Here is a 71,720-nt window from a genome sequence, read left to right as displayed (position 1 = left end):
GTGACTGCAGTGCTTCAACCTTAATGTGATGAAGAGACTAAAATACTTTTTGTGCACAAAAACAAAACTAAAATAACAACTTTAGTCATCAATCTCTTGAATTCTTGGCTTATCTGATTCATTCTTTGTGTTTACAAGTTACAATAAAGAACCTGTAAGTTTAAATCTGCCATCTTGTCTTCTGTTATATGGAATTATATTTGATCCAAAAATAATGATCTTAACTTTTAAAAAAAAACTAATAAAAATATAAATTGAAACTGAATAAAATGTCTTTGAAACTTAAAAAAATAAATCGCAGGCAAAATGTTTGACTTTGTTTTTAATACACTGCATGTTTTGCTAACAGTTTCTTTTCTTTCTTTCACTGATCTTTACTTACAAAAGCATTTCCAGAGTTTTCATTTATGCTTCTGAAGTTTTCGTTTACAATCCCAGAGTTTTCGTTCGTCTTTCTGGCACAAATCTCTCGCGGGGGCGGGGCCAGCAGTGGTGTGTTCTCATTGGCTACTGAGTTTTTGATTGACAGCTTCTACTTGACCTGGAAGTGAAGACGTCAGCGTTGTGTTTACAATTACATGTGTGGAGGTGAGCGTCTGTAAGCGGCTTCTTATTTCATTTAAAGATATGAGTTTTGTTTTTGAATTTTATCTGTATTTATCTGCGGCTTCTACTTTGTCGACATAAACTTTTAGGAGCGTGAGAGATCAAACGCGAGAGAAAATGAATGTCTTGAGGTTTAATTGTACATTAAAGGTTATAATACTGAAGATATTGCATAATGTCCAATGTTTTTGGAGAATATTTGATTATTTCTGATGATTCTTCTCTATTGTTGGGTCTGATTAGGTTGTGCTTTTACAATTTAAAGAGAATACTAGTATCATATACATGTATATATTCAGCCGTCAAGAAAGTCTCACTCCAACCAGGTAATCAAGGTTGGCAACCATGGCCATCACTCTACCCATTGTTAGCATATGCACATACACCATCACAATTAATGATCACTCAATTCTGAAGGATTCAAACAATATGAAAATAACAGTCGTGGCTTGCTGTAAGACGGTATAGACCTCAAAGGGCATTTCAGTACTCCACACAAAGAATGATCTTGTTGCCATTTTTTATCATTCTAATAATTTTATTTAGTTATTTTATTTAGTTAACATTATCATCTAACATATAAAAGTAGATTTTTTTTTAACAATCATCAACTGTTTCAATTGTGACTTACATAAAAAAAACAGTTGAATAAATGTAAATGAAAATATGAATCAATTCAAATAAACTTAAATTCTTTATTGTCACTACAGTATACACACAAGTATCAAAGTAAAAGTGTTGGATGCAATTATGTTGTGAAAGGAACGACCAGAATCCACAAAACACTAACTGCATATTCATGTAATGCACAGTATTCTCATGATATACAGTACATTACTATAAAAATGCACAAGCACCTATTATAGAATACATGTGTAAAATTCATAAAATTCATTTTATTACCTTTTTTTAAATTTAGTGAATAAACTGTATTAATGAATGGAATGAAATGTTCATGTTGTCTGAATACATTTTGGTTTGACCGTATGACTTTCATTCTCCACATAAGCACAAATATCTTTAAGAAAATAGTCCATCTCTGTGAGCCCATAAGTGGACTGTAACCCATACACATATGATGGTTGGTGGGAAACGATTGTTAATAATTAAAACAGTTCAAATTATTAGTATTTTTCTCATCTATTGTTTCACTTCAGAAGACATTGATTCATCCACTGGGGTTGCATGGATTACTGTGTCTTTAGGACTCGAAGACATGTATTATTTTCCTAAAAATCCTAATTCATGTTTATCTGTAGAAAGAAAGTAATATGCATCATGGACAGCAACAGGGTGAGTAAAATATATGAGTCACTAATCACTAATCACTAACATTCATATGTTGTTGGTATGCTAAGGTCAGTATGGACTAATAAGAATAAAGTACAACCTCTTGTGTGTTTGTGAACTGTGTCTTGTTTTAATCTAGAGCTCCAAAAAAATTAAAATATTTGCATAATATCAGGTGTCTGAAGATCAAGATCCCAGTCAGTCTAAGGTGATGTGTCTGAACAAAATAAGATTCTTGTCTGATGGGGAGTGGATCTCTGGGGCTACCACTCCCTCCTCTGGGTCAGCATCAGAATGTTGTTAATGGAAAAGTTGCTCCACTCCCTGGAAAATAAGAAACCAGATGTATTATAATCTAACAATACAAACTGCTTTGAATTCCCACATAACAAATTATGCAGACTTAAAATATTTATTTCAAAACAAATTATATATCATTTCAGCCATAATTACTTTCATGTATTAGGTTTTGCATTTGGCCATACAGTACTGTGCAAAAGTCTTAGCTTTGTTGTTTTAGCAATGTTTTAATGACCACCCATGCTTATTTTTTGGTCTTTATTACAATGCAAACAGAAAATACAGGAAATATGCACACAAAAAAATCAGAACAAAATGGATTCTATAAGCAAAAATCAGTATTTAACGTGACCTCCTAGACTTCCAGTTTTTTCAAAGGAGAAACTTCTGATCAGATTTTGAAAGTTTTCTTGGCCTTCCAGTCATTTTCCACTCCATTTAGGTTTGAGAGAGCCAGGTTCTCACTATTACTCAAGTGTAAGGAGAGGTCACTAAATACTTGCCACTTTAGCCTGTAGAAGTCTTTTTTTTTTTCTGTTTTTTAATAATGCTTACAATTTTTTTTTCCTGGTCATATTCTAATAAGAAGTCTGAAAAAAAAATTATATGGTCACTATACCATTGCTAAAACAACATCTAATGGCATCTAAGACTTTTGCACAGTACTTTATATGTATTATTATTAAAGACTACCTTTTCCCCTTTAAATATGATCTAATCCAAGGCTGTATGTACAGTACATAACCAGATCCTGTAATGATTGGGTTAAATCAAGACAACACTGCTGTAAAGTGGGCTCTAAATGAGCTCTAAAATACCTCTCCATCTGAAAAAGCAAAAGCAAGTAATGTTACTTATATTGATTTTGTAAACGTAAAAAATACTGACTTACCGCGAGTATCCAGATAACGACGATGATTGATGATAATGATGATTATATCATTCGTCTGTGCTAGGCCTAAGAAATCATCTCACCATAGTAGCAGCAGATACATATAAAATAATAAAAACGCCTATCTTAACATCACTAAAATGAAATAAGAAGCCGCTTACAGACGCTCACCTCCACACATGTAATTGTAAACACAACGCTGACGTCTTCACTTCCAGGTCAAGTAGAAGCTGTCAATCAAAAACTCAGTAGCCAATGAGAACACACCACTGCTGGCCCCGCCCCCGCGAGAGATTTGTGCCAGAAAGACGAACGAAAACTCTGGGATTGTAAACGAAAACTTCAGAAGCATAAATGAAAACTCTGGAAATGCTTTTGTAAGTAAAGATCAGTGAAAGAAAGAAAATAAACTGTTAGCAAAACATGCAGTGTATTAAAAACAAAGTCAAACATTTTGCCTGCGATTTATTTTTTTAAGTTTCAAAGACATTTTATTCAGTTTCAATTTATATTTTTATTAGTTTTTTTGAAAAGTTACGTTCATTATTTTTGGATCAAATGTAATTCCATAGCCTACTGTTAGTGACACAGGAACTGCATCTGACTGTTTAAACTGCTTATCAGCCTGAATGACAGAGAATCATCATGTAGTTATTTTGTTCAAGTAAATAACTGTGATATTTATAGCTTTTCCACCAAAATTACCTGGAAGGATTTGTCCGCGGAAGATCCTTTTCCTCACTAGAGAAGCGTTCAATTTTTCCACTTGCAAATTCCACCATGTAATTAGCGAATCCTTCATGGCGTGAGCACACCTGGCTTTTAAAGGGAAAGGGAGATGAGACTCTGATTGGTTTATTGCACATTACACCCAGAACACAAACATTACTCAATAAGAGAATAGGGACAAACAACCCTTTTAGACCATGCTCCGGACACGCTGACCATTTTTCTCATCCTTAAACTAGCAAAAGTGGATTCGGACATGCCCTAAGAGGACTTAGTTTGTTAAAATAAGGCCCTAAACCCAGTAAAGCAGGACTGCGAGTGACTTTCCAGATCCTGCTGGAGGATTTCATCCTCTATAAGCTTAATAAAGTCTGAACCTCGTCTGTCCATCTGTCATATTTTTTAAACTCCATTGTTGATTTGAACTGCAAACAACTCTTACTGCAACAGACTTATAAAAATGGTGGTTGAAACAAAATGCTGAAAGTTACTTTGAAAAAGTGCTACCTTGCAAGCAGGGACCTTCTGAGGGAGAATACCCAGAAATGGAAACCTGGAAGACTCATTACACGTCATTAATCATTATCTAGCCAATCATTACACATCACCTGAGTAGGCTATATAAGTTCTGTTCCCATCGCCGGCGTTCAGTTCGCAGATGATGACGCTGACGTTCCTCACGATGCATGTACAGGCCTATAATTGTGATTATCTAAATATTCACACAGACAGTGTTAGCGGTAGTCCGATGAACTACAATGTGAACATGTTCATTTTAGATGGGATATAATACTACAGCATCATTCGAGTTCAGGTTAGCCTATCATTGTGAATGTTCACTGAAGCGGTCGCGCAATGAGAGTGATCGTATTCACCGTCTCAAATTTCAGAAGTGTGCAGCTCCACTCGTGGAGTCTATTTTCGAATTCGTTTCAGCAATATCATCAAAGGGCCTCAAAACAATCTTCATATTCTCTCGCCATCATTACAAGGGTCACTTCATCTCAGTGATAATTATTTTCATCGTTTTATGCACTTTGATGTCGTTGGGTGTATAATCATAATCTTTGCTCTATTACATTCATCAGCAGAGCTGTACAGTGCAGTCTATTAAAAAACGGGTCAGATGGTACAGAAGAAACGTGTGACAGTCGACCCACATGTTGCCACTCTTCTGTGCAAACTAATGGATTTTCAGTGGAATTTCTGAAATGTAAGAAGTACACAAAATTTCTGTCTCTGAAAAGTATTATTATGTTTTGTAATATATCATATCTATTGTCCTCTTTGTTCTTTTCAATATTTCTAGCCACTCTTTGAATTCTGGGATGAAACTGGAGCAGAATTTTTCTACCAGAAAGACTTGGGAAGCAAAGAAACGTTTAAATATGATTTATTAACAGTTTGTATGTAAATATCAAAGATAAATGATTAAGTTCTTTGGCGTTTGCCCCATCCATAGTACAATCCGGAGGGTAGCAGGCATAATGAAAGTTTTTTTCAATTGCTAACAAGCATTTACCAATACTTAAAGTACTTTTTCTAAACTCTTAACACAGCAGCACACATACATCACACAATTAGCCAAATAGTTCATTTTCTGCCCAAAACCATATTTTGTCAAATAAACACAAACTCTACATTTCAAAATGCCAAAAACCTTTTTCAACACATACTAACTCTGTCAAAACACAGCAAACCTGATTCAAAATAGAGTCGTTCTGTCAAAACATAGCACTAGTTTTCTGTCCAATATGAACATATAGTCAATCAAAGCACAATGACTAACAGTTGATGGCATTATGAAAACTGCATTACTTCATGTTTCAGTTCCACCTGGAGAAAACATGAAATCCATAGTTTTTAAAATTCAGTTTCCTTTTACTGCAGTAAAAGTAAAGTGAAAGTAAAAGTACTGCATGTGTTTGGTTGAGTGTTGAATGTGTTCATTCTTGGCAACAGAAGTGAGTCATTATTTTATAGAATGTGCAGTAGAAAAGAGAAGAAGAAGAAAGTATCAGAATTGCTCAGGGCAGACACTGGTCAGATGAGTCCCCAGTGCAGGACTTCAGTGACCCCTTGGTTGAAATCTCTTTCTGGGGTTGGGTGTGTGGTGTTGATGTTGCCCTCATAGAGGGTGCAATGGTGTCCCCTTGGTAGCTAGTGCCCTACAGATCACATATTTTGTAAATATGGAACAGATGTAGTGGAATCATTGTAGTAAAATCAGACTTAGACTTAGAAAACTTTAATGTCCTCAGAGAGGCAATTTGTTATGCAGTACAGACATATTGACACATAATCCACAACACAAACATTATCCACATACACAATATCATAAAAAAAAAAAAAAAAAATCATTGTAGTATGAAGCTTTTACTGAAATGAAAACAAGAAATTGCTGACATTGATCAACAACAAATCCAACATACATTGTCTTTGGTTATTATGGAAGCTTTTTTTTCCACCACAGAATAAAAAAAAGTCATAAAACGTAATTTTTTGACTTTTTATCAAAAATATATTTTTTTTTATTTTGAATTTGTGAGTCTACATCTCACAATTCTGACCTTTTTTTCTCAGAATTGTGAGATATAAACTATGAATTGAGAGAAAAAAGTCAGAATTGTGAGATAAAAAGTCACAATCTTTTTTTATTTTCTATTCATGGCAGAAATAAGCTTTCATAGGTTCTACATGTGTAAGTGAAAAAAACAGAGATGCACAGTCCAGCATTCTTCCTCCTCTCCTCTACCTCTTCTTCTCCCTTGTCCTGATCCAACTTCTCCTTTCCTCCTTCATCTATTCCTCTCCCTCACCCAGATATTATTTTCTCTCTGCTCCTCTGTGTTGTTCTTCATCCACACTGAACAAATCCAATCAAAGAGTCCTATTTTACTGTGTGTCCATGTAATGAAAATAAATTCAACACCTGACTATTCCTCCAGCTGAGACTGGAATCTGCTATTTCTCAATATTTCAGTGATCTGCTAATTTAAAATGCTTATCAATTCTGTCAGTATTTGTTTTACATTTTTTTCCAGTACTGCTGTTGTTGTAAAAGTATAAGTTTCATCCTATATTTAAAGATTGTAACATTAGGTCTTCATTTCTGACTTGCTGTGTTTAAGCATTTGCAAATAAGATGAGAAAGATCCATGATTTTGTTATGAGGTAAACCTATATGAAAAGAAAATGTAAGCATTTTAGAAACGTGTTAATTGACTGCATTTTGTGTGAAAACGACATGAATTGTGTTAATGGTGTGGTCACAACAGACGGATGTTCTGCTAAATGTGTTTAGAGTTTTGAAAATGTGACTACAGAATGGACAAATGTTAGCAACTGAAAAAAACGGTAATGCAAAGCAATGATAGGCGATTTGATAAGATGTCAACGGTATGCCGATAGCCATATAATACTAAGAGTCATGATAGGCTATCTAAAGCAAAAGCAACGATAGGCAATTTAGTGCGATAGAGACCATATGACCGATGGCAAATATATTTCATGTAATGCAAAAGTCATGAGGGCCATTCCAAGCAAAGGCAACAATATGCCATTTTATGTGAAAACCACAATTAGGCTGTTACACGTGAAGGTCACGAAAGGCCCATTATGAACACAGATAAAAGGTCACAATAAGCCACTGATATAAAGGAACGTATTTGTGAAGACCGAAGCTGAAGATAAAGCAGACTTTTTTCTCTCAATTCATAGTTTATATCTCACAATTCTGAGAAAAAAAGTCAGAGTTGTGAGATGTAGACTCACAATTGCAAAATAAAAAATATTTTTGATAAAAAGTAAAAAAATTACCTTTTATGCTTTTTTTATTCTGTGGTGGAAAAAAAGCTTCCATAATAACTAAAGGTCATGTATGTTGGATTTGTTGTTGATCAATGTCAGCAATTTCTTGTTTTCATTTCAGTAAAAGCTTTATACTACAACGATTTTACTACAATGATTCCACTACATCTGTTCCATATTTACAAAATACGTGATCTGTAGGGCACTAGCTACTAGGGATGTCCCGATCAGGTTTTTTTGCCCTCGAGTCCGAGTCATTTGATTTTGAGTATCTACCGATACCGAGTCCCGATCCGATACTTCTATAATACATAAAAAAAGAATAAAGAAGAGAGAAAAAACAGATCCAGGATGTTCCTTATTTTTTATTTAATTCACCTTATTCTCCAGACTACCGCCCCGCATTTTGCGGAACACTCCCGAAATTGGGAGCTTTGTCCCGCGTCCCGCAAGACTTAAGTAGTGTCCCGCATTTCATTTATGTCTGTAATTTTTTTTTTTTTTTTTTTTTTAATACCTGAAATTACAATACAACAGTAAGAAATATAATAAAAACTGTGACTGGCATTTAAAAATATATTTGTGCAAGAGCTGCTCAAAGCTGCCTAAGTCGATGATTTAAAGCATGTAATCATCCATTCTGATGGCAAATATTTCCAACGAACGGCGGCGATCAAGCACCACACACGGAAATGGTCGAGCTGCACTGCACCTTAGGAAAAACGAGATATTCTCCGTTTATTTTAACCAATACAAAATTGCGACGTTCAGACACGACATTCTACTCACGTTTATAGTTCATTTAATGCGGGTTCTATGGCGTTATTATAATGAAAAATGTCGAGAGCGCATTATTGTATCACGAGAGCGCATCAAATGCGCGAGCAATCTCTCCGCTCACAGGCAGTTTCCTTTGCACAAAACTGGACGCGCCCGCGCTCTTCCTCAGATATTACATCTGCGCGTTCAGACTTTGTCTTCCTGCATGTGCAGCCGTGAATCTAGAATTTTCTGTCTAGAAATTTATCTGTCTCACGTGTCCCGCATTGTCCCACAAAGTCACATCGACTGTCCTGCAACAGATCAATAGCCAGGTGGTCACCCTACTGGCCTACTCCAGACCGCAGACATACTCGCGCTTTCCGCTTCAAGCTGCTTCTGTGTTCTATTTGCCGGCCGGCATTTAACCAATAGCGTCTCTGCATCAAAGTATTGTCATGCCGCACGCGTTGCTGTTTCTGTGTGGAGTCAAAAGGGTCTAACTCTGTGCCACCGCATAACTGTAGATGTGTTAAAAAATAATGAGAATATATATATATATATATATATATATATATATATATATATATATATATATATATATATATATATATATATATATATATATGTATATATATATCCGAGTCCTGATCGGGAGGTAACGTCCGATTCCGATCGAGTCTGAAACCACGTGATCGGGCCCGATTTCCGATCACCTGATCGGATCTGGACATCCCTACTAGCTAGCTACCAAGGGGACACCATTGCACCCTCTATGAGGGCAACATCAACACCACACACCCAACCCCAGAAAGAGATTTCAACCAAGGGGTCACTGAAGTCCTGCACTGGGGACTCATCTGACCAGTATCTGCCCTGAGCAATTCTGATACTTTCTTCTTCTTCTCTTTTCTACTGCACATTCTATAAAATAATGACTCACTTCTGTTGCCAAGAATGAACACATTCAACACTCAACCAAACACATGCAGTACTTTTACTTTCACTTTACTTTTACTGCAGTAAAAGGAAACTGAATTTTAAAAACTATGGATTTCATGTTTTCTCCAGGTGGAACTGAAACATGAAGTAATGCAGTTTTCATAATGCCATCAACTGTTAGTCATTGTGCTTTGATTGACTATATGTTCATATTGGATAGAAAACTAGTGCTATGTTTTGACAGAACGACTCGATTTTGAATCAGGTTTGCTGTGTTTTGACAGAGTTAGTATGTGTTGAAAAAGGTTTTTAGCATTTTGAAATGTAGAGTTTGTGTTTATTTGACAAAATATGGTTTTGGGCAGAAAATGAACTATTTGGCTAATTGTGTGATGTATGTGTGCTGCTGTGTTAAGAGTTTAGAAAAAGTATTTTAAGAAGAGGATCTGTGACTTCTGGAAGCATCTCTTTCAATAGCTTAGTCAGTATAGGGTCTAACATACATGTTGTTGATTTTGATGATTTAACAAGTTTAGACAGTTCTTCCTCTCCTAAAGCAGCGAATGAATTGAATTTTTCCTCAGGGACACTACAATGCACTGTCTGACGGGATACTAGACGGTTGCATGGTTATAATTTTCTCTTAAATACTATCAATCTTGCAAGTAAAGAAGTTCATAAGAAGAAGTCATTACTGCTGTGCTCTTTGGAAACATCAGAAGTTCAAGCTTTATTTCTTGTTAATTTAGCCACTGTATCAAATAAATACCTAGAGTTGTGTTTATTTTCTTCTAAAAGATTTGAAAAATAGCCAGATCTAGCAGTTTTTAAGGCCTTTCTGTACTGTAATCATTCTCTCTCTCCACGAAATGCAAAAAAACTTCTAGTTGTTTTCTTCCAGCTGCACTCCATTTTTTTTCTGGCTGCTCCCTTTAGGCCAGAGTGTGCTCGTTGTACCACGGCATTGAATTAATTTCTTTAATCTTTTTTAAGCACAAAGGAGCAATTGAGTCAAAGGCTACGTTTACACTGGCACAAAAATCAGATCTTTTGCTCACATCTGACACAGATCAGAATTAGTTGCACACGTGTAAGCAAACAAATCCACACAAGATCCAATTTTTTTCACATCTTTCACATTTTTCACATTTTTCTGTAAAATGACACTAGGATATTGGATTTATACCACTGTAAATGGGTATGGGGAGACATTTGAACAGACAGAACTCAGGGTTTAAGTACACAGGGAGAGTGATCAACGTATGAATGGAATCAAATCAGTAGCTAATTAGAGCACAAAGAACACGGGCAAACCAGGGTTTCCCTAAAGCATCGTTAGCCAACTATGGTCACAAGTTCCGTTGTTGTCAGCACAGTTTAACGAGTTGAACCAAAAGGTTTGGGAAACAGTAATGAATAGCTAGTTGAGTTACATCATTGTATGGGAAACACATCCCAGATCAGGTTTCTTATTAAATCTAAAAATAGACCCTACAAAGTTTTTATGCCTTTTCTCCGCCCAGCACAGACATCCTCCATCTCTCAAAAATATAAAGAGGCCATTGAAACACAAACTTCAAATCAAATGAAGGTTCATGTTCTCAGGCTGCTGGCATTTGAAGACAGATTACTGAAACAGTTGACATGTAAGTACATTTTTATAGATTTATCCATCATTAATAACATTCAGTCAGTGGTGTAGTCTAGTGAGTATATTGTGATTTTACCCTTCCAACCTTATACTCACCCGTCCCAGAGTGACAAGCTTATGTGTGTGTTATCAACATGTCCATTTATTATAAGCAACACAATGAAATTTACATCCGGAGAGACTCGACTGATTCTCTACTGTTTAGTGTCGATCACCATCAGCCAGTTAAGATCTACATTTAGCCTTAGATGTTATATGAATATGGTTGCTGGATCATAGGTTTTATCAGCTGGCAATTTTCAACGCACATTTAAGAGTGCAAGTTGAAACTATTATTAACAATAATGGAAAGATGAGGCTTATCAGTATGTCACAATATCATCCTCTTTGGACTGTTTTTTCTGTTTTGCACCATTTCCTGCCAGTCTCTCATCATAGTTATGCATTTCGATACACAAGCTTTCAATTCGATTCAGTTTCAGTTATTTTGGATACTGTATATCAGGTACAGTACATGGCAAATTTTCTCAAGAAAAAAAATCTCAGCTAATGCTGTATAATATATATATCAGTTGGAACTACATTAATATTGAAGGTTAAAATGAACTGATTTGTATACAAACTTAAATTATGCTTAAGGAAATTTTTATAATAATAAAGTTATAATAGGCCTATTTACTTAAAAATTATTTCTACTCCAATTCATTTTTTGAAACATTAACATTTAAATGGTGGCTGTCTGCTTGATATTTTTATTCAAACATGTAACATTAAAAATTATTATTAATATGAAATATGCATTAACTTAGCTAAATACTCCTCTCTAGAGTTCATTTTTCTAGCTGACTAACGAGTTTATGTTCACTGAATGTGGTTGTAAATGACGTAATGTTTGTTTGTTTACAAGCTGTTTTATTAACGTCTTTCCGAGGCTGAAACACTGATTGAGTGATTACATGATTGAGTTGTACTGTATCTTTTAAAAAGTAATTAATAATACAATAATGTCTAATTGTTCATGTGTTTATTCTTGTTAGAAGATTTAGTTTTTATTTTACTGATAATGAACACAAATTAATTATGACAAACCAAATTAATTTTAATTGTATTAATTATACTATTGATTAAAACACAAGCTGATACCAAGGTATTTAGTCCTATAATTATAACATAATTTTACATGATTGTATTTATTTATTTATTTTCTAAAGTAAGGTTAATGTTAGCAGCTTCTTGTAATACTCTCCAAAATGTGTGAAAAGTGCAAACATTACCGCTTTAATGACCCTCGTTTTTACTGTCCAATGACAGCCCTATATATATATATATATTTTATATCTACTCTGAGTGGCATGGGAGAGAGTCTGAAGATGATTTGTTGCCCCTACGAGTTTATAATAGCATATTTTAACTAGATTTTCATGTCTGTTTGGTGATGTTCCACAGATATTGTGACGGACGGTGATGATGGGTTTCAGCGTGATCATCATCTTTGCTCTGCTGCAGATCCGTCTGCTGAATGCTGGGGTGAATCCAGAGGATCTTTCTAGCATTGAAAGCACTGGTATGTTCACCTTCAGTTCTGGTGTTTCAACAACTCCTAAACTAATCCATGTGTGAAGCTAAACCTATTTATAATTATTGTTAATAATCAATAAGTAATCAGTCTTGGGTTTGTGCATTTCTTGGATTTGTCTTGCAGACTCTTCTAATCGCCATCAGCGTTATGCTCGTGCATTGCCCCTAAAGAAGCTTTTTGCTGGGAAAGATAAGGAGGACCGGAGCATTCTTGACCCGAACACTTACTTGGAGTTGGTTGAATCAAAAACTCCACCTGAAGATGCAGTTAAAGTTCCCAGTGACTCCAATAATTACATTATTCTAACTGGGAAATGTAATGATGTGAAGTTAGAAATACTTAATAGCCAAGCTGCTAATGGTAAGGAACATCGATTTCTGGTGAATAAAGAAAACTTTGAAGATTTACAGTGGAAAACATGGGCAGATATAGAGAGTAGCAAGACTCCATTTGCTCCATTATGGATTTGTGAACATTATTACATTGCTAAAGATGAATATGGTAAGACTTCGTTGACCAAACAAATAGATAAAACAAAAAAGCAAACTGAATATCTCTACCTAAACAATGACAAATTGGAGACATTACATATGGATTCTGAAGATCCAGTACAGAAAACGCCAGGAAATATAGAAGTGCTAAAACACTTCATATTTGTCAACAAGAACTGTAAGTCAGCCAAACATGTGGTGAAGTTGGATCAAGGCAGTGATGAATCAAGTTCTTCTCAGAAGGGCCGTACGCATGCGTTCGGAGGATCAGTCTCTGGTGGAACACTTAATTTGAAATATGACTACAGTCGCTCGAACACTATAACAACATCCAATGTTGATAAGATGCTGCACTCCTGGAGTATGGAGATAGAGGTTCCTCCCAACCATTCTTGCTCCATTAAAGTTACAAGCAAAACCTTTACGAGTACAGTCCAGTACTCTGGTACGCTCACCCGACAATACGGGATCAGTGACGTACGCAAAACCTCTGTTACCGGCATCTATGAAATTCAGGAAGCAGCAGACCTCGAATCTGTGTATAACTGTAAAGCCGAGAAAGAAAAGGTGAACTGTTGAAATGCATGAAACCTGTGCAACTTCTAAAAAAACGAATGACATGTTGCTGTGTGTGATTATAAAAGAATGTAAAAAAAGTAAAAAAAAAAAAAATGCATTTAAAATGATTTCAAGAATAACCATTAAATTAAATTTTAACATGCTTTTTATTTTACTTTTATATTGTCTTTTTATTCCTATATTGTATTTCTATTTTATTTTTACAAGCAGATAACAACAACTTTTGTTTAGAAGAACACATTTAAAACTACTAGACAAAAAAGTGGCATCTGAGAATTTAAAAAATTATATATATATATTTTGCATGTTAGAAACCATATAAAATCAGATGTTTCATCAAGCAATGTTTATTTTCACATTTAGATGTATGGAAGAAGGCCATGTAGTATTAAATAACATCAGACATGCATTACTGTAATCTTCAAATGATATATTCAGCCATTTGAAGAAATATGTGTCAGGATCACCAGCTGTAGTGCTCTGATTGTCCACCAGAGGTCACTCCATCACAGACTGCTGTCAATCCTCCAGCAGAATGGACCAGATTAATTCTTATTATTCAGTGGAATGAAAAAAGTTTATTAGCTCATGGACAGGAATTCAAAGGATTTATTAATGAGTTAGAAACAAAACCAGATATAATTTGCATACAGGAAACTTAGATCCTCCACCAATAACACATGCAACATTTATTAAGCAAAATATACAATACAAGGTAATGGAAAGAACTGGAATTTATCATAATGGATGTAATAGCAAATTATTATAATCAATGCCAGAAATGATCTGAAATGAAATTTGGAGGAATTATTAATACACTTAGAATGTAAGATCATTTGTTGTGGAGATTTTAATGACCATAATACATTGTGGGATAATTATAACAATATGAATGGAGAGATTATAGAATTCATGGATAAGAAAACTCTAGTATGTGTTAACAATGGAGATGGTACTAGAATAAATGTTATAAATTTGAACAAGTGAATGAGAGAATACATTAAATATATTTTTTGTGTTTCCGTTTACTCGAAAAACTCCACAATAATGTTTTCAAAAAGAGGAAACAAATAGAGAGCGATTGATAACGGCAGTCAGAAGAGAGAAAGATGTCCTTTTTACTGTCACTCCCACAGCCGCTGTATTAGAAACACCCTCACAGCAGCGTTAATTAGATTATTGTAATTTGATGCAAAGGTAATATAATACTAAGTATAGTGTTTTCAATGTACATGTTTTTTAAAAAATGAAAATATATGATATACGATATTGATGACCGCTTAAATGCATCATCACAGTCTGTGAAAAGGGTCTATTCACCAAAAAAATTATTTGACAATACTTAATCTTGAAAAACAGGTCAAAATGTAATAATATAACTTTCAAATTTACATGAAAAATGCCATGAAAAGAGTATTATTTTGAACTGAAGATTTTTTTAAAGGTGCCCTAGAATTAAAAATTGAATTTATATTGGCATAGTTGAATAACAAGAGTTCAGTACATGGAAATGACATACAGTGAGTCTCAAACTCCATTGTTTCCTCCTTCTTATATAAATCTCATTTGTTTAAACGACCTCTGAAGAACAGGCGAATCTCAACATAACACCGACTGTGACGCATTCACAAATGTTTCCCACGGGATCAATTTTTAAGAAACTAGGACTGTCATCTCACCTTTATGCTGATAACATTCAGTTTTATCTTCCTTTGCAACATAAAAACAAAGATTCTTCTGGGCTGCTGCTAGGTTTTCTAGACGAATATTATGAATATGGTTAAAACAACATTTTAGTGCTAAACAAAAACATAACTGAAGTTATTTTATTTGGTTTAAAAAAGTGCAAAAATCTAGGTGTTCTTTTTAAGGCAGGAACACACAAAGCCAACGCTAACGAACTAGTGACCGAAAGCAGACCGGCTCACGTCGGCAGCGTCTGGGTCCAAAGTTGGCCTGACACACCAAACCAATGCTCGACAGCCGACTGCCAAGTAGCACGTCCGTTCTGCACCTGCGCAAGAATGAAATGCCTTTCCGTACCAGCAGGTGGCAGTAGCTGAACAGCCAATCAGAATGATCAAATGGCCTGATGGACCGACAAGCTTCGACGCCGATTCAACATGTTGAATGGGATAAAAAAAAGGAGACGAGGACCAACTTCAGCCGACGGTGCGGAACACACTGACAAAACTTAGTCGGCCTATGAAGAAAAACTGCCCGAAGGCCGACCGTCGGCTTGGTGTGTTCCTGCCTTTAAATGTGCAACCTAAAATGCAAACCAATTCCAGTGGCTACTGATCAAATTTAGAATTTTTATATTTGTTTTTAAATCACTGAATAACCAAGCACCTTGTGCAGAAATGTGCTGTATTGTACAGCACTTTGGGTCAACCGTGAGTTGTTTTAAAATGTGCTTTATAAATTGATAAAAGGAAAGAAATGATGATGATTGCATATTTTACATGTACATCAGCAATGCTTCAAAGGCTTGTTTCTGCTTCTTTGTCTGAGTTTTGATCCGGAGATTCTGTACTCTTTCAGAAAATGTGTAATAGCGCCCCCTACCCACTGTACCCAGGGATGCACTGGCCATCTGGAGCACCGGAGACGTTTTCCTGGTGGGCTCTTGAACAATGTGGGCCAGCCCATTGCTACATAAATATATAGAGAATGAATGATAGTTTATTTATGTATTATATCGGCCCCATTCTGTCATAGATGATAGGAAAATCTGCCAAAGATCTGGTTAATGTATATTAATGTATATTAATCATTTATAATCTTTTTCACATTAAAACCATTAGTCCTTATTAATTTACAATCATTGCGTCTGTTGGATCACCAAACATTACTGGATTTTGGAAAATAATTTCATACACCAAAAACAGCATTATGAGTGATTATTTGGACCACTGCATCTGCAGAAGATCAGCCACAGAACTCACAGACAAGCTGATGTTTGCACATGTTTTAATGTGGATGTTGTTAGTGTCACGTACGAGTGGCTGTAACATGTAACATGTAACCATAAATGAAAGTAAGAAAATATGAATGGATGAATTATATTAAATCAGAAACTAATTAGGGCTCAAAGAACACAGGCAAAACAGCACAGAACAGTTTCACTTTCTGTATTAGATCTAGCCCAACATAGTTTTCCTGACCTTTCCCCGCCCAGAACGGACATCCTCCTACTCTCCAAAATATTCAGAGGACATTGCAACACAAACTTGTACTCTGTACTTGTAAGTTAAGGAGTGGCTGCTGTGATTCATAGAGTTACTGAAACCACAGACATGTAAGTACATTTTTCATAGATTTATACATTATTAATAACATTCAATCTATAACAGTTTTGAAAATGAAAGTAAAGCAAAGTTAGTGATTGTTTGTTTGATCTCAGTGAAAGTACTCAAGTCTTCCCTAAAAGGCTTAAATCTGTTCTGCTGTTTGTTTGTTTCAAGAATTTCAAGAATCTTAAGAACTTCAGCTGTATTTTCCTAAATTTCACACATCACAGTATATATATTTTGTATATCTTCCCTTAGCTGCTTTGAATTATTTTTGTAGTGTTTGAATACTTGTTTATTCCCCTGCACTGTAATAAATAAGTAGAATCAACTTGGTTGTACAATTAATTTCAGCTTAAATCACTAGTGTAGCCAGAAAAGAGACTGCATCAGAAAAACTGGGCGTGCCTCATTTATTGTCAGATTAATGTGCAAAAACATCCGACTCTGCGTATCACTAACGTCACAGAATAGACTGGGCAACATGTTATACAAAACATGTTATAAAACACCAATCTGCCTCTTTTCATTTCTATTTAAACATATAAGAGCCACACAAATTTCAGGCAACGCTTACATTGATAATCTTCACTGCATGTACAGTACTGGTCAAAAGTTTGTAAACATTAAGTTTTTTTTTAATGTTTTTGAAAGTAGTCTCTTCTGTTCACCAAGGCTGTATTCGTTTGATAAAAAATACAGTAAATACAGTGATACTGTGAAATATTATTGCAATTTAAAGTGGTTTAAAGTGTAATTTATTCCTCCAGGCTTCAGTGTCACATGATCCTTCAGAAATCATCATACTCACCTGTTCACTCTTATTTTCGTCAGGTGAAAACTTTTTGTAAACTTTTTTTTTTTTTCAGGCAAGCCTTTAGGCCTATGTGATATATATAGCCTATATCTTGAAATGTGTTTTGATGCATGTTTCTATCTTTTATTTCCCATATTCTTGTTTATTTGTAAGTTTTTGTAAAGCACTTAAAGATGCAACTTTTAAAGGGACTATAAAATAAAGTTTATTATTATTATAAACTCATGTTTCAGGGCTTCTCTTGGGAGACTAGCATAAATTGACCCATAGCAAAGCGCCATCTGCTGTTTTGGAAAAGAAAGTTGCTCAGCTGCATTTGAGAGAAAATCAAGCTGTAAAAAGGCAAGAGTCTGCTCTTTGTATGCACTAGATTTGATATTTGATGATTTAGTCAGGCTTATCATATGATGTAGGCTCATTTATTTATATTTGTAAAACACAACACACATATTTGTTACTCCTCTACATTTTTAAACTGACCTTTGTATTTGCACATTTGTGAGTCGAGTTTTTCTTTGCAAAGCAGATTGTGTTTGTTTGCAAAATGCTGGATTTGTTTGCTTAATTATGAAACAATATTAACTCCATACATTACTAGTGGGTTACCATGATCTTCACTTTAGAATTAAATTTTACATTATGCATTATTTAGATTAACCCTTATAAGGTCTTTGGGCGTTTAAAATTTAAAAACATGTTCTCTTTGTCCAAATGACATGAAACTTTGTACATTTGTTAACTCTTTCTAGATCTACAAATAAATAAAATAAAATTAAAATAAAATACTAATAAAAAAAATTGGAGTGATATCTTGTTTTTATGTTAGTGTAGAAAACAAAACAAATAGTCACACTCAGAGTCTTTGGAGTCTCCACAGACACCAGGCATTAACTACTTTTTGTCAAAGTTTAGCATTTTTTTGTAATGAAAAAAAAAAAGTTGATTCTGAGGATGAATTTTGTCCATTTTCTAAGCGGGTCTCGCCATAATGTAACAATATTGAAAAACAGATTTTTTTCATTACAAAAAATGCTAAAATTTGACAAAAAGTAATTTTTATTGTTATAATTGTGATTTGATCATATTTCGATATGAATCCAACTGAAAATCCTTGTGGAAAGATGTCTTTCAGTCAGTCAAATAGCAAATAGTTGAGCTCTGCTGCCATCTACTGGATAAAGTGATCATTTTTTACTGCAGAAAACTGCGTTTTCCAAAAGATGGGCAAAAATCTCACACTAAACCATGTCAAAGTATCCATGTGATCCCCATGAATGAAAGTTAGAAATGTGGGTCTTTTATAAAGTAGATTTTACATAAAAAGATGTTTTTGTATAAAAACCTATTTATTTTTTTATTATTATTTATTTTTTTATTTATATAAATTTAAAAAAATATGATAAATCCTCCAAAAACTGCACAAATGTGGAGTAAAAACTTTAATAAACAGACTAAAATTACATTTGTTTAAAAAAAACTAAACAATTATTTTGTTACAAAATTACATTTTTTTTGCCTGTGTTCTGTGGAGAGTGTACTTCCCAAATGAAGACCGCACAAGGGTTAATTATGTAAAGTAGGAGGTATGGAAAACATTGTAGTTATTGATTAGCTAATTGTGAACGACCACCTTCAACTGAGCACTATTACTTACTAATTCATTAATCAGAGTTTCTTGTTAGATAATAGTAGTTACTAGAGTGTTAATAATGTGTTACTCATTTGTTCCTGTGTAGTTATTCATTAATGACGGAACAGTGTTCTAAAGTGTTGACATCAGGCGTGCATTACTGTGATCTTTAGATGATATATTGTGCCATTTAAAGAAATATCTGTCATTTTCTCTTCTCACAGTTCCTGCTCTAATCATGGAGGCAGCAGATCTCTTATGTGATTCGCTCTTCCGCTGGCTGGAAAACCGGAAGGAATGTGCAGATAAGCTGTTGGAACTGGCACAAAAGCTGGAAAAAGTTCATCTGGGCAGCAACATTGCTCAGGGTATTGGAGCTGCCGCATCTGTGGCCGCAATAATATCTGGAGCATCAGCTGCTGGTGTCCTCACAGAAGGTCTGGCCCTCCCTCTATTGGTTGTCACAGCAGAAGGAGGCACTGCGGGCGCTACAGTCAGCATTGCTTCCCCATTGGTAGAGGCAGGTATCTCCAGGAAGACCATTAAAAGAGTTAATAAATTCATTGAAGAAGATGAGAAGGTTGGGAAGAGCATTCAGAAGCAACTGCAAGATCTGAAGGACCAATGTGGAGGAGCAAAGCTCGGGGCTCATGCTGATGACCAGTGTGGAGGAGCAAAGCTCGGGGCTCATGCTGATGACCAGTGTGGAGGAGCAAAGCTCGGGGCTCATGCTGATGACCAGTGTGGAGGAGCAAAGCTCGGGGCTCATGCTGATGACCAGTGTGGAGGAGCAAAGCTCGGGGCTCATGCTGATGACCAGTGTGGAGGAGCAAAGCTCGGGGCTCATGCTGATGACCAGTGTGGAGGAGCAAAGCTCGGGGCTCATGCTGATGACCAGTGTGGAGGAGCAAAGCTCGGGGCTCATGCTGATGACCAGTGTGGAGGAGCAAAGCTCGGGGCTCATGCTGATGACCAGTGTGGAGGAGCAAAGCTCGGGGATCATGCTGATAAGTTGGAGTGTGAGGTGGTCACTCAACTGATGTGTGCTCTGGCCAGAAGGGATAATACTCACGTACCCCTGGACTTTCTGAGAGGTTTTGACAGGGCCACGTTCTTTCATCACATGACACCAGGTGGACTGGCTCCAGCCAAGGCCTCGCGCTTTATTGGTCAATCTCTGAACCTCGATCGTGTCCCTGTGATCAAGAGTAGCCTGAAGGTATCTGCTGAAGAACATTGGCCACATTGGCATTAAAGCTGCTGTTAAAGCAGGATCAAGGGCAAGAATTTAATTTTAAGAAATTGCAACCTTGAAATTGTCATGAAGCGACTCTTTAAGATAACAGAAATATTCACTGCATTGCTCTTATATGTTAAAGGGTTAGTTCACCCAACAATGAAATTTCTGTCATTAATTACTCTCCCTCATGTCGTTCCACACCTGTAAGACCTTCATTCATCTTCTGAACACAAATTAAGATATTTTTGATGAAATCCGAGGTTTTTTTTATCCCCATAGAAAGCAACTTAATTAACGTCATTCAAGGTCCAGAAAGGTATTAAAGACATCGTTAAAATAGTCGACGCAGTTCAACCTTAACATTATGAAGAGACGAGAATACTTTTACTGCTCAAAAACAAAACAAAAATAAACACTTAATTCAACAAATTCTTCAGTGAACACAATTCAGGGCTTCTGTGTTTACGTTCAAATGTTACCAAAAATATCTTAATTTGTGTTCTGAAGATGAATGAAGGTCTTACGGATTTTGAACAGCACGAGGGAGAGTAATTAATGACAGAAATCCATTTTTGGGTGAACTAACCCTTTAAACAGTGTTTTGGTCCCACTTTATATTAAGTGGCCTTAACTACTATGTACTTACATCAAAAACTAAGTACAATGTACTTATTGGGTTCATATTGAATTGCAAAACACTTTTTCAGCTATTGAGGGGGATACGGGTAAGGTTAGGGAAAGCTTTGCTGGTATGGGTAGGTTTAAGGGTAGGGGTAAGGGTTAAGGGATGGGTCAACAGTGTAATTATAAATGTAATTACAGAAATTAATTACAGATGTAATTACATGCAGGTGTTTTTAAAATATAACTACAATGTAAAAACATGTATGTACACAATAAGTGCATTGTATCAAATTTAAATATAAGTACATAGTAGTTAAGGCCACTTAATATAAAGTGGGTCCAGTGATTTTGATATTGTGACTTTCTTTCTAGGTTCTGGATGCGATCGGTTTAGACAGGTCTCTGAGCAACTTGATTGTGACGTGTGAAGAAATGGTCAAGAGAAAACGGGTCACGGAGGCCAGCAAGTTCCTACGGGATTCAGCCAGAGATATACTGGAAGGCCAACAAGAGCTAAAGGAACAGCTGGATGCAATGCAGTATGATATTTTATTTTATTTTTTACCAATTTTTAATTGGCCAAAGCCAATATATCTTGTATTTGTCTGAGATTGTACAGTACTGCAATATTGAAAACACAAACAATAATGAAGTCTGACAGAACAACTTTTCTCATTACAGTGAAATCATCCAAAAATTGTTCCGACTGAAGAACCTCATCAAGGACTTGGGGGGATATTCTCTCAGCCTGACTGAACATGCACAGAACGTAATTACTCATATTATAAAAACATATACAGACCCCAGGGTTCTCTCCTGGCTTCAGGGAATACCTCATCAGATTGAATTTGTGAATCTACTAAGATTTGTTATGGAGAATTTTGGTCCTATTATAGAGGATTTGACAAGGTCTGGCGGAGTTCACAAAGACATTGTGATTGTGGCTCATGGCTCAATTGTCGACCAATTTATGCCAGCAGTTGGCCTGGTTCCCTTACCTAACATCACAGACACCATTCTTTACTCTCCGTGGAACTGCAGCATTGATGCCTACGCTGCATTTGGTATTGCTCGGGGGTTAATTGACATGACAAACAGACAGTTTTACAATATGAGAAATAGGGTTTACTGTGACCCGTACCCTTTGCCACAACACTGGAATAGCATGCGAGAATCTCTCCACAACATCCCAGGGATCCTTCTATCCCCTTTGACCCCTGAAGATAATGCATGGATCTGTTTTAACCATCTTTTGAACAGTGGAGTCTTGTTCAGAGAAAGACGTGTTATTATTCCATATCTTGTCCCACAAGATCAGGTAAAGGCATTTGGAGAGATCCCCCTGTTCATATTAATATTTGCGACATCAATCATACTCATGATCTTTGGTAAAACAGCTACTGTGCACCTGGCTGCTTGTTTGGGCCATGCAGGAAGTCCAGAAGAGTGGAGAACACAGTATGCCTACACTTTAAGTGATCCAGTCTGTATGACTATGAGCATGAATGATATTAGGCCCATTACCTCTAGGTTACTCGATGCCTTAAGATCAATGTTTGACAGAAACCACAGCTAAATCACCTGATCAGCATCTGGGTCATTCCTGATATATTACAGGGCTGGAGAGTGACCCAGAGTGCAGCAGTTTAATGCGCAAGACCAGCCCATTTATTCATGTTGCAAGAACTATATAAAAGAAGTGAGAGTTTAGGTCTTTCTATCCCATCATATTTACTACTGACATGTTTCTATCGCAACATAAAGATAAATAACAAATTTCATATGGAGTAATGTGCGGTCAATGCCAATTCCAACTGTAACATTATGAAAAAAAATGTTGGTTTGCATTTAAACAAATATGAAGTATTTCAATTCACTGAGGCATCAATTCAATTCACATTTATTTGTAAAGCACTTTTAACAATACGCTTCATTTCAAAGATTGAAATGAAAAAACAGCGAAAAAACAGCGAATCACAACTATTTCAAAAACAGCGAATCACAACTATTACAGACTCACTGCTGTGCTGCAGTATAGTGCTGTATATACAGGAGATCAATTACAGTGTGAAATACATTACTCATAATAGCAAAAAAAACCTTACGAAATGCTGCTTTAATAATAACTACAGATGGATCTGCTGCATGTCATATATCAAAAACTGCTGCGTTATATAGTATATTAGTTGTGCTTATAGATGTGCAGTCGAATTAAAGTGTTTGATGAAGTCATAAAAGCTTGATTTTTGTTTCACTTGCTCTCTGTGTAAAACCGCATTTCACCTGTATTCAACATAATTCATAAACTATTAATAATCTGCATTATATAAATCTATTAATCATTTTGGTCATCATATTTTTAAATCCATTACTTTGTGTCTTTTACTCTTCCATGGTAACACTTATAAATTGATAAAGTTATTATAAATAATTTGCAAACTATTAGTTAGTCCATTGTTTAGTATTGTTAACACATTAACATGCTACAGAATATACAAATATTAAGTTGTTCAGTCATTGTTACTGTTAACAAATTATTATTTTTTAATTAGCTCATATTTAAACACTTAATGTTTGTTAATAACTTGATAAATACATCTGATGTAATTTAAATCATGTATTAAAGGAGTTGTTAGTGTTCATCAAAACATTAAGAAGTTTAATTCACAGTAAATAAATGCTTATGTATGAAGTGAATTTATGCAAATTTAAGGCTTCATTAGTGTCTATAGGAACACGTACTATTCATGAAATTAATGTAGTATGGTAGGATTAAAACACATAATTCTTTAATTACATTTTAGATCAATTTGAATCTTATTCTGTTTTTCTTCTGCACTTTTGATTATTTTATGATTCTTTTTTTGTAAATCATTTTGATGTAAAGCACTATGAATTATCATTGTGTATGAAATGTGCTATATAAATAAACTTTTCTTTCCTTGACTTTTGTGTGGCTTAATTTAAAGTCAGAAATATTTAGTTCTAAACAAATATTTACTAAGGATCCATTACTTTAAATGTTGACCATCATTTCCCAGGTGAAAAAAATTTTGTACTTAATATACTAAAAATTCTTCTTTAATACTACTTAAGATCATCTTAAGAACATCTAAGTGTTCTCAACTGTGCTATTTTGAGACAGCATGAAATATGAACTAAAATGTGCTTTTATTATACTATCTCTGTATTTAAAAAATATATTTAGATACTACTTAAAGTCCATTTGAACCCATATAGTGTACTACAAGTGGTAGCTAAATATATTTTTTAAAGCACATTTATGCTCAAATTTCATGGTGTCTCAAAATAGCACAGTTGAGTACACTTAGATGATCTTAAGATTATCTTAAAGGTGCCATCGAAGGTTTTTTACAAGATGTAATATAAGTCTAAGGTGTCCCCTAAATGTGTCTGTGAAGTTTCAGCTCACAATACCCCATAGATTTTTTTTTATAAATTTTTTTAACTGCCTATTTGGGGAATAATTAGAAATGCGCTGATTCAGGCTGCGGCCCCTTTAAATCGCGCGCTCCCCCGCCCCCTCCCGAGCTCTCAACTCTATCACTGCATAAACACAGTTCACACAGCTAATATAACCCTCAAAATGGATCTTTACAAAGTGTTCGTCATGCAGCATGTCTAATTGCATAAGTATTTATTTGGATGTTTACATTTGGTTCTGAATGAGTTTGATAGTGCTCCGTGGCTAAAGCTAACATTACACACTGTTGAAGAGATTTATAAAGAATGAAGTTGTGTTTATGAATTATACAGACTGCAAGTGTTTAAAAATGAAAATAACAACAGTCTTGTCTCCGTGAATACAGTAAGAAACAATGGCAATTTTAACCACATTTAACAGTGTATTAGCAACATGCTAACGAAACATTTAGAAAGACAATTCACAAATATCACTAAAAATATCATGATATCATGGATCATGTCTGTTATTATTGCTCCATCTGCCATTTTTCGCTGTTGTTCTTGCTTGCTTACCTAGTCTGATGATTCAGCTGTGCACAGATCCAGACGTTCTGCCCTTGTCTAATGCCTTTCATAATGATAATGTTGGGAACATGGCCTGGCATATGCAAATATTGGGGGCGTACATATTAATGATCCCGACTGTTACGTAACAGTCGGTGTTATGTTGAGATTCGCCTGTTCTTTGGAGGTCTTTTAAACAAATGAGATTTAAATAAGAAGGAGGAAACAATGGAGTTTGAGACTCACTGTATGTCATTTCCATGTACTGAACTCTTGTTATTCAACTATGCCAAGATAAATTCAATTTTTCATTCGAAGGCACCTTTAAATAGGGTGGCCATTTGTCCGGTTTTAGGTTAGACAGTTTAAAAATACCTACCGGCACAGCCTTGAGCTGGATGCATTAGTCCTATTAAGATCTTCACTGTTTTGTACTTTATCCAATGGTATATAATTAAAAAATAAATAGTTAATAAATTAAAACATAGGCTAAGTTTAAGCTAATATTACGTGACGTACATTTGTCAAAACTGAGTGCTTTGTTCCAGAATAACTCCAGAGTCACAGCAGAATGTTTGTGTCTCTGATCAGCACAGTGGTGTTTCGTTCCTAAATGATTCAGTTATTTTTATCAATGATTCAATGATCTATTCACAAAGATAGTCACTTGCTCAAAATCGGTTGAATTACTTAATGAATTAATTAATGTCTCACTTATTGAGACAGTGATTTGTTCCCATCTACTGGTGTTTTTCCATATTTAAAGTAGGCCTATAATTTCATTTTTTCCATATAAGAGCGAAAACATGAACTGTCTGGAGATTCCATCAATGGCGGGAAAGCATCCTGTCTTAAATGATAGGAAATTCCGTCAATGATTCGGTCGATTTGGTTAATGGGTATATTAATGTTTTGATTTTAGGCCTATATTCAATTTTTTATTTTTGTCATATACTGTACATTAATTTATATAGATTTATATTCATTTATATTAGTCAACTTTATTTATTTATATAGCGTTAATCATTTATAATCTTTTTCATATTAAACTTCTTATTCCTTATTAATTTGCAATCATTGCATCTGCTGGATCAACAAACATTACTGGATTCTGGAAAATAATTTCATACACCAAAAACAGCATTATGAGTGATTATTGTTGACCACTTCATCTGCAGAAGACCAGCCACAGAACTCACAGACAAGCTGATGTTTGCACATGTTTTATTGTGGATGTTGTTAGTGTCACGTATGAGTGGCTGTAATGAGCGCACAATGATTTAACAACCTAACATGCAGGAGATCGCTGGAGGAGTCGCAGGAATATAGCCATATAACCACAAATAAAAGTAAGAAAGTATGAACGGGTGAATTATATTACAGCAGAAACTATATAGGGCACTAAGAACACAGGCAAAACAGCACAGAACAGTTTCACTTTCTGTATTAGATCTAGCCCAACATAGTTTTCCTGACCTTTCCCCGCCCAGAACGGACATCCTCCTACTCTCAACAATAATCAGAGGACAAAAACAACACAAACTTGAACTTGTACTTGAGTGGATGCTGTGATTCATAGAGTCAAATCAAGAGTTCTGCTGGCATTTGAAGACATAGCTGTACTGAAACAGACATGTAAGCATAGATTTATTCATTATTAATAACATTCAATCTATAACAGCTTTAAAAATGAAAGTAAAGCAAAGTTTGTGATTGTTTGTTTGATCTCAGTGAAAGTACTCAAGTCTTCCCTAAAAGGCTTAAATCTGTTCTGCTGTTTGTTTGTTTCAAGAATTTCAAGAATCTTAAGAACTTCAGCTGTATTTTCCTAAATTTCACACATCACAGTATATATATTTTGTATATCTTCCCTTAGCTGCTTTGAATTATTTTTGTAGTGTTTGAATACTTGTTTATTCTCCTGCACTGTAATAAATAAGTAGAATCAACTTGGTTGTACAATTAATTTCAGCTTAAATCACTAGTGTAGCCAGAAAAGAGACTGCATCAGAAAAAACTTTTATTGTCAGATTAATGTGCAAAAACATCCGACTCTGCGTATCACTAACGTCACAGAATAGACTGGGATGTGTAAAACTATAATCAGCAACATGTTATACAAAACATGTTATAAAACACCAATCTGCCTCTTTTCATTTCCATTTAAACATATTAATAAGAGCCACACAAATTTACACATGTGCAGCATCTACTGGATAAAATGATAATTTTTTACTTTTAAAACTGCATTTTCCAAAAGATGGGCAAAAATCTCACACTAAAGCATGTCAAATTATCCATGTTATCCCCATGAATGAAAGTTAGAAATGTGGGTCTTTTATAAAGTGAATTTTACATAAAAAGCTGTTTTTGTAAAAAAAACCTACTCAAACATTTTTTTTTTTTATATAAATTTAAAAGATATGATAAATCCTCCAAAAACTGCTTAAATGTGGAGTAAAAACATAATAAAACATAATAAACAGAGTAAAATTAAATTTGTTTAAAAAAATAAAAAAAAATTTTGTTACAAAATTATTATTTTTTTGCCTGGGGTCAGTGGAAACCCCGAAGACCCTGAGTGTGCTTCCCAAACAAAGACCGCACAAGGGTTAATTATGTAAAGTAGGAGGTATGAGAAAAATTTTAGTTATTGATTAGCTAATAGTGAACTACCAGATATGTTACTAGAAGGTTAATAATGTGTTACTCATTTGTTCCTGTGCAGTTATTCATTAATGACAGAACAGTGTTCTAAAGTGTTGACATCAGGCGTGCATTACTGTGATCTTTAGATGATATATTGTGCCATTTAAAGAAATATCTGTCATTTTCTCTTCTCACAGTTCCTGCTCTAATCATGGAGGCAGCAGATCTCTTATGTGATTCGCTCTTCTGCTGGCTGGAAAACCGGAAGGAATGTGCAGAAAAGCTGTTGGAACTGGCACAAAAGCTGGAAAAAGTTCATCAGGGCAGCAAAATTGCTCAGGGTTTTGGAGCTGCCGCATCTGTGCTCTCAATATCTGGAGCAGTAGTTGCCGCTGTCCTCACAGAAGGTCTGGCCAGCCCTGTATTGGTTGCCGCAGCAACAGGAAGCACTGTAGTGGCCACTAAGGTCAGCGCTATTCCCACATTGGTAGAGACAGGTATCTCCTGGAGGACCTTTAAAAAAGTTAATAAATTAATTAAAGAAGATGAGGAGGTTGGGAAGTGCATTCAGAAGCAACTGCAAGATCTGAAGGACATGTGTGGAGGAGCACAGCTCGGGGATCATGATGATGAGTTGGAGTGTGAGGTGACCTCTCAACTGATGTGTGCTCTGGCCAGAAGGAATAAAACTCACGTATCCCTGGACTTTCTCAGAGGGTTCAACAGGGCCACGTTCTTTCGTCACCTAACATCAGGTGGACTGGATCCAGCCGAGGCCTCGCACTTTATTGGCCAAGCTCTGAACCTCATTAGTTCCCCTGAGATCACGAGCAGCCTGAAGGTATCTGCCAAAGAAATGCTGAAGAACATTGGACAAATTGGCATTAAAGCTGCTGTTAAAGCAGGATCAAAGGTATCAGCTTTCTTTTCTCAAGCATTCCATTTTGCAAAGTTGAAATTCTCTTGAAGTGACTCTTCAAGAGAACAATATTATATATTTGCTGCATTGCTCTTAAATGTTAGTGATTTTGTGATTGTGACTTTCTTTCTAGGTACGGGGTGCGACTGGTTTAGGCCTGTCTCTGAATGACCTGATTGTGAAATGTAAAGAAATAGTCAAGAGAAAACGGGTCACAGAGGCCAGCAAGTTCTTACGGGATTCAGCCAGAGAAATACAGAAAAGCCAAAAAAAGCTAAAGGAACAGCTGGATGCAATGCGGTATGATATTTTATTTTCTACAAATTTTTCTGTCTTAGTCAAAGACAGTACATCTTGTATTTGTCTGAGATTGTACAGTACTGCAATATTGAAAACATAAGCAATAATGAAGGTCTGAAGGTAACTGACTGATGCACAATACAACTTTTCTCATTACAGCGAAATCATCCAAAAATTGTTCCGAATGAAGAACCTCATCAAGAACTTGGGGGAATATTCTCTCAGCCTGACTGAAGATGGACAGAACATAATGGCATATATCATGGGAACATGTACAGACAACACAGTTGTCTCCTGGCTTCAGGGAGTAACTCATCAGATTGAATTTGTAAATCTTCTACGATTTGTTTTGGAGAATTTTGGTTCCATTCCTGAGGATTTGACAAGGCCTGATGGAAAACACATAGACATTGTTTTTGTGGCTCATGGCTCAATTGTCGACCAATTTATGCCAGCAGGTGGCCTGGTGCCCACACCTAACATCAGAGACACCATTCTTTACTCTCCGTGGAACTGCTTAATTGATTCCCGTGCTGCATTTGGAATTGCTCAGGGGAACATTCAAGTGACAGACAGAGAGTTTTACAATACAAGCAATGAGCTTTACTATGAGCCGAACCCTTTGCCAGATCACTGGAATTGCATGCGAAGATCTCTCCACGACATCCCAGGGATCCTTCTATCCCCTGTAACCCCTGAAGAAAGAGCATGGGCCTTTTTTCACCAGTTTTGGATGGATAGAAGCATGGAAATAGAAGACCGTATTATTATTCCATATCTTGTCCCACAAAATATGTTAAACGCATTTAGACAGATCCCCCTGTACATGTTCATATTTGTAACATCATTTGTACTCATGCTCTCTGGTAGAACAGCTACTGTGCACCTGGCTGCTTGTTTGGGCCGTGCAGGAAGTCCACCAATGCCAGCAGAGTGGAGAACACAGTATGCCTTCACAAGTGATAGAACTGTTATGACTATGTACATGGATGATAGGTACATGAACTCTATGTTATTCACAGCCTTAAGATCACTGTTTGACAGTCAGGTACCGTAGATAAATCATCTGAACAGCATCTGGGTCATTCCTGATATGTAGTACCATGAGCGACTCAGAGCAGGGCAGTTTAATGTGCAAGACCAGCCCATTTATTCATTTAAAGAAGTGACAGTTTAGGTCTTTCTATCAAATCATATTTACTACTGACATGTTTCAACCACAACATGAAGATAAATAACAAATTATGTAACATTGTGAAAAAAAAGGTTTGCATTTAAAGAAGCATGAAAAAAAAAACCTTTATATCCAATTCAATCCACATTTATTTGTATAGCACTTTTCACAACACATATCATTTCAAAGCAGCTTTACAGAGAATGCATGTGTCTACATTACATCTGTTGTCAGAGGTGACTGCGTCAAAGTTATGTATTTCAGAAATATACATATACAGGTGCATCTCTATAGATTAGAATATCATGAAATTTTTTTTTTTTCTGTAATTCAAAGTAAATCTTAAATATATTCTAGATTTATTAGACATGAAGTAAAATATTTCCACACTTTTTTGTTTTCATTTTGATGATTACAGCTTGCTGCTCATCAAAATCAAAAAATCTGTATCTCAAATTATTAAAATATTTTATTTCAAGTTCTATTAAATGACCATTCTCAGGGTATAAATACTGGGTTTAGGTCAGTAATCCCAACAGCAGTCATGAGGAAGTCTGCTGATTCGACAGTTGTCCAGAAGACGATCATCAAGACCCTCTAAAATAAGGGTAAGCCACAGAGGGTCACTGCTGAAAGAGCTGTTCGCAGAGTGCTGTGCCAAAGCATATTCATGGAAAGTTGACTGGACGAAATAAAGTGTGGTAGGAAAAGCTGTACAAGTGAAAGGAATGACGGCAGGCTTGAGAAGATTGTCAGGCAAAGCCGATTTAAGAACTTAGGAGAGCTTCAAAAGGAGTGGACTGAAGCCAGAGTCAGAGCATCAAGAGCTACCACACACAGACATCTTCAGGAAATGGGCTACAACTTGGACTGTTGCTCAGTGGTCCAAAGTCCTCTTTACAGATGAAAGTAAATTTTGCATTTCATTTGGAAATCAAGGTCACACAGTCTGGAGAAAGAGTGGAGAGGCACAGAAACCATGTTGCTTGAAGTCCAAAGTGAAGTTTCCATGGTCAGTGATGGTTTGGGCTGCATGTCATCTGCTGGTGTTGGTCCACTGTGTTTTCTGAAGTCCACAGTCAATGCAGCCATCTACCAGGACATTTTAGAGCACTTCATGCCTCCTTCTGCTGACAAGCTTTATGGAGATGCTGATTTCATTTTCCAGCAGGATTTGGCATCTGCCAAAGGTACCAAAAGCTGGTTCAATGACCATGGTGTTAATGTGCTTGATTGGCCAGCAAACTCGCCTGACCTGAACGTAAGGTGACAAAAGGGGGTACGTGAACAAAATGCTGAGAAGTTCATTTATTTATACTTTAAAATAATATTAAAACTGAGCATGTATTTCTAACTGTTGAACTACCATAAATCCAGTACATTTAATCAAATTACCTCATCATTTGCAGTCAAAAATGACTGTATCCACACATATGATAGATTGCATGCAGCATGCTGCCTGATGAGCAATGTAACCAATCACAGATATATATGGTGATTTCTGAGATGCGATGGAGACGCAACGCAATCAGGTGTTAATGTTAGAATCCTCTCACCACTCAAAACGCTGGAGATTTTATGCAGTGCTGAAATTTGCGCATTCATGAATCCTATTATTATAACACACTAAGTGTAAACATTATGCAAGATTCATTGTTCATATATTCATTGTGTTATAACAGAGCTTTGTGAGATCGTGATGAGACAGTTCAGCTTTTTAGTCATTATAAAGGGAGCGCTCTGTGCGCATTCTGCCATGCCAAACCATGCATGCTGCTTACTTTTCTGTTAAAACTAACTGCTTTGTGAATGTTGATGCTTTAATAACAAATATTTTATCAGAAGAGTTTATGCTGGGATGTTGTGGTGACACATAACTTAATATTTCATGGATGTATGGACAAAAATCTATATGAGCTCTATATGTGTTATGATACAGACGGCACGGAGACAGAAGTAAAAGCAGGTATAGTGGTTTATTAGAGAATCAGCAATAAGCAGGTGAGTAAATGGAAGATGGAGGGTTTCAATGAGAAGGTAGAGGTTTGATACTGTCCTTGTAATTGCAGATGGAGTTGGTAGTCGAGGAGATGGAGTATGGTGGACGAGGAACACTCACACACACGGAAGGAGGAACACAGGAGGAGGACTGGAGACAACGGGGCGATAGGGATCGCTGGTAGCAAGTAAGTAGCAGGTAAGTTGCTGGTAGAGTCCTTGAGGTTCGCATACATGAGTCTGTACAACAAACGAGACCGGACAACTGGTGTGTGTGTGAGTGTGGGTTAAATAGTGCTGGTGATTGAGTGACTGATGATGTGCAGGTGTTGACGATCAGAACTCTGGTGATTGGGTTCGTGGATACTGACGGGAGGTGGAGCCTGACGTGTCTGTGACAGTACCCCCCCTCCCACGGCCCGCTCCTGAGGGCCGAGGACCCCGACGTCGTGGTGGCCGACCTCGAGGGCGTGGGGCAGGTCTGTCTGGGTGGCTGGAGTGGTAGGCTTGTAGCAGGTTGGGATCAAGGATGTCGTTCCGCGGGACCCACGACCGCTCCTCTGGCCCGTAGCCCTCCCAGTCGACGAGGTACTCCAGGAGACCACCACGGCGCCGGGAGTCCAGAATCTCCCGAACCTCGTAAGCAGTCCCATCCTCCAGAAGAAGTGGAAGGGGGGGCTCGGCGACTGTCACGTCAGGCTCTGTGGAAGGAGAGAGAGAAGGGTGGTGAGGTTTGAGTAAAGACACGTGGAAAGTGGGGTGAATCTTATACTCAGGAGGGAGCTGAAGACGATACGTGACGGGATTGATCTGCTGAAGGATGGTGAATGGGCCAATGAAGCGGGGACTCAGCTTCTTGCATGGCAGACGCAGTCTGATGTCCCTTGTCGACAGCCAGACCTTCTGCCCAGGTTGGTAGTTGGGAGCGTTGGAGCGACGAAGGTCGGCTGTCATCCTGCATCTGCGCAGGGCCCTCTGCAACTGATGGTGGGCTGAGTCCCACACCCTCTCGCTCTCCCGGAACCAGTAATCGACGGCAGGAACGTTGGAGGGTTCCCCATCCCAGGGGAACAATGGGGGTTGGTAGCTGAGTACGCATTGAAAAGGTGTTAATCCGGTGGAAGGTTGACGGAGAGAGTTCTGGGCGTACTCGGCCCAACCCAGGTACTGGTTCCAGGAGTCCTGGTGGCCGTGACAGAAGGTACGCAGGAAGCGGCCGATCTCCTGGATTTTCCGTTCCGTCTGCCCGTTCGTCTGAGGGTGGTATCCCGACGACAGGCTGACGGTCACACCCAGGAGTGACAGAAAGGCCCTCCAGACCCGGGAGATGAACTGGGGGCCCCTATCAGATACTATGTCTTCGGGGATTCCATAGTGGTGGAAGACGTGGTTAAACATTAACTCAGCAGTAGTGAGAGCGGTAGGTAGACCTTGGAGAGGAATCAGTCGGCAGGCCTTGGAGAATCTGTCCACTACCACGAGTATGCAGGTATGACCATCAGAAGGTGGGAGATCTGTCACGAAGTCAACTCCCTGGTGTGACCATGGTCGCTCAGGAACGGGCAGAGGAAGGAGCTTGCCGGCCGGCAGTTGACGAGAGCTCTTCGAGATGGCGCACTCCCTGCAGCCCTGTACGTACCTTCTGACATCCCTGGCTAAGTTGGGCCACCAGAAGCGTGCTTTGAGCAGCGAGAGGGTTCCATTGACCCCCGGGTGACCAGTGCCAAGTGATGAGTGGGCTGCGTGGATGAGTTGAGTGCGTCGTGCTCTGGTGATATACTGGAGACCGGGAGGACAACCCGGCGGAGTGTTGGAGGAGGCATTGGAGGAGGGCAGAGTCTCTTCAGACCATTGGATGGGATTCACAAAGATGGTTTCTGGAAGGACGGTTTCAGGATCTTCAGATTTCTCATCAGGAGCGTGGAGACGGGATAAGGCGTCAGCCTTGAGGTTTTTGGAGCCGGGACGATAGGAGATGGTGAAATTGAATCTTGAAAAGAACATGGCCCAGCGGGCTTGTCGGGGGTTTAGTCTCTTAGCAGCTTTAAGATACTCCAGGTTTTTATGGTCGGTTAAAACTTGGAAGGGGTGCTTGGCTCCCTCCAGCCAATGCCTCCATTCCTCCAACGCGAGCTTGACAGCCAGGAGTTCGCGGTCACCGATATCATAGTTGACCTCCACCGGGTTGAGCTTGCGGGAGAAGAAGGCGCATGGATGGAGTCTACTGGGTTGCCCCTGCTGCTGTGATAGTACCGCTCCCACTCCTGTGGTCGAAGCGTCTACCTCGACGATGAATGGCCGGTTGGGATCAGGGTGGACGAGGAGGGGAGCGGTGGTGAAGGCTTTCTTAAGGGCTTCGAACGCTTGTGTGGCTTCTTCGGACCAGGACAGAGACTTGGGCTGATGCCGTAGAAGGTTGGTGAGTGGGTAGACGATGGAACTGTAGCCCTTGATGAAACGGCGGTAGAAGTTGGAGAAGCCTAAGAAGCGTTGGAGTTCTTTAATGGTAGTCGGAGTGGGCCAGGACCGGATGGCGTCCACCTTCCCCTCGTCCATCCGGATGCCACTGTGATCAATGTAGTAGCCGAGGAAGTGGACGGAAGACTGGTGGAAGGAGCATTTTTCCACCTTGAGGAACAGCTGGAACTGCCGTAAGCGTTTGAGGACCTCCGCAACGTGGTGGCGATGTTCGGCCAGGCTCCGGGAGTAGATGAGGATATCATCGATGTATACCAGCACAAACTTATGGAGAAACTCCCGGAGCACCTTATGAATGAAATCCTGGAATACGGAGGGGGCGTTGACTAGTCCATAGGGCATGACCAGATATTCATAATGGCCAGTGGGCGTGACAAAGGCGGTCTTCCACTCGTCCCCCTCGCGTATCCGGATGAGGTTGTACGCGCTGCGGAGGTCCAGCTTAGTGAACACAGTGGCACCACGGAGATGTTCCAGGGCCGCTGGGACGAGGGGAAGTGGGTAGCGGAACTTAATGGTGATCTTATTGAGTGAGCGGTAATCAATACAGGGCCGCAAGCCTCCGTCCTTTTTGGCCACGAAGAAGAAGCTGGAAGCAGCAGGGGAAGTAGACGGACGGATGTATCCTTGCTTGAGGGCCTCGTCGATGTAGTCCTCCATGGCCTTCTCCTCCGGCACGGATAGGGGATAGATCCTTCCCCGTGGCACTGGTTCACCCGGTAGCAGATCTAAGGCACAGTCCCATGGCCGGTGTGGAGGTAACTTGGAGGCTTGTTGTGGGCAAAAGACATCGCTGAAGGGGGCGTAACAGGCTGGAATGTCGATGGATCGTTTCTCGATGGGGCTTTCAATGGAAGTGGCACAGATGGAGACTTCTTTGGAACGTGGAGATGGAGGAACAGGAAACCCGGAGAGACAGTGTTCGCCCCACTTCAGGATTTCGCCCGTGCGCCAGGAGATGGTTGGGCTATGCTGTTCGAGCCACGGGCGCCCTAGAACCACGTCAGCGGTGGATTCCTCCAGAACCAGCAGATGGATATCCTCGACGTGAAGGAGGCCTATACGGAGTTGTAGTGGACCAGCACATCGGGTGATTCTCTTGCGGCTTAGGGGTTTTCCGGTAATGGAGTGGGCTTGATAGGTACTAGGCGAAGGCGAGGTTTTGAACTTGAATTGACGGCAGAGGGACCCGGAGATGAAGTTCCCGGCTGACCCTGAGTCGATGAGCGCAACAACTGGAACAGAGATATTGGCAGCAGTAAGGGTTACAACGGTGGTGAGTGGTTTCATCTGGATAGGAGAGGGAAGAATGGAACTCACCAGAGGCCTTGGAGGGCGTGTTGGGCATGCAGAGAGGACATGCCCAGGAGAGGCGCAGTAGAGGCAGAGGTTCAGGGTCAGCCGGCGGTGTCGTTCTGCAGGGGTGAGTCTGGAGTTGTCAACTTGCATAGGTTCGTTGGCTGGTTCTGGGGAGCTGACGGGTTCTGACCGACGGAGGAGAGGTTGAAGAGGCGGCTGGCCCTGGTGTTCTTCAAGACACGACTGCATACGAGTGCCTATGCGGATGGCGAGTTGGATGAAGCGTTCGAGGCCGATGTTGTCCTCGTATGCAGCGAGATGCAATCGCAACTTGGGTTCTAACCCCTGGCGGAAGGAAGTGATGAGGGCTTGTTCATTCCATCCGCTACTGGAAGCCAGGGTACGGAACTGCAAAGCATATTCACTCACAGTATTAGATCCTTGTTTTAAGTTATAGAGTTTCTCACCGATAGAGGAATCCGAAAGGGGTTTTCCAAAGACTTCGCGGAAGTGAGAGACGAATGCTGAATAGGATTTCACCACGGGGTTCTTTTGAATCCAGAGCGCGTCTGCCCAACGGAGAGCTTTACCTTGTAGCTGTGAGATGATAAAAGCGACTTTCGAGGTGTCAGTGGGGTAAAGTTGCGATTGCATCTCCAGGACCAGCTCACATTGCAGGAGGAATCCGCTGCAATCCTCCGCCGATCCTGAGTAGGGCGCCGGCCGGGCCATGGGACTGGCGTACTGAGGAGGAAAGTGCAATGAAGAAGTGACTGGGGAAGCGGAGACAGGTGCTGGTGACGGTGGTTGTGGAGGAGTGAGTGCTCGGCACAGTGCGCTCACGAGCTCCTGGAATGGATCTTGCTGGCTCATGCTGATCTCTAGCCGTGTTAACTGGTCCGGTCTTCTGTTATGATACAGACGGCACGGAGACAGAAGTAAAAGCAGGTATAGTGGTTTATTAGAGAATCAGAAATAAGCAGGTGAGTAAATGGAAGATGGAGGGTTTCAATGAGAAGGTAGAGGTTTGATACTGTCCTTGTAATTGCAGATGGAGTTGGTAGTCGAGGAGATGAAGTATGGTGGACGAGGAACACTCACACACACGGAAGGAGGAACACAGGAGGAGGACTGGAGACAACGGGGCGATAGGGATCGCTGGTAGCAGGTAAGTAGCAGGTAAGTTGCTGGTAGAGTCCTTGAGGTTCGCATACATGAGTCTGTACAACAAACGAGACCGGACAACTGGTGTGTGTGTGAGTGTGGGTTAAATAGTGCTGGTGATTGAGTGACTGATGATGTGCAGGTGTTGACGATCAGAACTCTGGTGATTGGGTTCGTGGATACTGACGGGAGGTGGAGCCTGACGTGTCTGTGACAATATGAGCTACTTTTATGGGCGGGAGCGGGACATATAACATTTTTTTTTGTGGGAGCGGGACTGAAAAATCCATCCTGCACAGGTCTCTACTGTAAGGGAATACTATTTTATATTTTAAGTTATTACAATTATGAAAATATGACATGTTTTTGGTGAGTTCATAATGTAATAATTGCAAAAATTGTTATTACATTATGAGCTCAAGATTTCATATATTTTCAGAAAATTATTACATTAAGAACATTGTATTACAATTATAATGTATTATGTGCAGTTTTTACATTATAAGTTGCAATAGTCATAAAAAGCTTGTTTTTTTTTTGTTTTGTTTTACTTGCATTCTGCGTAAAACTTATGGGTTTCACCTGTGTATGCCATAATTAATAATGTACTGTTAATAATCTGCATTATATAATTCTAATAATCTTTTTGTATTAGTCTTTTTAAAAAGCTTCCATAGTAACACTTTTATATTTATAAAATTGTTATAAATCATTTCCAAAGTATTAGTTAATTCAGTTTATAAATAGTATCATTAACACATTAACAGGCTATATACAAATAATGAGTTCATCCATTGTTACTGTTAACAAATTGACAACAACTTGATATCTGAATGTATTTTAAACCATGTATTAAAGGTGCTGTTAATCTTTATTAAAACATTAAGAAGTTATTAAATCACAGTAAATAAATGCTTATGTATGAAGTGACTTTATGCAAGTTTAAGACTTTATTAGTGTCTTTTAGGAACACTACTATTCATGGAATTAATGTATTGTAAGGGTGGTTCGCCTACAGGGGTTCAGGCCGTAGGGTCGCCGAATTACTAAATCTGAAACTGATAAGATTTTGAACCTTTTTCTTTAATGTGATGTCGACAGCACTCAGTGTGAGGATGTGGTTGGGTTCTCAGGAAATTGCACTTCGGGCACACTGCATTCATATCAGGATGTGAAATAACTTCTGCATTAAATTCTTAGAAGTGTTGCTCAAAATTACTCTCCAATTCACAAACAGAGAACTCATGCGGTTAAAGGGTTATTCACACAAAAATGAAACTTCTGTCATTAATTACTCACCCTCATGTCGTTCCACACCCGTGAGACCTTCGTTAATCTTCAGAACACAAATTAAGATATTTTTGATGAAATCCGTGAGGTATATGACTCGTCCATAGACAGCAATATAATCAACACTTTCAAGGTCCAGAAAGGTACTAAAGACATCGTTAAAACAGTCATGTGACTGCAGTGGTTCAACCTTAATGTTATGAAGAGACCAGAATACTTTTGTGCGCAAAAACAAAACAAAAATAACCACTTTAGTCAACAATCTCTTGAATTCTTGGCTTATCTGATTCATTCTTTGTGTTTACAATTACAATAAAGAACCTGTAAGTTTAAATCTGCCATCTTGTCCTGGTAAAGTAGGACTGCGAGTGACTTTCCAGATCCTGCTGGAGGATTTCATCCTCTGCATAAGCTTAATAAAGTCTGAACCTCGTCTATCCATATATCATATTTTTTAAACTCCATTGTTGAATTGAACACCTAACAACTCTTACTGCACACACTGCAACGGACTTATAAAAATGGTGGTTGAAACAAAATGCTGCATGACCCATGTCCCACCACCGAAAGTTACAGAACTTTGAAAAGTACTACCTTGCAAGCAGGGACCTTCTGAGGGGGAATACCCAGAACTTCATTTAACCCCCTTTCCAACCCAAGGAGAAGTACCAGCACTTTATTTTTTTTTCTCACCCTACACCCTACAATTTTAGTTTCTGCCCTTTCTCCGCCCAGCACAGGCATCCTCCTACTCTCAAAAATATTCAGAAGCCAGTGCAATACAAACTTGAACATACTTGTAAGTTGTCAAGGTGTGGCTGCTGTCATTCAGTCAAATCAAGAGAAGGTTCATGTTCTCTGCTGGCATTTGAAGAACTTTACTGAAAAAGTAAACATGTAAGTACATTTCATAGATTTATTCATCATTTATAACATTCAAATGTACAACAGCTTTGAAAATGAACATAAAAGCAATGAAAGCTTAGTTTATTGTTTGTTTTGTGATCTCAGTGAAAGAACTTAAATCTTCCCTAATGGTCAGCTGACACTGTAAGGCTTTGTTGTTTAAGATCAACTTCTGCTGATTGTGAAGATATTTCACTGGAACTTGGTCTTCATTTTTAAAAAAAGTTTTCACAGGTAAATCAATAACAATTACAATTTTAACAATATTTCAAGATTTTTTGTGTTTTGAATCCAATCTTTCTTGGTAAAAGTCATAAAGTTTATCATACTGATTTCAAACTGAAGGATTCATTAGTTTGAATAAACATTGAACCAAACACTAATAATAACTAATATTTATAACTAATATTTTATTTATTTCCCCCAAATAAACGATTATGTGTTCTCTTTTGTCACTGCGAAAAAAACAATGATGTCACGATCGAAACATGGTGAAGTTTCCTTTCGATAATTTTGAGCCGCTCAAAGATGATAATCAGCACATGGTTATCTAGCACAGAACAGTTGTACACACAGAAAAACTACATTTAATGGAATAACCCCCCAAAAAGTTTGCTTAATTGCAGAAAAAGGTGTTTGTTAGTGTTAAAGTTCCACACAGATTTTCAGGCTTTTGAACACATTTAACTCAGAATGATGATCTACTGTGGATCTAAAGAGAGGCTGTGAGAGGAATATTTCCTGATCAGAAATGTAGAAGTGTGTTAAAATCAGTCTCAGACAACGACTCAAACACACACTGTTCCGGTACTGACACATTTTTACACAAGGTTTCATGATTTAAAAAAATCTAAAATATATTTTTAATAACAGTGATGGAAAAAATTACAAAAATTTAGGGGTCAGGGTTCGGGATAGACTCCTCCCAATTGAAAGTATGCAGTGAATGATGATTTTATATATATTAAACTTACTGATATTTTGAATATTATAGTGGGATTCAAGAGATACTAGAAGAATCTCAGTAAACATCTAAAATCTAAACCATAAAGGGTTCTGCTATTGTTACAAGCCAAAGAAGCCAGTTTTGCTACTGTTTAGAACCATTTTTCAGTTTATATTTTTTATATCCACCTTTAGCTGATTGGAATTCTTTTTAATAATGTTTGACTACTTGTTTATTCTCCTGTCTACTTTATCTCTCTTCAAATTCCCTTCTGTATTATTTCTAACTTGTTTGCTTTTCCTATTTAGAATCCCAAATTTCCTAAACAGACTTTGCTAATTGTCAAACTTTGAGTCATGAATGATTTTTGTTCTATGTGGTTTAGAGCAAAATCTCCAACCTGTAGAATTAAATGACATCAGGCATGCATTACTGTAATCTTTAGATCAGTGGTTCCCAAACCTGTCCTGCAGGAGCCCAGCCCTGCACATTTTGTATGTCTCCCTAGTTCTGACACGCCTATTTCAGGTCTTTCTGTCTCTACTAATGAACACATGACTTGAATCAGCTGTGATAGATGAGGGAGAATTACAAAATGTGCAGGGCTGGGAGTCCTCCAGGACAGGTTTGGGAACCACTGCTTTAGATGATATATTGTGCCGTTTGAAGAAATCTATATCATTTTCTCTTCTCACAGCTCCTGCTCTAATCATGGAGGCAGCAGATCTTTTATGTGATTCACTCTTCCGCTGGCTGGAAAACCAAAAGGAATGTGAAGAAAAGCTGTTGGAACTGGTGCAAGAGTTGGAAAAATGTCATCAGGAGAGCAGCATCGCTCGGGTGGTTGGAGCTGCCGCATCTATGCTCTCAATAAAAGAAGCAGCAGTTGCCACTGGCCTCAAAAAAGGTCTGGCAGCAGGAGGCACTGCAGTCAGCGTTACTCCCACATTGCGAAAGCCACTTATCGCCAGCAGCACCTTTAATAAAGCTATTGAATTATTTAAAGAAAATGACGAGGTTGGGAAGAGCATTCAGAAGCAACTGCGAGATCTGAAGCACAGGTGTGGAGGAGCACAGCTCGGGGATCATGCTGATGAGTTGGAGTGTGAGGTGACCTCTCAACTGATGTGTGCTCTGGCCAGAAGGGATAAAACTCACGTACCCCTGGACTTTCTGAGAGGGTTCAACAGAGCCACGTTCTTTCGGCACCTAACACCAGGTGGACTGGATCCAGCTGAGGCCGAAAGCTTTATTTGCCGAGCTCTGAACCTCGATCGTGTCCCTGTGATCAAAAGTAGCCTGAAGGTATCTGATGAAGAAATGCTGAAGGACATTGGACAAATTGGCATTAAAGCTGCTGTTAAAGCAGGATCAAGGGCTTTCTTTTTTCAAGAATTCTATTTTAAAGAAATTGCAACCTTGAAATTCTCTTGAAGCGACTCTTTAAGATAACAGAAATATTCACTGCATTGCTCTTATATGTTAAAGGGTTAGTTCACCCAACAATGTAATTTCTGTCATTAATTACTCACCCTCATGTCGTTCCACACCTGTAAGACCTTCATTCATCTTCAGAACACAAATTAAGATATTTTTAATAAAATCCAAGTTTTTTTTATCCCCATAGAAAGCAAAGTAATTATGTAATTAGTAATTAAATACCCAGAAAGGTATTTAAGACATTGTTACAATAGTCGACGCAGTTCAACCTTAACGTAATGAAGAGACGAGAATACTTTTACTGCTCAAAAACAAAACAAAAATAACGACTTTATTCAACATATTCTACAGTGAACACAATTCAGTGCTTCTGTGTTTACGTTCAAACGTTACCAAAAATATCTTAATTTGTGTTCTGAAGATGAATGAAGGTCTTACGGATTTTGAACAGCATGAGGGAGAGTAATTAATGACAGAAATTTACTTTTGGGGTGAACTAACCCTTTAAACAGTGATTTTGATATTGTGACTTTCTTTCTAGGTACTGGATGTGATCGGTTTAGACGGATCTCTGAACAACTTGATTATGATGTGTGAAAAAATAGTCGAGAGAAAACGGATCCCGGGGGCCAGCAAGATCCAACAGGATTCACCCTTAGAAATACAGGAAAGCCAAAAAAAGCTAAAGGAACAGCTGGATGCAATGCAGTATGATATTTTATTTTCTACCAATTTTAATTTATACTTGTAAATCTGTCTTGGCCAAAGCAAATCTTATATTTGTCTGAGATTGTACAGCACTGCAATATTGCAAACACAAACAATAATGAAGGTCTGAAGGTAACTGACTGATGCACAATACAACTTTTCTCATTACAGGGAAATCATTCAAAAATTGTTCCGAATGAAGAACCTCATCACGAACTTGCGGGGATATTCTCTCAGCCTGACTGAAGATGGACAGAAGATAGTAAATTATATCATGGGAACATGTACAGACAGCACAGTTGTCTCCTGGCTTCGGGATTTAACTCATCAGATTGAATTTGTGAATCTTCTACGATTTTCCCTTGAGAGATTAAGTTGCATTCTTCCAGATTTGAGTACACCTGATGGAGGTCACATAGACATCGTGTTTGTGGCTCATGGCAGTATTGTTGACCAATTTATGCCAGCAGGTGTCCTGGTGCCCACACCTACCATCATAGACACCATTCTTTACTCTCCGTGGAACTGCAAAATTGATTCCAACACTGCATTTGGAATTGCTCAGGGGTTCATTCAAGTGACAGACAGAGAGTTTTACAATACGAGCAATATGCTTTACTATGAGCCGAACCCTTTGCCAGATCGCTGGAATAACATGCGAGGATCTCTCCACGACATCCCAGTGATCCTTCTATCCCCTGTAACCCCTGAAGAAGGAGCATGGACCTTTTTTCACCAGCTTTGGAGGAACAGAAGCATGGAAATAGAAGACCGTGTTATTATTCCATATCTTGTCCCACAAGATCAGGTAAAGGCATTTGGAGAGATCCCCCTGTTCATATTCATATTTGTGACATCATTCATGCTCAGATGCTGTGATAAAACAGCTACTGTGCACCTGGCTGCTTGTTTGGGCCGTGCAGGAAGTCCAGAAAAGCCAGTAGAGTGGAGAACACAGTATGCCTACACAAGTGATGAAACCCATATGACTATGAACATGGATGATAGGAACATGAACCCTATGTTATTTGAAGCCCTTACATCATTGTTTGACAGACCGTAGATAAATCACCTGAACAGCATCTGGGTCATTCCTGATATATTACAGGGCTGGAGAATGACCCAGAGTGCAGCAGTTTAATGCACAAGACCAGCCCATTTATTCATGTTGGATGAACTTTGATAACAGAAGTGAGAGTTTAGGTCTTTCTATCCCATCATATTTACTGCTGACATGTTTAATCGCAACATAAAGATAAATAACAAATTTCATACTGAGTATTGTGCAGTCAATGCCAATTCCAACTCTGATTCCAATCATCTCACTCTCTCCTATTATAATGTCTTCAGAAAGACAAAGAAAGGATGTTTTCATTGAAAGCTTTAATGCAGAACACAGAATAACATCAACAGGCACAGCAGCTTACACCGCTCTTATATTTTCTCATACGCACTTCCTGAACTCTCCTCATTAACCCTGTAAATGCTGGTGCTGAAGAAAACAGCAAATCACAACTATTACAGACAGATGCTGTGCTGCAGTATAGTGCTGTATATACAGGAGACCAATTACAGTGTGAAATACATTACTCATAATAGCAATCTGAAAAAACTAACAAATTGCTGCTTTAATAATAACTGCAGATAGATCTGCTGCATGTCATATATCAAAAAAGTTTATGTTATATAGTATATTATAGATGTGCAGTTGAATTCTACTAAAGTGTTTGAAGTCATAAAATCTTGTTTTTTGTTTCACTTGCTCTCTGTGTATAACTGCATCTCACCTGTATTCAGCATAATTCATAAACTATTAATAATCTGCATTATATAATTCTATTAATCATTTTGGTCATCATATTTTTTAATCCATTACTTTGTGTCTTATACTCTTCCATGGTAACACTTATACATTAATAAAGTTATTATAAATCATTTGCAAACTATTAGTTAGTTCATTGTTTATTAATAGTATCGTGAACACATTAACAGGCTACAGAATATACAAATATTGAGTTGTTCAGCCATTGTTACTGTTAACAAATTATTATATTATTTTTTAATTAGCTCATATGTAAGCACTTAATGTTTGTCAACAACTTGATAAATACATCTGATGTATTTTAAATCATGTATTAAAGGAGTTGTTAGTGTTCATCAAAACATTAATATGTTATTAATTCACAGTAAATAAATGCTTATGTATGAAGTGAATTTATGCAAATTTAAGGCTTCATTAGTGTCTATAGGAACACGTACTATTCATGAAATTAATGTAGTATAATGGTAGGATTAAAACACATAATTCTTTAATTACATTTTAGATCAATTTCAATCTTATTCTGTTTTTCTTATGCACTTGTGATTATTTTATGATACTTTTTTGTAAATCCTTTTGATGTAAAGCACTATGAATTATCATTATGTATGAAATGTGCTGTATTAATAAACTTTCCTTGCCTTGACTTTTGTGTGGCTTAATCTAAAGTCAGATATATTTAGTCCAAAGCAAATATGTATTAAGCATTCATTACTTTAAAAGTTGACCATTATTTCCTAAGTGAAAAAAGTACATTTCTATAATGTTCTTAAAGTGCCCTATTTTCGTGCACTAATTTTGTACTTAATATACTAAAAATTCATCTCTAGTACATCTTAAGATAATCTTAAGAACATCTAAGTGTTCTCAACTGTGCTATTTTGAGACAGCATGAAATATGAACTAAAATGTGCTTTTATTATACTATCTCTGTATTTAAAAAATGTATTTAGATACTACTTATAGTACATTTGAACCCATAGTGTACTACAAGTGGTAAGTAAATATATTTTTTCAGTTCAGAAAAAACTGTAGATGACTTTTATAAATTAATGCATGAAGGTTTATGACTGGGAAAGTGCTTTAGGATTGTGTGTATATTAGAAAAGCTTTCCAGCGCTGAAGAGAGCTAAGCGGGAAGGCCTGAAAACAGATGAGGAGGCTGCTTTGATCTCCTTCTCATGTGAGTAACACGGTTTTGATTATGTGGAGCTGCTGTGCTGTCCTGTGTATTCACTCTTGTGTACTGTACATTCATTTTCTGTGCTTCATTGTCATTCGTTCATCAACTGCGCTATATTTTCGTGAAGCATTTTGTTGTGGGTCAGCTGTGATAACAGACATCCACTCACATTGCTTGTGTAACAGTGGCCAGACAGTGAGAGTCCTGCAGTTAAACCACTGCGCACTGATGTCCAGTAGAGAATGAGGTGTTTAGTGTCATTGACAGTGCACTCGCCTCACATGCCAGCAGCGATCAGGCTGTTTGAGACTGACTCAGTGCAGGGTGGTTAGGATTGGAGTGAGAGTTTTGGAGGCAGAGCAATGAAGAGAGGGGTGGGTTTCTTTGGGCTGATTTCAAATAACAGTGTCCAAATAACTTCATTTTAACTTTGACAATTTTCTAATAAACAATTTTCTACAAAACCTATTCTGTTGTTATGAAAATTTCAACTCAGCCTTCAAAACCATCATGCCTGATCTCCTATCATCCAAAGTGACCCAGCTCTCCATGCCAACCCCAATCTGTCAGTGGATCACCAGTTTCCTGACAGACAGGCAGCAGCTGATGAGGCTGGAAAAACTCTCACTCATCCAGGACTCTCACCATCAGCACTGGAGCTCCTCAGGGATGTGTTCTCTCCTCATTGCTCTTCTCACTGTAAGACTGAACCTCTATTAAGATCCTGAAGTCTTCTGACGACACCACAATGGTGATGAGTCTGCATACAGACAGTAGAGATGGCTGTCTGGTGCCTCATGACAACCTGGAGCTGAACACGCTCAAAACAGTAGAAGATGACAGTGGACTTTAGGAGAAACCCCCCGCACTCCCCCCACTCTTCATCATGAACTGCACCGTGGAAGCAGTGGAGTCATTCAGGTATTTCTCAGGACCTGAAGTGGGACTGTCACATTGATTCCATAGTGAAAAACGGCCACAACCTGTTTGAACTGTTGCAGTCTGGACAGCGATTCAGATCACTGAGCACTAGAACATCTAGGCACAGGAACAGCTTCTTCTCACAGGCTATTTCCCTCTTGAACAGTTAGTGCCTCCCAAACAGGGTTGAGGAGTAACGGAATGTAACGGCGTTACGTAATCAGGATACAAAAATCCAGTAACTGTAATTAGTTACAGTTACGTCAAAAAACGTAGTAATCAGATTACAGTTACATTTTGAAAAAAGGGGGAATACTATCAGGATTACAATTGTTTCATTTAAAACTAAACAAATACATATTAAGCGCTGCTTGATTATACAGTATTTCCTGGTTCTGTTGCCAGTGATGACTCACATGAGCCACCCGCTGGTGCATGCGCAAATAACACCCGTCTACAATCTCCTCAGATGTAGACTGAATCACTGCTGCTAGTTGAAACGATGCTGTCCGCAGGGAAAAACGCTTTCAATTCATGGAAATTTCACTGCTATTGTTTTTTCTTTCTAAGAAGAAAATGCAAACGACATGGTTGTACAGTGTGAACTCTGCCTTCCAGCAATGAAAACATTTTCTTTATCAAACGACTAAAAAATAATCTGTAATACCATACTGTAGCCACTAGATGTCTGAATATCCCTTTACATTGCCTCTATATATTCAGAGCTGTGTATTCCCGAACTGTGGAAATGAGACAGGAATTGCTTAGTTTTAATAGATTTTAATAGTAACCAAAATGCTAAACATTAAAGCAGAACAAACATGAACAGAAATGTCTGATCCGAGCTTGTTCAGTTTGGTTATGATCTGATGTGACTTTTATATTTTTAAGCTCTAAACAACAACAATGATAATAATATTGCAATAGATAATTTATCAGATTTTTAAAATATTTTTATTGTTGAGACCCATTCAAAAGTATGGAATGTGTAACATTTCAAAACTTGCAGAATTTGAGAAGAAATAATTAAAATTTCTTTCTTTCTTTAAATATGTGACCTTGAAGTAATCCAAAAGTAATCAGATTACATTACTTTCATATTGTGGTACTTGGATTACGTTACTGAATATTTGTTTATGAAGTAATTTGTAACTGTAGTGGAATACATTTTTAAAGTAACCCTCCTAAGCCTGTTCCCAAAGCTTATGCCTGTACGTGCAATACCTATCCAAATTTAGTTGATATTTATTCATGTTATTCATAATACTGTAAATGTTCATAATCTGTGAATGTTTAATATGACTAAACCTAACTGCATCTTTATATGTTTTAGATTTTCTATTCTTAAATGTATTACTATATTTCCTGTATTTGTATTTGTATTTGTGTATTAGAAGCTTCAGTACCAACACAAATTCCTTGTGTGTGCAAATACACACAATAAAGCTCTTTCTGATTCTGATGAAGAAGCATTTGTGGTGGAAGATAATGTATGAGTCAGTGCAGCTGTCACATTGAATCTTTAAAAGATTATCACGAGAATGTAACCTTAAAAAATTATGTCAGATAGCATTTTTTTTTTTCATATAAATTATATTCTCACTTCAATATACCCAAGTGTCCTGTGTATGCAGATATTTATCACAAGAAGCCAGGCACAAGTTATTTAAGTCTTCTGTGGAAGCAAATTTATCAAGGTAATTTTATACATATGGTCATGACATACATCTGTTAACCAAATTTAAAGCTAAAAAAACCCCTCATTCTCTCAGCGGGTGTTGTCCAGTGTCATCTCGCATCAGTGCAATATCAGATTCTGTGCATGCAGTATTTCAAACAAATGCATGACAAACGCCTTCCCTGCATAGCGGTTTGTCAGGCAAGTGAGGTAAGCATTGATAACCTGCAGCAAATTTAAGAATTTAAGTAATTTTGTAACTTTTATGGAATTGTGAACAAAATAAAACAACCTCATTCTCATCTGCCCAGACCTGAGGCACTCAATATGACTTTTGCCAGAGCACCTTCTTTTGACTTTATGTAATGCAAAACTTCATCTAAAAGTGACAAATCGTGGTTTAGAGAAACCATTAAACAGGTACAGAATACGCATACATATACTCACAGGTTTTGGCTTTTCTGAGAAACGCTTTTTTTCTCTCTTTTTTCCCCTCTCTTCTTTCAGGAAAGACCCTGAGGTAGTTTTCCATATTTTTTAATTCATTTGTTATTGTTGCCTCATCCATCTCCAATATCACCAGATGTTGATGACATGTAACTATAGTTTGTCGTGACCCTGGGCAGACAATTAGGACATTATATTAATTACTTTTACCAATGATATTATAGTTAATTTGCACCACTGGTTTTCACTCTTGTAAGTAATTAATAGCAAAGGAGACAAAAGAATGTCAATATGCAAACAACACAATGCCAACCATGTGTTTTAATCCTTTTCTCAATAATCCTAAAACGTGTGGAGATTTGAGAAGCGCTGACTATCAGTTTCACTTTCACGCGGAACGCCCATGCGGAGAAATCTCATGAATATTCATATTATGTCCGCCTGATGATACCGAAACGAAAAATCTCGTAACACCCTGTGGCCATCTGTCGCAGTTAGCAGAGATTGCGCGCACACGCCACCGACGAAGAAGAGGCGAGCGGTGCTGGGACAGCTGACTAAACTCTCTTTTTGATTCCAACAGGATCTTGATCTTGATCTTGACGGCAAAGCCTCCCCATTTCCCCCGGCTTTTGCGGAATCTTTTACCAGGTAAGGAGCATGGAGTTCGGCGCAAACATGACTCCAGAAAGGGAGTGGGAGAGTAATATGGGCTTCTCTGAACTTGGTTAAACAGCTCATCAGCAGAGATTTGAAAATTTTAAATATTTGAAACGCATTTAAACGTGCTCATATAGCTATAAGCGTCGAAACAGCTTAGAATAAAAGAAGCCAAAAACTCACGTTTGCACTGGTCACTTAATGCGTTTTCTCTGATGGGATAGCTGTCCGTTCATGAAAAGACCAGGTATAAATGCCCTAAAATCCGATCGTTCAAACCTCTTCAGGAGGTGGTCTGGGTCCAGAAACTGAACAGGTCTAAATGCATCTGGTTGTTGAAACCACACATGTAAATTTCACTCCTCCCAAAAGTGCTAGAAAATAAACGTGTGAGAGCATGTTATAGTCTAAATAACATGTTATAGTCAGACTGCATCACACATCACTGCAGACGAGCAGCTGAGCATCTCTTCATCAAGCCGACGCCCAAACTGCTGAAACTGAAACTGAAAGTAAAGGCCGGAACACACCAAGCCGACGGTCGGCCGTCGGGCAGTTTTTCTTCGTCGGCCGACTAAGTTTCCTCGGTGTGTTCTGCACCGTCGGCTGAAGTTGGTCCTCGTCGGCTTTGTTTCGGCCGATTCGAAATGTTGAATCGGCGTTGGACCTCGTCGGGCCGTCGGGCCATATGATCATTCTGATTGGCTGTTCAGCTAGCGAACCAGTGCATGAGAAAAGAAAAACGGAAGTGACGAAGCAAGTAAACGACGAAGTCAAGAGGGAACACACATTGTTTACCTTAGGTACGTGAAAGACATGGCTATCTGGAACGAGGCAAGTGAAGACGAATTGATCAACATGATCCAGGAAAGGCCGGGTTTGTATGACATTACGGAAAATGTTATGTCAACCGTGTGCTGAAAGCTGAACTGTGGCGTGAGATCGAAAATAAACTCGTCATATCAGGTAAGATTTCCTTTTGGCAATTGAGAAAGCTTGTTTGTAATTGTTCAATAGTCCATAGTAAAACTAATATAACCATTTTAGTGTTTTGTGTGTACCAAACTAAGTTTGTTTATGGAAACAGACAGTAATTAATATGTGCTGTGCTAGCATCTCATATTTCATAATAATATTAAAGTTAATCAAATTGTTAATAATATAATTAACAATACAGCAAAAAGTAACATTTGTTGGCATAACAAATACTCATTAAAGTGACAAAATAAGCAGCCATAACACTTAATGCTTACAAAATTTTACTTTGTCCCTCAGAAAAAGAGCTCAAGAAGCGGTGGGATTCATTGCGAACCCAATACATGCGTTATAAGAAACAAGGACCCTCAGGAAGTTCTGGAGCTCAGAAGACTGGCAGGCAGCAATGGATCCTGAACCGCCTGCAGTTTCTAGAGCCTCACACAAAAAGGAAGGAGAGCACTTCAAATCTAATGATCATGGTAAATAAACAAATATATTTATATTTATTTATTTATTTATTGTTTAATTTCAGAATAAAATAAACATTTTGCTTTTTGTAAGATGGCAAGTGCTTCTTTAAAAGAGTCTATTCACAAGTAACTCCGCATATTAAGTCAAGCCATTACATTAACTTGTCACATTTGTATCTTATGTTTTTTAAGGAACCTGCGGCTGATAGTGATTCCTGTTCACCCTCAGATGGTACCAACAGTGACACCTGGACTGGCACCCATGAAGACCCCAGCTTCAGTGATGCTGACCTACGGTCAAGTACACCCTTGGCTGAATCCACCATCTGTGGAACTGAGTCCACAGCCATGAGAAAGGACCATTTGCAAAGCTCCAACATAAAACCAAAGCCTCCAGGGAAGCGCAGGAAGATGCAAGACGAATCCTCCAGCGAGGAATCCACAAACTTGATGCGCACCATCGGCAAAACTCTGGAAAAGTTGGCATCACAGGAAAACACCAATGATGCCATCTCAGCTTACTGCAAAAATCTTGAACACAGAATGCGGAATTTGCCACCACATCTACTGCCACATTTCCAGCATGAGGTTGATAATTGCATTTTCAAATATTCAGTGGGCCACAACCATGCACTGGATGCATCTTCCAATCAGTATACACACTTGTAATTTTTTATGTAGCAAAATTGTAAACAGATATTGTAGCATTTAGTAAATATGTCACGCTTAGTTGTACGTTATATTAGAGTACTTATGCAAAGTTTATATTTCTGTACATTTTATTTATTTTAAATACCAACTGTTGATATTTTTCTGTAAATTACCTTAATGCTATTTTTGCACATTTGAAAATAAAACACTGACTTTGTGTAAAAGGTACTTCACTGTTCTTTATGTAAAAAAAAAATCACAAAACACAATGATGTAAAAATATAAACTTTATTTTGCAAATTCACACCATTGTTATAAAACATAAACCAAGGTCAAGGGGGAAAGAAACAAGTTTGCTACATGCTTATATTTTGCCCCACTGAAAGGGCACTGCACCGGTGTCCGAATTAAAGTACTGGCACAGTTTATCCCTGAGCTGTTTGGCGTGTGTTGTACTGTTGGTTGTGCGTGGCAGAGAGGCCTGCTGTAGGCCAGGGTCTTCTCTCCATCTTCCAGGGACAGTGTCATGATCTTGTTCTTCCTGGTCGATTCCTGCCATGTACACTTCACAGCACTCTTTGCGCAGAAAGTTGTGCAGAGCACAGCAAGACAAAACAATGTCCTCCACTTTGGCAGTGCTTTGAATATTAATGGTGGTTAGTAGGACGCGAAAACGATTTGCCAGGATGCCAAATGCATTTTCAACCACCCTTCGAGCTCGCGAAAGTCTGTAATTGAATATGCGTTGCTCTACAGACAGCTTGCGAGTTCTGGGTATGGCTTCATGAGGTATTCCTTTAAGGGGAATGCCTCATCAGCCACAATGCAGTAAGGGGCCAGCTGGTCTGATTCAGGAAGTGGTGCAGGTGCAGGAATGTTGGATGTTCTTTTCTCCAAGGCATCCTGCAATGAGCATCCCCCAAACACTCCACCATCTGAAATGCGCCCGTTGCAGCCCACATCAACATACAGAAATCTGTAGTTGCTGTCTACCAGTGCCATAAGCACTATTGAGAATGTATGCTTGTAGTTGAAGAATTTAGATCCAGATCCTGGAGGGGGACGAATGTTAATGTGCTTTCCATCCAGAGCACCCAGGCAATTTGGGAAATGCCACTGATTCTGGAATCCAACGGCTACTTGCTGCCACTCTTCCACTGTGTCTGGGCACTAAAAAACAATATAATTAAAAGAAATTAGTTTAACTCGTCAGACCATTAATAACTCAGTGATTTTGACATTCTTGAATTAACCCTGCAAAGCCCACTTCTGCAGAATTACAACATCACTTTCAAAAATTTAAAAAAAAAATGCCTGCAAATGTTTTTTTCTCTCAAGATCACATTTACATAGTTAATGGGTTCTATTGTTCGTCCTCACAATGCTATTGGGTTGAAGAAGTGTTTATAGGTCAGCATTAGGCTCTTTATGTTTTGGATTTTGGGGGAGATGCCTGTTTCATTGTTCAGGGACAGGTATGAATGGTCTTGAATATGAACCTGTAAGTGCTCTGGGGGGATGAATGTGTTCTTTTAGTATGATAAGTAGAGAGCATAATAGGCCAGCCAGACTGTATTGTTTGAATGTAGTAGTGGAATTTTATTTGCACTGAAATTATAATTTGATGGATAATACTTAGATCTCTGCCCTCAACACATGGTCTACCATCCTGTCTATTCTTTCAGTTTATCTACTACAATATAAGACCCTAAAATTACCCTTATTAAAATGTAAAAAATTTAAAAATCTTTAATTTCTACATCAGAGGCCTCCTAAAACAATATCCGAGAGATCAAAAAAATTGCTCATTTACAGGGCTAAAACAAAAAACATTAAACAGATACATGTATACCTTTAGGTATTTCTCTTTTAAGACTTGGTAGATTGCTGCACAGGTTTCAGGAACAAAGAGCTTAATTGTGGACATTCCCACCCGGAATTTGTAAGAAAGGCTCTTGAAGCTTTCTCCTGCAAAGATTACAAACACATAACTCCACTATTAATTTTCCACACCTTTTACAGAGTCAAATCTAACACTTTTAATGCATTTGTACTACACTACATTAAAGCAAATATTTTTTTTATCAGTTATTAAAGACATTGTGCTACAAACAACCATAATAATGTTTTATACATTGTGTCTTTTTAAAGTAGGCTACAACTGGATACAAAATAATAAAATTCTTTTCACTTTTATAATGCTTCATAATACACCAAAATAAACACAACTGAAAAGGTGTTTTAATGAAATGTTCAAACAACGAATAACCTTACCTGTTGCCAAGAACCGTAGTGTAATCATCAGACGTTCCCCCACGGAGATACAATCCCGGTAGTTCGTGTTTGTTCTCTGTATGATTGGACTAATAAGTTCTTTAACATGTGAAATTGAGTGGGAAAAGCCGAGCGAAATTTTTAAAACCACAAGTTTCCTGTAACTCGAGCTCTCGACACAGGTTCGGGAAAGCACCTTGGGCCTGTCTCTGGAGTATCCATGGTTTCACCCATTTAGTGCGCTTTCTCCGTATTTTTCTCATCCGCTTCTTCTTTTCCTCTTCCACAAGCAAAAGACCAAGGGCTGACAAAGCCAGTGCCATTTGCAACGTGTCGGACATTTTTGAAATAACACGAATCCGTATGTGATGAGCGAGAACTGGTTTTTCATGCACCTTTGTTTATGTTTTGTATCCCTGTAGCTCTTCCGGTCTCCCTAGCAACGAACCATAGCAACGAACACAAACTACTGCCACCTGCTGGCATGGAAAGGCATTTCATCTCACGCAGGCGCAGAACGGACGTGCTATTTGGCCGTCGGCTGTCGAACGTCGGCTTGGTGTGTCAGGGCAACTTTGGACCCAGACGCTGCCGACGCCAGCCGACGCCAGCCGACCCCGCAGTCTGCTTTCGTCGCCACTAGTTTGTCGCCGTCGGCTTGGTGTGTTCCGGCCTTAAGACGGAGACACACAACCAGAGCCGGATTGTCCAAATTTCGCTGTGTATAAAACGTACAATACGCTTCAAATGATTACACACATAGGCCTATGTAAATGTTCATGTGCAATTTTTTTTACCTAGGAAGCTCGTATTTACGACAATTCCAATAGCACGTGAAGGCAGAATTAATTGACGATTTTGCATGCACAAATTCTAGAAAAAAGATTTTCTGCTTAAGGCTTTTTTTTACCATTATTTATCGGCAAATATGTGACGCTGTTGTCGATTTGAAATTTGTGGGACGGTTTTCTCTTTTAAATGGTTGCTTAGAAGCTTGTTAAGTTCAGTGTGTGTGTTTTGCTGCTGCGCGCGTCTGTGGTGCTGAATTCAACTTTTAATATGATTGCTTGATTGCAACAGTCTTTCTGTCTTTCTTGGGCTTGCTTATTTATTTTTTGTTGGGGGGGCACTTCAAATATGGTCACCCTAGGGCACTACACTGTGTTAATCTGGGCCTGCACACAACACAATCATCTTCATTAAAAGTAATGAGACTGAATGATCTTACCAGTGCTGTACGCTCTCTCTCCTATTGTCGTCTTTGATTTTGAAATTAGCTGATGATCAATAAAATGCAGCTCATATTTGTTGCTTTCGGTGACGTGAACTCCATGAAATCTGCATAGGGGACTGAAGATCGGATTTATATCACACATTTATGCGACCAAGTGTAAATAAATCAGATAGCCAGGCCTATCTGATCAGTAAAAACGTCAGGATTTTTTTTTTTTTAATTTTTGAATTCAGGCCAAGAGACACACCAGGGAGCAGACAGCAAGCCACACACACAGAGCCATTTAGGACTCCGCCCCACAGGGCTGGAAATGGGTAATACATAATACAATACAAAATGCAGCGGAGTATTCTTTGGTTGGTTGTGCAATCAGCTTTGGTGGTTGGCCAAAATAGCTGCAGGTTGCAGCCAGTGCTTGGGTCCTCACAGTACCAATCATCAGATCAAACCACCCAAGGTCAATTAACAGAAAAACCTTCATTTTAGCAGAAAGTCTGAACAGAACCAATTTTTTATGTGATAACAGAGATTATGTAGGCTATCTGCATTGTCCAGGTTTCATTGGATTTAGTGCAATCTATTAAATCAGCACGACGCACGGGTGTGACACTGACGCAGGAGCCGGCCAATAATGAGTCAGCGTTCTGACGATGAACCTGGAAGTGCTGGACGTAAACAACGTATGAGAATGACACAGAAGAGAAGAGATTGTTGAATAAAGTGGTTATTTTTGTTTTGTTTTTGCACACAAAAAGTATTCTCGTCTCTTAAGGTTGAACCACTGCAGTCACATGACTGTTTTAACATTGTCTTTAGTACTTTTCTAGACATTAAATGTGGTAATTTCCAGAGATGGGACCAAGTCACACATGTGCAAGTCTCAAGTAAGTCTCAAGTCTTAACCTTCAACTCTCAAGTAAGTCCCAAGTATCTTGGGCAAGTCAAGTCAAGTCAAGTCACAAGCTATGTCAAGTCAAGTCAAGTCCTGTAGTAGGTCAAGTCAAGTCCAAGTCAAGTCACCTTATTATTGTAATTTTACCTGCAGAATCTGATCTTAATAAAGTGGAAAGACAAGATATATATGTAACTGTCAGTAAATTAAAATAATTTGGATTTGCATTGTAAATACTCATGTTCAGTAAAATACATCATGGAATCAAACAAAATTGTAACTTCATAAAATTATTTATTTTTAACTTCTGCCAACAGTGTTTGAAATGTTTTAAATTTTCAACATTGAGTCCATAAAACAAATAACAGCTTAACATCCAACAGACTCCTCTCTGAACACCTCCCTCTCTCTCTCTCAAACACAGTTTACATACATTAAACTTTGTTACATTTCTCCTCTCTCTCTCTCACAACAGCTTTACTGACATGAAAGGAGCTTTTGTTGTAGTATTGTTGTTCAGAAAATTTACATTATTTGGCACTGTATTTGGCATATCATGGTTTCGATTTTAGTTCATTGGTAAAATACAACTTAGAGACCATTTAAGCTTTGTAGGCCTGTGTTTTAAATTTTCGGTTTATGATGAAATGGTGGTGGTGGCACAGGGTCATTGGGAAACACTGAATGAATGTTTAGCTGACAAATGTGCTAAAGTTGTAATATCAGCTGCAGAGGCGCACCGACACTAAGTGGGGGCCCCAGGCAAAATTCATAAATGAGGCCCTTCTAAAAGATTTTCTGGTTAAAATATCTTTGTTACCTAGTGACGTAATTATACAACATATAACACAGTCAAAACACATAACAGAACAAATTGTTTTTAATTTACAAAATTCGTCAACAAATCTTACTAATTAAATAATGTCAACTAAATAAATGTATTGATATTTATTTATATTAATGCGAGCTGGATAAACTAGGCAGGGCTCAATCCTTAGCTCAACGCTAAGGATTTTTTTCTACTGGCTCGGTCGGGCCAGTGGTTCAAATTTTTACTGGCCCCACAACAAAAAAAAAATAATAAAAGTAAAAGACAAGAAAATGGGCCTATAAAATAAGCATATTTATTTTTTCCCTTGTCTTTGTTACATTTAACCTAAATAAATAGGGTTATGACACCAAAAGCTACTAGATTAATTTATATTATAAATATTGTTAGACAAATAAACAGTAAGTAATAAAAGAGTAACAAATAATCAAATTAAGAGTAATAGCACAAATAAATACAACAGAACATACATATAAATTAAATAAATGGTGCTTTTCAAGTTTTTCATGTAGGTTTAAACAGGAGATTTTCAGGTACAGAAATTGTAATCTAATGTATAACTATAGAATTATAGAATAGATTAAGATTTATTAAAGTTAATCGGTCAAGAGCAGTTACAGATGCATAAAAATGTTTTAATGTTGAAAATATAAAACGTTAAATAGCCTACTGTTATTTGAAATTATTAAAAAAAATTAAAGGTCCCGTTCTTCGTGATCCCATGTTTCAAACTTTAGTTAGTGTGTAATGTTGTTGTTAGAGTATAAATAAAATCTGTAAAATTTTAAAGCTCAAAGTTCAATGCCAAGCGAGATATTTTATTTAACAGAAGTCGCCTACATCGAACGGCCAGTTTGGACTACATCCCTCTACTTCCTTCTTTAATGACGTCACTAAAACAGTTTTTTGACTAACCTCCGCCCACAGGAATACACAAGAGTTGCGTTTGTAGAGTGTGTTTGTCGCCATGTCGTCGAAACGCTGTTATTTTCATCCCGCAGTCCAATCACCGGGTCTGATTCCGGCTCAAATTGATAGGGTAAAATTAAAGACATGTTTACAGTAACACTGAGCGCGTGCATCTCCACGTTATGGTAAGAGGCATGACCTTTCCGGGCAAGATGCGCTAAACTGCTGTCGAATCACAACACAGGAACCGCTGGCACAATCAGAACTCGTTACGTATTTCTGAAGGAGGGACTTCATAGAACAAGGAAGTCATCAGCCCGTTTTTATGACAGAGGAAACAGCGGTATACAGATAAGTAAATTATGTGAAAAATACTGTTTTTTTATACACGAAACATGAACACATGTTATATTGCACACTATAAACACAATCAAAGCTTCAAAAAAACACGAAAAATGGGACCTTTAAGACACTTCAAATGTGAAATTAAACCCGCCAGTAGGTGGCAGCGAATCACTGTTAATGAGCGAATCATTGAGATTCAACCGATTCATTCAAGCGGCTGATTCACTCAGGAAGTGTTGCTCAGAGACGCAAAACAATTCTGTGGACTTTGGAACTATTTTCGTTGGTGAAATAGAGCGAAACAGACGATTTGGTGTCTAAAATGTAAGTCACTTGATATTAAGTTCTTGTTCATTAAACTGTACGCTGAATAAAATCAATATCACTTTTGTAATCATGATAATATTTGGATAAAAATGGCGCTCTTTGTTTAATCTTCTTGCTTCTTCATGCTTTCTTTTTCGCTTTTGCCTGCCAGACGTATATGTCCTCTTCATGTTTAATAAATTGAATTAGGCATTTTAATGTAAGTAAGCGCTGCGCCAGTTTGAATGCGGCGGCATAGGCTATTGTCCAGTTTCATATGCTCAGTGACAGTCATTACATTCGGGGCTTGACTCAAAACATTCAGAGCCCCGGCAAAATCGGCTGGCGCCGCCCCTGGTCATGACAACGCTATTCTCAGCCTGCGCTCCAGCTGAGTAATCAACTTTATTTTTTAAAATAATTTATATATTTTATATTCAAACTGAAAACATGGTGTGATTACCACTCAAGTCATTCAAGTCATCGTGTCTCAAGTCAAGTCAAGTCCCGAGTCTTTAACTTCCAAGTCCGAGTCAAGTCTCAAGTATTTTATTTTTTGTCAAGTCAAGTCACAAGTCATAAAAATAGCGACTCGAGTCGACTCGAGTCCAAGTCACCAAGTCACAAGTCCCCATGTCTGGTAATTTCATTGCCTTCAATAGAGGATTAAAAACAACATTATATTTTTTGTATTTCAGTAAAGGGTATGTTTCCACACTGACAAAGGCCAACTTATAAGTGTGATATAGATCATAGCTGCAGAATGTCAGATGCACAACATAATAGTTTGACAACATATGACCACTTTTTATTTGACATTTTCATTTATCATGCTTTGAATTAAGATGAGTAAAATTAAATATTTACTTAAGACAAACTTTTTTCATGGGATCAGCACAGAGGAGCATCTGCTCTCTCTCTCTCTGAAAATGTGTGATTTTAAGATTTTCTTAAACAAGAGCCCTTGTTAGAGATTTAAATATCCACTGTTTATAAAAAAAACAGATTTCTTAAAACATTGTGTCACATGAAAAATGCCACTTGAATCATTGAGAATGAGATCTAAGACGACTAAGCACAGTTTTTGAACTGCTTCCTCAGGTCTCTGAAAGTGTATTTTTTTTTAAATATATATTTATATTTTATATATTAATTTAGCTAAAACTATAACTAAAACTGTTTAAATTGTTTTTAGTAACATATTTGATATGAATTGTTATACATATTTCATTTAGAATCATTTCATTTAAAATAGGCATCACAGGTTCTGAATGTAATCATTGTTTCTCTCTCTCTGAAAATGCTCGGGGATTTCCTTAAGGAATTATTAAAAATGATATACATTGTGTGAGATAGCTTGTGAGACCCCCACATTTTTACACATACACTGATAAATAAAAATTATACTTCAGGCTTAAGTCAGATAATTTATACCATAGGTCATCTGTCTTGGAAGATTCCTTTTATTAAGACTTTAAATATCATTTAAACAAAACTTTAAAGATTTAATTTAAACAATCTTTTCTTTTTAAACGATGTAATATAAACTTTTACATTTTTGCTTTAAAATAACGTTAGCACGAAAAAAAAAACAACAACAACGTTTTATCCTGCACTGACCACCACCCTCCCCCCTCTGTCTCAGATTTCACAGCATGGTTGCAAGAAGTTACTTGGAGAGACAAAGAGATTTTTAGATTTCTGTACTAATATACTTATAGCATTTGTAAACCATTTCATTCATTTCAAGGACATCAAAAAGTAAGGAGTGCTTTCCCTGCTCTCTGAAAGATAACCTCATTTAATTTTAAACTTTTAAACTGTGTGTGTGTGATTCGTGCCTTCCCTTGTGTAGTAATACATTAAATGTTTGATCTGAGCAAATTATGCCCATTAGCAAAACAAGAATTGAAATTATAATTAAAAATATAAATTATAAAAATATAAAATATAAATTATACTAAATGATATTTTGAAAATATAAGAATGCAGAAAGTTTACTTGGGTGTGTTTAGGTGTAGGGGATAGAATATACAACAAAAAAAATCATGTTTATGGAAAGCCCCCATGTCCACAATATCTCTTATGATTTGATCTGTTAAAATGTTTATTCTGTTGTTATTTTTACATCACTGTTACTTCAACAGAATCTTATTTTTGTCACTTGCACAGAGAGAGAGATGAGAGCGTCATAAAATGCCTATGAGATGCCACCACACATGTGCAATTTTTAAAATTTCAATTTCCACATTGTTTGGCTGCAGACAATATACGTCGGTTGCTACATGTAATTCATGAAAGTAAGGATAAAAATTTCCCTTGTGCAGTTTTATCTTTAGATGCAGATAAAGCTTTCGATAGATTAAATTGGGATTATTTATGGATGGTGTTAGATAAATCTGGTTTTGATGAGAAATGTATTAATATGGTACAAATAATTTATTATAATCCATCAGCAATTATAGCAACAAATGGCTTACACTCCCAACCTTTTGATATCCTGAGAGGGACAAGGCAAGGATACCCCCTGTGGCGACCAGGGCGGGCGAGAGCCGTGAGGGAACGGCGCGAGGCCGGTGGCGCGAGAGTTAACGAGCTACACCTGGGAGGCGCACCGGCCTTGAGTCTCTCACGGAGGAGCTCCGGGAGCATAAAAGGAGGAGCGACGACCGTGGAGGACGAGAGAGGACCAGGCCTGACTTTATGTTATGTTTTATTATGTTTGTGTGGCCGGCAGACATCCACGAGGGTCTGCCGGCATTACTTTCGTTTTGTTCTTTGTTTATTTTGAATTAAAGTTTTGTTGAACGTTCGCCGGTTCCCGCCTCCTTCTTCCCACATTTACGAACGTCGTTACACCCCCTCTCACCAGTGTTATTTGCATTGTCTCTCGAACCTCTTGCACCAAATTTGTTCCATTTCAATCAAGGATACCCAACATGCAATATCTCTCTACGCAGATGACATTTTACTGTATTTTTCAGATTTCTACGCAATCCAAAACATACTAGAAATATTTAACTATTTTGGGAAATTTTCCGGATACAGGATCAATTGGTCCAAATCATCTCTTCTACCTTTAAACAAAAAAGCTCAGAGTACCCAGATACCATCAGTTATCCCAATTATGAATCAGATAACTTACCTAGGGATATTTATACGGCCTTCTCTAAAAGAAATTGTACATATTAATTATGATAATGTCTTTCAAATGCTTAAAAGAGATATTGACAGGTGGAGGACACTTCCTGCATCACTGCAATCTAGAGTCTTGACCGTGAAGATGAATATATTACCTAGGGTTAAAGGTGCCCTAGATTATGTTTTTAAAAGATGTAATATAAGTCTAAGGTGTCCCCTGAATGTGTCTGTGAAGTTTCAGATCAAAATACCCCATAGATTTTTTTTTATTAATTTTTTTAACTGCCTATTTTGGGGCATCATTATAAACGCGCCGATTTTATGCTGCGGCCCCTTTAAATCCCGTGGTCCACACTCACAGAGCTCGCGCTTGCCTTGAACAGTGCATAAACAAAGTTTACACAGCTAATATAACCCTCAAAATGGATCTTTACAAAGTGTTCGTCATGCATGCGGCATGCATGCATCGGATTATGTGAGTATTGTATACTGTTATATTGTTTACTTCTGATTTTGAATGAGTTTGATAGTGCTCTGTGGCTAACGGCTAATGCTACACTGTTGGAGAGATTTATAAAGAATGAAGTTGTGTTTATGAATTATACAGACTGACAGACAGTGTTTAAAAATGAAAATAGCGACGGCTCTTGTCTATGTGAATACAGTAAGAAACGATGGTAACTTTAACCACATTTAACAGTACATTAGCAACATGCTAACGAAACATTTAGAAAGACAATTGACAAATATCACTAAAAATATCATGATATCATGGATCATGTCAGTTATTATTGCTCCATCTGCCACTTTTCACTATTGTTCTTGCTTGCTTACCTAGTCTGATGATTCAGCTGTGCAGATCCAGACTGGCTGCCCTTGTCTAATGCCTTGAACATGAGCTGGCATATGCAAATATTGGGGTCATACATATTAATGATCCCGACTGTTACGTAACAGTCGGTGTTATGTTGAGATTCGCCTGTTCTTCGGAGGTATTTTAAACAAATGAGATTTAAATAAGAAGGAGGAAACAATGGAGTTTGAGACTCACTGTATGTCATTTCCTACTGAACTCTTGTTATTCAACTATGCCAAGATAAATTCAATTTTTCATTCGAGGGCACCTTTAATTTTCTTAGTGCCATGATTTTGACTAGAGCAGACCTGAACATAAAAAGACTTGACAAAATGACTCACCGACAGCAGGTTACATTTACAATACACGACAAAGGAACATGGGGAAGACAATGGCTTTAAATACAAGAACTATGAGAAGCTTCTTTATTATTACTCCAATGAAACAAGTAATAATTTGTATGTGCTTGTCACAAACATAAAGAACAAGAATTTCATAGTGTCCAATAACCAAAGGGCATAATTACCAAAATATATAATTGTTGTTATATAAAATGTATACATTTTATGAGCTGGTGGTAGAAATTTCATTAAGAGTGCCAGAGGTAGTTTTTTCTTCCACATTAAAACCAAAGAAGTTGATTAGTGATTGTATATCAAGAGTGTGCACGAGCGCCAAGAGAACACTGTTTACTGATAACCGCAGGAACAAGCACTCGGCATGATTTCAAAAACAACACATCCCAACGCCAGATTGCCTCTTATTTAACCCAAACAAACAAAATTGCTAATCAACTAGAGATGTTTTTTGTTTGTTTGTTTGTTTTTTTCTATACATCTGTGCCACGATGTCTTAAATAGTGGTGAGGGCATGTCCCAACCATCCCACCTGCAAATTACACCTGTCTTTAGATTATATATTGTGCCATTTGAAGAAATATCTGTCATTTTCTCTTCTCACAGTTCCTGCTCTAATCATGGCAGCAGCAGATCTTTTATGTGAGTCACTCTTCTGCTGGCTGGAAAACAGAAAAAAATGTGCGGATAAGCTGTCGGAAATGGCGGAAGAGCTGGAAAATGTTCACTGGGGCAGCAACATCGTTCAGGTGGTTGGAGCTGCTACGTCTGTGCTCTCTATATCTGGAGCAGCAGTTGCCACTTTCTTGACAGGAGGTCTGGCCCTCCCTGTATTTGCTGTTGCAGCAGCAGCAGCAGCAGGAGGCACTGCAGTCAGCATCACTTCCCCATTGGTAGAGGCAGGTATCTCCAGCAGCACCTTTAATAAAGCTATTGAATTAATTAAAGAAGATGAGAAGGTTGGGACAAGGATTCAGATGCAACTGCAAGGTCTGAAGAACAGGTGTGGAGGAGCACAGCTCGGGGATCATGCTGATGAGTTGGAGTGTGAGGTGACCTCTCAACTCATGTGTGCTCTGGCCAGAAGGAATAATACTCACGTACCCCTGGACTTTCTCAGAGATTTCAACAGGGCCACGTTCTTTCGTCACATGACACCAGGTGGAGTGGCTCCAGTCGAGGCCGAAAGCTTTATTTTCCAAGCTCTGTGCCTTGTTGGTGTCGGTGTGATCACGAGTAGCCTGAAGGTGTCTGCTAAAAAACTGGTAAAGGACATTGGACGCATTGGCATTAAAACAGGATCAAGGGTATCATGCATTCCATTTTAAGAAAATAGCTACTTTTTTAGATTCTCTTAAAGTGTCTATTTAATAAGAGAACAATATTAAATATTCACTGCATTGCCCTTATAATTCAGAGAGTGATTTTGTGATTGTGACTTTATTTCTAGATACTGGGTGCGATTGGTTTTGGCCTATGTCTGTATGACCTGATTGATAAGAGTGCAGAATTAATAAAAGGCAATAATGTCACGGAGGCCAGCAAGATCTTACGGGATTCAGCCAGAGAAATACTGGAAGGCCAACAAAAGCTAAAGGAACAGCTGGATGGAATGCAGTATGATATTTTATTTTTTACAATTTTTTTATTTCTACTAATGTATTGGCCAATATATTGTCTTTGGTCTTGGCCAAAGCCAATTCATCTTATATTTGTCTGAGATTGTACAGTACTGCAATAATGAAGGTCTGAAGGTAACTGACTGACTCACAGTACAACTTTTCTCATTACAGCGAAATCATCCAAAAATTGTTCAAAATGAAGAACCTCATCACGAACTTGGGGGGATATTCTCTCAGCATGAATGAAAATGGACGGAACGTAGTGGCATATATCAGGGGAACATGTAGAGACAGCACAGTTGTCTCCTGGCTTCAGGGAGTAACTCATCAGAATGAATTTCTGAATCTTCTACGATTTTGTATGGAGGGATTGAGTCCCATTCTTAACACATATGATTCAAGTCACATACACATTCCTGAGCATTTGACAAGTCCTGACGGAAGACACATAGACATAGTGATTGTGTCTCATGGCAGAATAGTCGACCAATTTATGCCAGCAGGTGTCCTGGTGCCCAAACCTACCATCCGTGACACCATTCTTTACTCTCCGTGGAACTGCTTCATTAATTCCAATGCTGCGTTTGGAATTGCTCAAGGGAACATTCAAGTGGAAGACAGAGAGCTTTGCAATATGAGAAATAGGGTTTACTGTGACCCGGACCCTTTGCCAAATCACTGGAATAGCATGCAAGGATCTCGCCACAACATCCCATTGATCCTTTTATCCCCTGTGACCCCTGAACAAAAAGTATGGAAACTTTTTCAGAAACTTTGGAAGAATAGAGGCCTGAATATTAAAGATCGTGTTATTTTCCCATATCTTGTCCCACAAGATCAGGTAAAAGCATATGGAGAGATCCCCCTGCTCATACTCATATCAGCGATATCAGTTATACTCTTGGTCCATGGTAAAACAGCTACTGTGCACCTGGCTGCTTGTTTGGGCCGTGCAAGAAGTCCAGCAATGCCAGAAGAGTGGAGAAGACAGTATGCCTACACAAGTGACCAAACTTATATGACTGTGAACTTACGCGATGATAAAAGGAATGTGAACATGGACTTACTCAAAGCTTTAAGATTACTGTTTGACAGTCAGGAACCATAGCTAAATCACCTGATCAGCATCTGGGTCATTCCTGATATATTACAGGGCTGGAGAATGACCCAGAGTGAAGCAGTTTAATGCGCAAGACCAGCCCATTTTATTCATTTTTATTCATGTTGAAAGAACTTCAATAAAAGAAGTGGCAGTTTAGGTCTTTCTATCCCATGTAGCGAATTAACTCAAAGGGGAAATATTAATAATTATTCATAACTCATTATGGTTATTAATTATGATTAATTATTAATAAGTAAATCTGATAATCGGATTAACTGGATGTAGCTACATTAAGATTAATATTACAATCATAACCTGTTTGTCCAGTGAACACTCAGTGTTGATTGTTTATTAATTCTAAGTAATGTTAATTTCCAGGTTATGGAAAAATAGCATTTCTTATTGTACTGTATCTAAATCGGGACCTAATCACTTAAGAGGCAACTTATGAGCAGACAGAGCCAGAACCAAACATGTATCGTGCACAATCTTTATTAACTAACTCATAAACACATAACTAAACTAACAAACACATTACATAACGTACACAAAGGGTCACACACACATACACAAGTCAGAATGAGTAATGATAGAGTTGAACCGGAAGAGATGCTGTTACTAGAGCTACATGAAATGTCAAAGGCAATCTGGAAAGGACTCATCAGTTTCTTTTAGCAATAGCAAAGGTACGTCTTACAAATCAATACGAAATCGCTGTTTAGCATTAAAATGTACGATACTTGCAAGATGCCTTTAGGCTGAGGAGCGTCGGATCTGCAGGTTGAGGATAACTCTTGAGGTTATCGTCTGAAGTTGTTGCCAGTCTGTTGGGTGATGAGCACATGGCTGGGTGTTGTAGGCCAGGGGCCTACCAGCCTTGCGGCCGGCCGCAAGGAGACCTGTTCGGTCGTCCAGAAGCAAGGAAGAAGAGGGCTTTGTTCGTGTGAGCAGTGAATAAAAGGGGTGAAGATGTCACACCCTCTTGAGGTGTCTGAGCCAATAAAGAGTCTTCCCCTCGGAGGGAAACTTTTACGAGTCTTTGTTCTGTAGCAAGACATTAGCATAAGACGTTGGATTGGGTGTTTGAGCTAAGAACCTTCTAGATTCTTATAATACCAACATGTCACAGAGTTAGGAACATGTAACCTAAATTACCAAATAGGAAATGAAAGTTGGAGTCCGTAGATACCAAACATGGCATGATTGAAGTTACCTTAAATGAATCAATAAAACATACACATAAATATGTGAATACAATGATTGCAATCCAGCAACAGTAATAATGGATAATGTTTCATTTCCTGGGATTGTGCATGTTCATTTATAGACAGTCTGTCTATATGTGACCAGGGATTTAAATTCACCACCAGGAACACATTGAGGGGTTCTACTTATTTTGTTGTTTATTCATTTAGTGTTTTTAAGACAATTATTAACTATCAAAAGCAGCTCCTCAATTTAATGGAAAAGAAAGTTCACAAAAAGATCTCGAAAAGTGAAACAAAATTTAGAAACAGAATTAGTGCTTTCACAGAGCTGATGACACAAATTAAACCTTCCATGCTCTACAGTGTCATTTTCAAAATGCAAGAGAATAGAAAAATTACAAAAATATCTGTGCAAAATAATAGACAATATAACCCTTATGAGTAATGCAACACAAATCAAAATGTTACAATACAATACGGCAGTGGTAATACTGTACAAAAAGAACAAAATGACATTAGTACATTTTTATATTACCCACTTACACCATTTGAGTGAAATGAGAAAATAACACTCACATAACGATGAGCTCCTACATAACATCACGTTCACCTTTTACAAAGGCTGAAATCCCCAACATATGTTGTTCACTGTGTAAGGAATCACATTAAATACACATCACATGAAAAACACAACAACATATAAAAAATAAAGTGCATAACATTTTATTAAAGTTAAATGAAACGGGCTAAACCGCATGGTATGACGTCATATCATTACGGACATTATACACGACATATCGTTTCAAATACGACAGTTCTCCAAATCAACATAACAAAATATACACCTAAAATGGGTATTTAACTAAAATATAATCACAAATCAGTGTATTTACCCGTGGATGATTACAATTTCCAGAGAACACGCGTTGCTTGCACTGCTCGCAATCTCAACGGGATATTTCAGAATGAGAGCACATGCGCACTCTCTTAGGCAACACACACACAGTGCCACCTGCTGACCACTCCAGGAACATACATGTAACTACTGTTTATCTTAACTTAATACACTGAAAATAATGAGAATCAGAAAATAATAGATTTTTAACATGCAAGGAGAGAAAGAACTTTAAGGTTATTTACCACCCGGTTACATATACATTAATGCAAGAGAGTCTGTGTTATGTGTGAATAATGCAGGAAAAAGGCACATTTTGTGTGTCTCTGCTCTCTGTGGCATTTATTGGTGTAATAAAACTGGTAACTGAGAACTTCTCGGGGGATGGGTCCCAGGTTCCAGGCTTAAACTATTGATGAATTACCAAATAACTGTGTCTGATTTGTCTCAGTCACTACACCCATCATATTTACTACTTGCGTGTACATTCACTCCTCCCACAACAATTTCTGCCGGTACTAAGACTCGAACCCACAACCTTTGGGTTTCAAGTCAGACTCTAACCATTAGGCCACAAATAAAGACAAAGAAAGGAACTTTTCATTGAAAGCTTTAATGTAGAACACAGAATAACAACAGCTACAGGCACAGCATCTTACGCAGCAGTGTTGATTTACAGTGTTTACAGTGCTGGTATTTAACACTGTTTGTTATTTAACAGTATGTACATCGTATGTATACAAGAAGTAGTAGTGGTGGTAGTAATAATAATAATAATAATAATAATAATAATAATAATAATTAAAGCTGCAAGCAGCATTTACCAGGGTTCAAGCATTTAAGGCCTTTAATAAACACATAGGCGTAAAAAAAGACATTAAGCTTTATTTAGCAAGCATGTCACAGATGAACAGCTATGATATATGCTAAACCAAACACAGAGAAAGAAGAGGCTTAAACAATAATACACATGCTTACAACTTAAATTAATGCCAAATGAGGCCGCGTTTAGTTAAAGGTTAATTTATTAATTACATTAGTATTACTAGCATTACATATATTCTACAAACATTCTATACAAGTAATTAAATAAAGTATTAAAAAGTTCTTCAGTCAAGGCAATATCAGCGATGGAGGCATCATAATCTACTATTATAATACCAGTTGTTTTTCATTCTTTGATAAGTAATTAATACATGCTTTAATAAAGGTGTTACAATACCAGTTGTCTTTCACTGTTTAATACAAACATCTGTTGTTGGGGTTTCTCTTTTTTTCTTACACATTACTTTCCACCAATTTATCAAATGTTTCCTTTTATACAGAAGATATCTCTTCATGACAGCTGTACTTCATAAACAGCTTTTTTCTTTTCACTGTTTACACACAAACATGTCATCGAACATGTTTCTTCCTCCAGTATATCAAACATATATTTTCATCAAATTTATCTCTTTTACAGTTATTTTTCATAAATAGTTATCTCTCATAACTCTTTCACTGTTTACACATAAACAAGTTATATATCTCTTATAACAGCTTTTTTATAAACGGCTAACTTATTTACACTTGTTTACACACAAATATGTTATCGAACATGTTTCTTCCTCCAATATATCTCTTTATGACAGCTGTACTTCATAAACAGCTAACATCTGTTTTCTTTTTCTTTTTTTTCTTTATCTTCAAATCACAGTTGTGTTGTCATTATTATTGTTTATAAGCAGAAAAGGTACAGGTTGCCTAGAAAAGTTGCATTCCCTAATGAAGCAAGCTGTGGCTAATGTCAACAAAACATAAGAACATTCAACACATTTTTGTTAGAAGTAGCTGTTGTCCTGATCTCCATGAAATTGCTTGTTTAGAGTCATGTCACATGTCCTTGCTTATTTTCAGAAAGATCTGAGCATTCCTTGAAGAGATATATGGTTTTAGGTAACAATTGGTCAAGGCCACATTTTGAAATGACTCTTTTATATCTGCTATTGCAAAAGTTCAACTTTTTTTGATCATTATTAAACAACAGAGTCCAGAGAATTGTACTGCATTGGTTTTATTAAGATTGAGCAAAAAAAAAAAAAACTATGACTAGTATGCAAAAGTAGGTTTTTAAAATATTCTTGAATGAACGATTTCATTGACAAAATAAATGATGGGTAACGAAATGTTTGCATAAAGTCTCCTTAAAGTTTCACATTACTCATACTGTGGCACAATTGTCATTAATACTTTAACAGAAATTAAGTGATGAATTTTGACAAAATTTGATTGTAATAATTATAATAGTTATTTTATCAAGTCTAGATATGCAAAATAGAACAATATTAGTATGACAAAACAACTACTTTAACCAGCAGGTGGCAGCAAAGGACCAGTCATTAGCTCACTTTCATTTTAAAAATGGTTTGTTTTTCGTTTATTGGGTGTTTGCATTTGATTCTGAATGAGTTTGATGGTGCTCCGTGGCTAATGGCTAATGCTACACTGTTGGAGAGATTTATAAAGAATGAAGTTGTGTTTATGAATTATACAGACTGCAAGTGTTTAAAAATGAAAATAGCGACGGCTCTTGTCTCCGTGAATACAGTAATAAACGATGGTAACTTTAACCACATTTAACAGTACATTAGCAACATGCTAACGAAACATTTGGAAAGACAATTCACAAATATCACTAAAAATATCATGATATCATGGATCATGTCAGTTATTATTGCTCCATCTGCCATTTTTCTCTATTGTTCTTGCTTGCTTACCTAGTCTGATGATTCAGCTGTGCACAGATCCAGACTGGCTGCCCTTGTCTAATGCCTTGAACATGAGCTGGCATATGCAAATATTGGGGGCGTACATATTAATGATCCCGACTGTTACGTAACAGTCGGTGTCATGTTGAGATTCGCCTGTTCTTCAGAGGTATTTTAAACAAATGAGATTTACATAAGGAGGAGGAAACAATGGAGTTTGAGACTCACTGTATGTCATTTCCATGTACTGAACTCTTGTTATTCAACTATGCCAAGATAAATTCAATTTTTGATTCTAGGGCACCTTTAACCTTAACATAACACATTAATTTTTATTAAGATGGCTTCACAGAAAGAAACATCAAACAACCATTGGAATTTGTGTGAATATTATGTGGTGTGTGTGTGTGTGTGTGTGTATATATATATATATATATATATATATATATATATATATATATATATTAATTATAGTCCTATTATTTTTTTAATATTAATAAAAATACCTCCAGAATGTGTCTGGCTCTTTTGCTGTATGCCTGCATCACTGTAATATAAATGTTTCAAATACATTAAATGGACTGCTGACTGAAATACAATGTGTTATCGATGAGTTTTTCTACAGATGAATTATATGACAGGCTTCAGAGAGACTGTAGATGAGTTTATGAATTACTGTCTACAGTTCAGCCTCTAATTACCAAAACTAACACAGTCACAAGAAGAGCATCAACAAGATTGGAGGATCCAGATTTTGGAGCATGCCTTAAAAAACAGGATGAATTGTCCCTGCGTCCCAATGTCCGTCCTATCCATCCTAAATAGTATGTGAGATTAAAATAAGTGTGTCCCAAAGCCTAGTATGTTGAAAAGAGTATGCCAAAAGTCCCCGGATGGTCTACTATTTCCGGTAGATTTTCGAAGTGTGGATCCGTGCACACTATAAAGGCTAATATTGCCCACAACCCATTGCGCGTTGTATGAGGATTCAGTTCAGAACTACAAACACGAGTAAAAAGTGTTAAAAACTACAAAACATGGTGAATATGCACGATCGACGCTGAGAGGTTGTTTGAGTGACTAATAATCAGTTCAAACTGATAGAAAATATTTATTTGATGTTATATGTGTTATTTTTCATCTGCAAATACCAATGTGGACTTTTATAAAGATCTGATTGGCCATTAACTTTTAAATGCATCATTATGCATTAATATGAGGAGAGTTCTCCACATGAAAGACCCGCGACTGCAGATCAACGTGCTGCATTTCTCTCCGATACGGTGGGAAATTAACTAAATGAAATGTGGAGGATGTAAGATGATTGACAGGCCAGTTTACGGTGACTGGATGCGGCAGAGAGCAAAGACACAATTGTATGACGTGATAGTACTGTATGTCCCAAAGCTTGTCTACTCTTTTGCTACACACTCAAAAGTAAGTACTTTTTGTTCACAGAAAGAGTACATACTTTTAGGGCGTAGTATAAGTAGGCGAATTGGGACGCAGCATCAGTGTCCAGGGAGGCAAAGATACTGTCCCATGGGCAGGCCCGGATTAAGAACACATTGGGCCCTGAGGCTATAGCAACACCAAGGGCCCCCTTTCATATGATTGCCAAGCCACAGTGTCTTGTACCACAAGAATTTTTTTTTTTATTGTTATTATTTTTATATTTTTACAAATTTCATTTTATCAAATCAT

General features: G+C 37.7%; 5 protein-coding genes and 1 long non-coding RNA gene across 10 annotated transcripts; 5 read left to right on the top strand and 1 right to left on the bottom strand.

The window, feature by feature from the left end:
* The first annotated feature begins 16,840 nt into the window (after positions 1–16,840).
* On the top strand, positions 16,841–24,172 carry LOC137028119 (uncharacterized). 3 transcript variants are annotated; one of them, XM_067396914.1, is made up of 5 exons: positions 16,850–16,929; positions 17,692–17,755; positions 19,593–20,587; positions 21,605–21,771; positions 21,914–24,172. In XM_067396914.1, the coding sequence occupies exons 3-5, from the start codon at positions 19,607–19,609 to the stop codon at positions 22,806–22,808; spliced, it is 2,043 nt and encodes a 680-aa protein (XP_067253015.1). In that variant the 5' UTR covers positions 16,850–16,929; positions 17,692–17,755; positions 19,593–19,606; the 3' UTR covers positions 22,809–24,172. The 3 variants fall into 3 exon arrangements, with proteins under 3 accessions (XP_067253084.1, XP_067253015.1, XP_067253151.1); XM_067397050.1 differs by lacking the exon at positions 16,850–16,929 and adding an exon at positions 17,972–18,080 and having other exon boundaries at positions 17,701–17,755; XM_067396983.1 differs by lacking the exon at positions 17,692–17,755 and having other exon boundaries at positions 16,841–16,929.
* A 2,570-nt stretch (positions 24,173–26,742) lies between these two features.
* Positions 26,743–30,151, top strand: LOC137027868 (uncharacterized). Its single transcript, XM_067396499.1, has 4 exons — positions 26,743–26,857; positions 28,069–28,784; positions 28,924–29,090; positions 29,250–30,151. Exons 2-4 carry the CDS (start codon positions 28,083–28,085, stop codon positions 30,145–30,147), a joined length of 1,767 nt encoding a protein of 588 aa, XP_067252600.1. The 5' UTR covers positions 26,743–26,857; positions 28,069–28,082; the 3' UTR covers positions 30,148–30,151.
* Positions 30,152–38,443: 8,292 nt separating this feature from the next.
* On the top strand, positions 38,444–45,197 carry LOC137019034 (uncharacterized). Of its 3 annotated transcripts, XM_067384017.1 has the most exons (5): positions 38,444–39,390; positions 39,564–39,633; positions 41,043–41,650; positions 42,327–42,493; positions 42,665–45,197. In XM_067384017.1, the coding sequence occupies exons 3-5, from the start codon at positions 41,057–41,059 to the stop codon at positions 43,554–43,556; spliced, it is 1,653 nt and encodes a 550-aa protein (XP_067240118.1). In that variant the 5' UTR covers positions 38,444–39,390; positions 39,564–39,633; positions 41,043–41,056; the 3' UTR covers positions 43,557–45,197. The 3 variants fall into 3 exon arrangements, with proteins under 3 accessions (XP_067240118.1, XP_067240111.1, XP_067240125.1); XM_067384010.1 differs by lacking the exon at positions 39,564–39,633; XM_067384024.1 differs by lacking the exons at positions 38,444–39,390; positions 39,564–39,633 and having other exon boundaries at positions 40,933–41,650.
* A 4,834-nt stretch (positions 45,198–50,031) lies between these two features.
* On the top strand, positions 50,032–51,621 carry LOC137027941 (uncharacterized). Its single transcript, XM_067396608.1, has 3 exons — positions 50,032–50,167; positions 50,477–50,658; positions 50,842–51,621. The coding sequence occupies exons 2-3, from the start codon at positions 50,521–50,523 to the stop codon at positions 51,316–51,318; spliced, it is 615 nt and encodes a 204-aa protein (XP_067252709.1). The 5' UTR covers positions 50,032–50,167; positions 50,477–50,520; the 3' UTR covers positions 51,319–51,621.
* An 11,441-nt stretch (positions 51,622–63,062) lies between these two features.
* Positions 63,063–65,172, top strand: LOC137027801 (uncharacterized). Its single transcript, XM_067396374.1, has 3 exons — positions 63,063–63,749; positions 63,893–64,059; positions 64,236–65,172. Exons 1-3 carry the CDS (start codon positions 63,063–63,065, stop codon positions 65,170–65,172), a joined length of 1,791 nt encoding a protein of 596 aa, XP_067252475.1.
* Positions 63,232–67,345, bottom strand: LOC137028010 (uncharacterized). Its single transcript, XR_010896145.1, has 4 exons — positions 67,268–67,345; positions 65,907–67,022; positions 63,547–63,704; positions 63,232–63,361 (listed from the first exon to the last, which is right to left on the bottom strand). It is a non-coding gene; the product is annotated as an uncharacterized lncRNA (long non-coding RNA).
* Between the last annotated feature and the right edge of the window lie 4,375 nt (positions 67,346–71,720).

This window comes from Chanodichthys erythropterus, chromosome 1 (genome assembly GCF_024489055.1).
Source record: "Chanodichthys erythropterus isolate Z2021 chromosome 1, ASM2448905v1, whole genome shotgun sequence".
Taxonomy (NCBI): Eukaryota; Metazoa; Chordata; class Actinopteri; order Cypriniformes; family Xenocyprididae; genus Chanodichthys; species Chanodichthys erythropterus.
The sequence above is the reverse complement of the archived record's forward strand: the minus strand, read 5'-3'. Positions and strand labels throughout refer to the sequence as shown.

Excerpts from the sequence above, each read along its gene's own strand:
- LOC137027801 (XM_067396374.1), top strand. The coding sequence starts at position 63,063 with ATGGCAGCAGCAGATCTTTTATGTGAGTCACTCTTCTGCTGGCTGGAA. Across the intron at positions 63,750-63,892 it reads GCATTAAAACAGGATCAAGG|ATACTGGGTGCGATTGGTTT; the intron begins GTATCATGCATT and ends CTTTATTTCTAG. Across the intron at positions 64,060-64,235 it reads GAACAGCTGGATGGAATGCA|CGAAATCATCCAAAAATTGT; the intron begins GTATGATATTTT and ends TTCTCATTACAG.
- LOC137027868 (XM_067396499.1), top strand. The coding sequence starts at position 28,083 with ATGGAGGCAGCAGATCTCTTATGTGATTCGCTCTTCTGCTGGCTGGAA. Across the intron at positions 28,785-28,923 it reads CTGTTAAAGCAGGATCAAAG|GTACGGGGTGCGACTGGTTT; the intron begins GTATCAGCTTTC and ends CTTTCTTTCTAG. Across the intron at positions 29,091-29,249 it reads GAACAGCTGGATGCAATGCG|CGAAATCATCCAAAAATTGT; the intron begins GTATGATATTTT and ends TTCTCATTACAG.
- LOC137027941 (XM_067396608.1), top strand. The coding sequence starts at position 50,521 with ATGCGTTATAAGAAACAAGGACCCTCAGGAAGTTCTGGAGCTCAGAAG. Across the intron at positions 50,659-50,841 it reads CTTCAAATCTAATGATCATG|GAACCTGCGGCTGATAGTGA; the intron begins GTAAATAAACAA and ends ATGTTTTTTAAG.
- LOC137028119 (XM_067396983.1), top strand. The coding sequence starts at position 19,607 with ATGGAGGCAGCAGATCTCTTATGTGATTCGCTCTTCCGCTGGCTGGAA. Across the intron at positions 20,588-21,604 it reads TGATCAAGAGTAGCCTGAAG|GTTCTGGATGCGATCGGTTT; the intron begins GTATCTGCTGAA and ends CTTTCTTTCTAG. Across the intron at positions 21,772-21,913 it reads GAACAGCTGGATGCAATGCA|TGAAATCATCCAAAAATTGT; the intron begins GTATGATATTTT and ends TTCTCATTACAG.
- LOC137019034 (XM_067384010.1), top strand. The coding sequence starts at position 41,057 with ATGGAGGCAGCAGATCTTTTATGTGATTCACTCTTCCGCTGGCTGGAA. Across the intron at positions 41,651-42,326 it reads TGATCAAAAGTAGCCTGAAG|GTACTGGATGTGATCGGTTT; the intron begins GTATCTGATGAA and ends CTTTCTTTCTAG. Across the intron at positions 42,494-42,664 it reads GAACAGCTGGATGCAATGCA|GGAAATCATTCAAAAATTGT; the intron begins GTATGATATTTT and ends TTCTCATTACAG.